General features: G+C 34.1%; 2 protein-coding genes across 2 annotated transcripts; one reads left to right on the top strand and one right to left on the bottom strand.

Annotated features, from left to right (window-relative positions):
* Positions 1–10803: 10803 nt before the first annotated feature.
* Positions 10804–50673, top strand: LOC133325922 (AMP deaminase 2). Its single transcript, XM_061534621.1, has 12 exons — positions 10804–11056; positions 22823–23015; positions 37435–37736; positions 41375–41422; positions 46769–46884; positions 47025–47119; positions 47186–47311; positions 48155–48485; positions 48566–48729; positions 48802–49092; positions 50029–50434; positions 50500–50673. Exons 1-12 carry the CDS (start codon positions 10804–10806, stop codon positions 50671–50673), a joined length of 2499 nt encoding a protein of 832 aa, XP_061390605.1.
* A 2418-nt stretch (positions 50674–53091) lies between these two features.
* Positions 53092–63811, bottom strand: LOC133325921 (transmembrane protein 94). Its single transcript, XM_061534620.1, has 9 exons — positions 63621–63811; positions 62915–63548; positions 61576–62290; positions 61388–61505; positions 57375–57471; positions 55056–57317; positions 54865–54988; positions 53229–53478; positions 53092–53164 (listed from the first exon to the last, which is right to left on the bottom strand). The coding sequence occupies exons 1-9, from the start codon at positions 63809–63811 to the stop codon at positions 53092–53094; spliced, it is 4464 nt and encodes a 1487-aa protein (XP_061390604.1).
* Between the last annotated feature and the right edge of the window lie 5129 nt (positions 63812–68940).

The following is a 68940-nucleotide window of genomic DNA, read 5'->3' as shown; positions in this document are numbered from 1 at the left end:
GGATATATCTTTAAGAGTTCTTGAGATTTTCACTTGAAATTTTGTAGAGACATTCTTTAATCAGTGTAGATTCGAATTATATCAACAAAAATTTTGACCCCGAGAATGGGGGGGGGGGTCCCCTTAAGTTAGGACACAATTATGCTGACTGATATCAAATAATACAAAGTATTAAAATTATAGGATGGGTAGGTATACATTCAATATTTTTCTCATAATTCTCTCGATTTTTTTTTTTTTTGCAATTCAAACAAAGACATCTAAAAAAGCTGACGTGCAGCTGATCTTCTGATAGATACCATTAAATATATTTTGTTATTGTCATAAATTAATAAATTTATTTTTTTAAATAGACCAATTCACCTATATTTTTTGTTTGCATAAACAAACAAAATTAGATTATTTATTGACAATTTTTAATTAAATTTTCTTTATCACAAACAAAAAAAAATTGAATTGCACAGTTCAATGGACTACTTAAAATTCTGGCCACACTCCAAGCGAGGACTACCTACCAGTTGACGACAATGCAATACAATTGTCTATTATCTTTGAATATTTATGTGAAAATTATATTTTTTTCTCAAACCCAGCAAACAATATTGAGGTGTAGTGATTACAGCTTCGGAAGCTGTAAGACCAGTGTACAGGGCAACCCTGCAGACAGTGGCAACACGTAATGCAATGGAGAATTATCGGAAGAAAAGGAGAGAGGTGAAACGTATTTTCAGAAAAAAGTACAAGGAAAACATGAGCGTGAGCAAATCGAGATGTACAGGAGTCAGAACGAAGTCCGGAAATGTTACCAACGAGTAAAACACCAAACCGAAGGCTTTGGTGCAGGCACATCATCCTATAGACATGAAGTAGGAAACCTGGTGACAGACACAGACAGCGTGTTGTGGATTTGGAAGGAGCATTTTGAAAAGCTTCTGGTATCAAATAGTGGCGATGAAGAAGATACTCCAGAACCAATAAGAGATGGCGGTATAGAATACATACCACCTAGCCAAGATGAGGTCACAAACTCAATTAATCGGCTCAAGAACAATAAAGTAGCAGGTGCCGACGGGTTACCAGCCTAACTATTCAAAACTGGTGGTCAGATGCTGGTTAGGAGTATGCACCAGCTTATTAGTACAATTTGGCTAGAGGAATGCATGCCCAATGGTTGGAATCTCAGCATCCTATGTCCCGTGCACAAAAAAGGAGACAAAACGATATGTGCCTACTATAGAGGAATTAGTCTCCTGCCCATCGCATATAAAGTGCTATCCAGTGTGCTGTGTGAGCGATTGAAGCTAATGTTCAATGAAATTAATGGATTATACCAATGCAGCTTCAGACCTTGCAAACCCACCATTGACCAGATTTTCACTCTGCGCCCAATTCTGGAAAAGACCCACGAAAAACACTTCGACACATACCACCTATTCTTCGACTATAAAGCCGCTTTCGACAGCCCTATCCGGTCAGGGGTGTTTAAAGCGTTCAGTATTCCTGCAAAATTAATTCGGCTATGCAGGATAACTTTAACAGGCACAAGATCAGCAATTAAAGTCTGAAAGGACCTATTGGATCCCTTCAATGCCGAACGAGGATTCAGACATGGTGACAGTCGTGTCGTGTGATCTTTTTAACATCCTGCTGGAAAAGGTCATACGAGACGCAAAGGTGAAAAGAGATGGCACTCTGTACACCAAACAACACATGTTACTCCCTACGCCGATGACATCAACATAATGGGTCGAACACTGAGAGCGCTACCAGCCACTTATGAACAAATTGAGAAGGAGTCTGCCAAAGTGGGTCTGGCAGTAAACGGCGAGAAGACCAAGCTGATGGTATCAACGCGCAAGACGTCCAGTAGACTCGGACCAACTATGGAACTTGAGAACTACAGCTTCGAAGTTGTCAAAGATTTTATATACCTTGGTACCGCCATAAATAAAACGAATGTCATCAGTTTTGAAATTCGGAGAAGGATTGCGATGGCCAACAGATGCTATTATGGTCTATGTAAGCAGTTTAAAAACAAGGCCACCTCCCGCCAGACCAAACTCACACTTTACAAGATCCTGATACTACCCGTCCTGTTATATGGATCTGAGGCATGGGTACTTGGGCAAGCAGATTAGGCAGCTCTTGGGTTGTTTGAAAGAAAAATTCTTCGAAAGATCTACGGACCGATCTGTGTCGACGGTGAATATCGACGTCGTATGAATCACAAACTTTACAATTTATACGCGGACATCGACATAGTCAGTCGTGTACAAGTGAATGAGAATTCCCCAGCTCAAAAGGCATATAAAATCGAGCATTGGGGATTATATAAAAGTATGGTCCTAAAAAATATGTTTCTCAGCCAGCAACATTGGTAAATGCGAAGAAATGCAATGTATCTAAAACTTTAAAAATAACGAAAATGAAAGATGTTTCTCACCCTCCAAAAGCATTGATTCCCAGACGTGAGAAATTCCAATTCAGTTAAAAACGTGTCCAAAATATCTAATATTCCCATTTTTAATATCAAACATCCTTGGAGTACTAGCAATGTCTGTGCGAAATTTCAGGGTTCTATCCTTAACATTGCGATCTCTATTGTGATTTCAAGAGACGGACTCTCATAAACCGACATAGAATTTTTTTTATGATCAAGAATATAAATATCCAAATCCGTTTCAGACAATTTAGAATCGATTTACCACAGCCCGTCTGACTGTTGCGCACGAGAACCCTCGAAAGGGGACAACCGATTCCAGTCAATCTTATATTTCTTAAAAAACGGTAAATACCGGTCCACTTCTTCTGGTACCTCTTCCACAAAATGTTTGAAATTTTTGAAAAATTGCGAAGCGAGTATCCGATTTGAAACAAATTTTCCATAAAGCTCTACTATTTTACTCAATACAATATTTTGTACACCTTTTTTGCGAATTTTGATATTCCATCCCTGGTATTGGGTGCAAAAAGTCACACATTTTTGTTGTTGTCGTTTAAAGTAAAAACACACACTTATTACTAGCAGCTTGGTTGACTGACTTTGTTGTTGCTTGGATACGGTTCACATATCCAATGGGGTCCAATTGGGAGAGGGTGCTGTCGAATCACATAGAGATTCTATTGAGCGGCACTCTTCATATGAGCGTGTACAAAATAATACAATGATGACAATTACGTCAAATATCTTGTATGCATGCACAGACAATATCACACTTTGTATTTAATCACTGAATTGTGGACGTAAAAAACATGTCAATTGTCCGACGAGACCGAACGCCCGAACGAAAACAAACATTTCTCCTAATTTTGTGCCGTTTTGTGTTTTGCTTTCTCCCCCATACAAACAAACCAAACGGAACACTCAGTCAAGACCCAGAGACCCTCATTGCTGTTTTTGAAAAGTGAACAAATGTTCTGCTGGTTCGTTCGTTCAGTCAGTCAATCAGCAGGCGAACCAGTATTACTTCGTGTTGGAGCAAATCCACAAACAGAAATAAAAAGATTGTGTCAAAACGATAAACAGCAAAGAAAAACAATAGAAACAATTGTGAAAAAACACTTTAAATAAATTTTAATAATTTTAAAAAATTTCCCCGGGTTTTCAACTTTTGGTGCGTGTGTGTGTTTAAATTAAAGTGATTAAAAGTTGTATAAATCAAATTAAAAAAAAAAATTTGATAATACATTTTAAGTGCATTATGCAATTGTTGGTTGTCGGTCGGCATCTAAGAATAAAAACGAGAAAAAGTGCAAATTTTCCCCCTTACAGAATGCATCGTGACATTTATGAGGGCGCTTTCCCCAAAACCAAGATGTGTTCTTAGAATTAAAGCCAAAGTGCAAAGTGTTTGAAATCAACGGCATCTATTTTCAAAATAGCCAATAGTGCCCCCTTCACTTCCACCCAACAACCAACCAAAGCAACCATTCTACCAAGAATTCCCCCTTATTTTTTGTCAAGATAATTCAATTCCCTAGTATTTGTCTCGAAAATTCAAGACGCATTTCACAACGTCGTCCATTCGTTTGTTTATTTTGTTTCGGTCTGCTTGTCAGCCATTCTTTCCATAGATAAAAATCATTCGTTGTCGGCTAAATAGAAATGATTAGCATTAAATTGTTTGTTAATTTTTTTTTAATTTTTATTGTATCAAAGAAAGGAAAAAATAGCAAAACAAAACAAAAATAATAATAACAAATGTGAAAGAACAAGAGTTAATATGACAATGATTCACTTTTTGACTCTCTCTCTTTCGCATATAGTCTCTCTAGTGCCTGCTCAGCTGATTTGTTTGTTTACAGCAGAGATGGGAATGGTGAATTATTATTAATTGTACATTTAATAAGGTGTATTTACAGTAGGTCTAAAATGAGTTTACACATGGAAAACTATTAAACATTTACAAATGTAGAAGCTCGAAATGGCACTAATTATAAAATTTTTGGAATTTGTGTGTGTATTAATTTGTGTGTGTATTAATAATAATACAGTGTGAGTCAACCAAATTAAAATTAAATCTATACTAAGAAAAGAGTAACGATTTAACGATTCATCAACGCCCAGACGAAACGGCTGAAGCTGGAATCTTGAAATTTTGGGTGAGGGTCACTCTTGGTCCAAAGGTGACAGAAAAGGCTAAACAGTACTAAATGTATTTGGCGAACCGGTAGAGCTAGAACTCTTAAATTTTAAATGAGGGTCACTAATGGAGTGTAGAATAAATATAGGCAAGAATTTTTTTGACATTCGAACTATAAGCATGCGAAAAGTATTAAAACGTACTAAATTTGGTACAATTTCGTAGCATGTGAATGGATAGAGCTAAAAACTTGAAACTTGGAATGCGAAATAAGGTTGAGAAGTAGAGTCGATATAAGGATGTGGTTTTAAAATCGTGTACTCATGTATACGGAAAGTACTATAAAGTATTATATTTGGAAAACTTTTTATTTGGAAGTACAAATGGAGCTAGAATCCTAAAATTTAAAATAAACAATACCGCTGGAAAGTAGGTTTAGAATATGTACGTAGTTTTGGAAATTTATGTGTACGAAAAGTACTAAATCGTACTATAATTGGTACAATTTGGATTTGGTTAAACCGATAGAGCGGGATGAAATTTGGAGTCAGGATTGGGGTCAGGATTCAGTTTAAGAAATTAATACTTATGGGTACTAAATGACACTAAATTTGGCACAATTTCAATTTTAGGTGAACCATTAGATATAATAATGACTTTTAGAGTCAGGATCACTGTTGGGGTGTAAGATTAAGATATGTAAGAAGTTATAGAAATTTGTACTAATGTGTACTAAATTTGGTACAATTTAAATTGTGGGTGATAGAGTTGGAATCCTGAAATTTTGATTTAGGATCATTGTGGAGGTGTAGAATATAGGGGTATGTAGGAAGTTTTGGAAATGCGTACTACCGTGTACTAAATTTGGTACAATTTGAATTGCGGGTGAACCGATGAGTGGAATCCTGAAAATCGTATTTAGGATCACTCTGGGGATGTAGGTTTGGTTTAAGTAGGAAGTTTTGCAATTCGTACTACTGTGTGCTAAATTTGGTACAATTTAAATTGTGGGTGAAGTGATAGAGTTGGAATCCTGAAATTTGTATTTGGTATCGTTGTGGGGCTTTAGGATCGGGGTACGCAGGAAGTTTTGTTGGATGGTTAAATGGAAATAATATGTGCTAAATGGAACTAAATTTATTAAAATTTGGAGTTGGGCGAACCTTTAGAGCTCGAATCATGAAATTTGGTACTAAATGGTACTCAAATTTAATTTATGGTCGATATTAATGTGTGGATTGCTTAGTGTTTCTGGCACATGTAGTTTTCTGTAAAAATAAAAAAATATGTTAATACATGCTTTAATATTTCTAAAGAAGTAGCGGGCATATGCTAGTATAAAATAAATGGAAATTTTTTCAGTTACATGTAAGATATACAATCTATTGAATCGAACTGAAAAAGTGAAAAGATTAGATTTAAAGCGAGGAGGTGTTCCGAACTACAAAATTAACAAGTGTGCTGAACACATAGTTTAAAAAAATGATATGCAAAACCCTCAAATTTTTACCAGGACTTTTGCGAGGAATATCCGATTTTGGTTAAATATGCACCGTTTTGTGGTATGATTTATTGCCATTTTAATGGTAATTTCATATTGCCTCTCTCATAGAAGTCCTGCGCTCTATTTGCAAAAAAACTCTAGTAGTCGATTTTCACAATCCTCCCTAGATACCAATTTTTTATCATTAAAAATTTTTTGCAATGCAAGAAAAAGATGAAATTCGCTTGGTGTCAAGTCCGGACTGCATGGCGGATGTATTAAAAATTCCCAACGAAGTTTCTGGCGAGTCATTGTAGATGTGTGTGGCCTAGCGTTGTCCTGGTGGAACACGACACCTCTCCTGTTGGCCAATTCTGGCCGTTTATGGTGAATTGCTATCTTTGGTTTGGTCATATGAAAGAAACTCTTAATAAATAATCCCCTTCCCGTCCCACAAAAATGCATAGCAGAACCTTCCTGGCCGTTAGTCCTGGTTTGGCCACATTTTGAGGTGCTTCACCGCTCTTTGACCACGATCGTTTTCGCATAGGGTTATCGTATGTGATCCATTTATCATCTCCAGTCCCCATCCGTCTACGAAATGAGTCTATCTCATTCCTGTTGGCCAATGATTCGCAGATGGAAATTCGATCCAAACTATTTTTTTTCTGTTAATTGGTATGACACCCAAACATCGAGCTTCTTTTTGAATCCAGTTTTGTGTAAATGGTAACAGTTTTATGGCCCTGTTTTTTTTAGCACCTGGGCGATGTTCGACTGTTAACATGTCGTTAAATTCGAGCATTTCTCCGATTTTAGTAGCCATCTGCCGAAAAAATAATGGATTTCATTTTTCCCAACCAAATATTATTGGTGAGAATGAAATTCTGGATGGGCTAGTTTGTTAAAATCACACAACAATTAAGGTATAACTTGAAAATTTACACATAGACGGCTGCTATTTCTAGAATGTTTCATATTGAAAATCTGTTATATCGGTCCACATTTTAGAAGGGCCTTAAATATAAAACGTACATCTCATTTTCAGAACAAAGAGGCAATTTTTTAAAATGGATGAATTAGAAATGCGTGCTTTCATTGTAAAAAAATTGTGGATGCGTCTTTTTGAACACATGTTTCTATATGAAGGAGTTTCCAGATCGAAACAGAATTTAACATGTGTTCATAACAGAGATGGAAGTTTCCAAAACACTTACAGCCTGTTTTTGTAAAATTCTAAACGAACGAATTCGAGTGACTTACGACCAAACCTTTGTTTATGTAAACAAATATTTTTTGATTCAAAACAAAAATAAATGACATATTTTTCAAAACCATGGAGTTTGGTCGTAAGTCACTCGAATTCGTTCGTTTAGAATTTTACAAAAACAGGCTGTTAACTTTTTTTTTTGTTTATGCGCGGCATAAACAATAATAAAATAATAAGAGCTAATAAGGGTATATACACTTTGATACAGCGAAAATGTGCCTCATTGAAATATTGGTTTTAAACCCCATTTTTCATTGGACCAAATTCGTTACAGATGGAAATTTGAAAAAAAAAATAAATTTTTCATTAGAATCTCTAAACATCCCGTACGATTTTTGTTTCTGTTTAAAAAAAATTTAATACAATTTGAAACGCTTCAAATTTATATTTTATTTCTGTTTAGAATTTTTTTCTTCTCAAAAAAAGCAAACCAAAAATTTCAAAACTACATGATTTAGCTTTTCATTTGCACTTAAATGTTACTTTTTATAAATTGCACACTAATTATAATAAACATTAGCATTCGAAAAACGACAAAGACGGCGACAACGAATTGCCCCACACAAATAGTGTCATCCAAAGCAAATACTCCCACACCGCAATGGTGGCATAGAAACCTCCTTGGAATGATATGCAGTTTTGCAAATAATTTTTAGTCTATTTTTATTCAAATGGTCATTGGCGTAGTTGGATTTATTTGAACAAGGAGTGGCAGCAAATATTTTTAACGGAAATGTGCAATCAAAACTTATAGGGAATGCGTTTCAGGTCTTTCCACGTCAATGGGTTTTTATGATATTTGTTGTTGTTTTTTCTTTGACACTTTGTCATAAATCTTTTACACGTTACCATAATTACCCACATAATTAGAACTATCATGATACTCATTTTCGTCATATTCAGTTTTGTTTTTTTCGATTTAGCTAATTTCAAAATCGTGGATATTTATTTTTACACTTAGATTTTTGTATATGTATATATGTCGGTCATATCAATTAAAATGATTCATTGTCTGGGTTGTAAAGATTTTTATATACAGTTGGCAAGTGAAAATCTGTAAGGAAAATTCAAAAATCGGACGGGGCCGACTATATGATAACCTTCACCACTTTGGGTATATACAAGAGATGTTATTATCTACAATATCCTGTAGATAGATAGAATCGTTGGAGGGCCATTGCTATCTAGATAGATATTTAAACCAAATTAAAATGGTCCTTATTGAGTAACCGTTGCATACTCCATTTGTTTTTTGCTATCACTCTATATTCAATTTAATACCCTCTGCCAAATTTCGTGTAAATCGAACAAACATAGAACCTTTGGTGTACCATATACATAAAATCGAACGAAAATATATATAAGACCTATAACAAAATCTGAACCGATTTCAACAAACCTTATCACACATAATTTTTTCCTGCATTCGCTATGCAAAATTTTGCTCAATCGGACAAATATTGGGAGTTTGGTGCATCATTCAAAAAAAAAAAAAAAAAAACAATAATAAATCGGATGGATCTATATATGGGAGCTATATCTAAATATGAACCGATTTTAACAAAACTTCGCAGACATCATTCTGGACCTAATTCAGTACTCTGTGCAAAATTTTGTCCCAATCGGACAAATATTGGGAGTTTGGAGCATCATTCACAAAAAATCGGACGAAACTATATACGGGAGCTATATCTAAATCTGAACCGATTTCCACGAAACTTAACACAGATAGTTCCAGACTTAATTAAGTACGCTATGCCAAATTTCGTGCAAATATATAGGGACCTTGGTGCTCCATTTACAAAAATCGGACGAAAATATATATGGGAGCAATATCTAAATATGTACCGATTTTCACGAAATTAGCACATATCGTTCCAGACTTAATTCAGTACTCTGTATTAAATTTCGTGCAAATCGAAAGATATATAGGGACTTTGGTGCACCATTTACCTTAAATCGGACGAAACTACATATGGGAGCTATATCAAAATCTGAACCGATTTTCAGGAAACTTAACACATTCTAGACCTAAATCATTAGGCTGTACCAAATTTCGTGCAAATTGAAAGATATATAGGGACCGTTTACATTAAATGGAACAAATATGTATGTGGGAGCTATATCTAAATCGTAACCGATTTTTTCCAATTTCAATAGGGTTAGTCCTTGGGCCGAATAAGTGACCTATGCCAAATTTCATCCAATTCGGATCATAAATGCGACCTGTACTTTGTTTACAATTAAACAAGGACAGACAGACAGTCGGACGGACATGCATAAGTCGACTTGAAAAGTGATTCTATGCATATTCTCAAAAGGAACCATGTGTCTATCTCGTTTCCTGAAACATATGCACAAAGACATAATACCCTGCACCACAGTGTGGTGAAGGGTATAAACATATATTTTTAAAAAATCCACGCATTTACCAAAAATATTTTTTCTATAAAATACACGCCTATACGTATATTTAAAAAATTTTTTTTATATCTTTTCGCCTATAAATATAATTCAAAAATCATTTTATACAAGGCTTTAAATATTATTCCGAAAAATTGATTTTTTTTAATATTTTTTTCATTTGATTGTAAAAGTTTGGCCACCTCTGGCTGTGATTTTCCCATGATGACGTCACTCTGAAACATGTTATTTATTACGACGTGCGACCGACCCGTTGGCCCGATTCGAGTGTGATGCACTTTTATTGTTCGCCGAGATGTTAATTTCGAAATTTCTCAAAAAAATGTTTATTGAAAACATCTGTATATAAGTATATTATATATACTCTATATATACATATATATTATGCATTAAATATACATATATGTATAAAAATAAAATTATATGAAAAAATACAAAGTATTTAATTTTAATAGGTCTTCATATAATTGGCAAGACAATTTAGACAGACTTCTTTCTTTGCTATTTGCGATTAAAAAGACAAAGAAAATTTGGGGTTTTGTTGTTGCTGTTTGTTTGTTAGCCAAAATAAATGATTATTTGTCCCGATAAGAAATTCAAGGATAATGGTCGGCTATTGTTGAAAGAAGGAGGTAGGGCGGTGGCTAAACGTATTCCAAGGAACTATTTTTGTGTGTGTACTTGGAGTTCTCTGCAATTAGTCTCATAGGCACGACAAATAAATACCCAGGACATTGAAATGTAATAAAAAATTATCCTTGAATAGAATAGATTGGTTGCTTCCGTTGGTTTGATTGGCGGAGAGTGTCATTAATAATATCACCTGAATTTTGGTGTAATTCCTAATAGTCTCAACTGACTGGCATTAGTAAACAAAGTTAACAAATAGATTTACGCCCCAGAAGAAGAAAAAGAAAAACAAAAAATAATAATAAAAAACCATTTGAAGAACAACAAAAATTATTTGTGTATTTATCAATCAAGAAATAAAAAAACAAACAAAAACAAACAAAAAAAGAGGTATAGAAAAATCATTAACAAAAATGAGTTCGCGTGGCGTTTTAATTGCTACCGATTCCATGGAATCAATGGACATCCAAGTAATGGATCCCTATAATCCACGTTCACCAAAAACCCCACCACTGCGTTTGAACATCAGCAGCAGCGACGATAATGGTTTTCCCGCCTGCAGTCCTACGTCAGGTAATCGCAGTGGTAGTGCTACACCCTGTCTGCTGGTATGCAAATGCTTTTCCGATCAAAAGCTATCGAAGTGTGTGTGTAAACCGAATGGAGGTTAGTATTCTATAAAATGTCAAAAGATTAAATTTTTGAAATAAATACCATAGTAGAAAGTCATTGGGAATGGTATTTGTAGGTTAAGTGGTCTTTAAAAAACGCTTCCAGGTCCAAGAAAAAAGTATTATTTAAAAAGACCACGTTTTCAGGCCGGGGAAAAAAGCGTGAATTTAAACAAATATTCTTTAAAAAGTCCACGATTTTAGGTCCCTGAGAAAATAGTATGTAAACAAATCCACAATTTCAGGTCCCTAAAAAATATTTTTTTAAATCCACGTGGATTTTTAAAGAATATTTTTTACAGGGGTATTTCTGAAAGAACTTTTTGTCAAGGAACTGGTACCTTTATTCAAAGACCTGGTACTCCTTAAAAATCCACATTTCTATGTCCTTGAAATAATATACATTAAAGAATCCACTCTTCAAGTCCTTGGAAAAATATTCTTTAAAAAGTCTACTGTTTTAGGTCCTTGAAAAACTCTTTTTTTAATCCAAACTTCGAGGTTTTTGAAAATATATTTAAAAAAATCCACACTTCCATGCCCTTGGAAAATTATTCTTTAAAAAATCCACACTTGCAGTTTTTTTCAATATATTTTTAAAAAAATCACGCTTTTAATTCCTTGGAAAATTATTCTCTAAAAAGTCCATGATTTCAGGTCCTTGAAAAAATCGACACTGTGGTACAGGGTATTATGTCTTTGTGCATATGTTTGTAACAGGCAAAAGGAAACAAGATAGGCGCATGGTTCCTTTTGAGAATATGCTTAGAATCACTTTTTAAGTCGATTTATGCATGTCCGTCTGTCTGTCTGTCCAGGTTATATTGTAAACAAAGTGCAGATCGTAATTATTATTCGATTTGGATGAAATTTGGCACAGCTCATTCATTTGGCCCAAGGACAAACCCTATTGAAATTGGGAAAATCGGTCCAGATTTAGATATAGCTCCCATATATATTTTCGTCCGATTTAATGTAAATGGTGCACCAAAGTCACTAAATATCTTTCGATTTGCACGAAATTTGGTATGGCATACTGAATGAAGTCAAGAGTAATGTGCGTTAAGTTTCGTGAAAATCGGTTCAGATTTCGATATAGCTTCCATATATATTTTCGTCCGATTTTATGTAAATGGTGCACCAAAGTCCCTATATATCTTTCGATTTGAACGAAATTCTGTATAGCGTACTGAATTAAGTCTAGAAAGATGTGTGTTAAATCGGTTCAGATTTAGATATAGCTCCCAAATATATTTTCGTCCGATTTAATGTAAATGTTGCACCAAAGTCCCTAAATAGTTTCGATTTGCACGAAATTTGGTATAACGTAATGAATTGAGTCCAGAACGATGAGTGTTAAGATTCGTAAAAATCGGTTAAAAATTTAGGTATAGCTCCCATGTATATTTTCATTCGATTTTATGTAAATGGTGCACCAAAGTCCCTATATATCTTTCGATTTGAAATTTGGTATAGCGTACTGAATTGAGTTTAGAAAGATGTGTGGTTAGTTTCTGAAAAATCGGTTCAGATTTAGATATAGCTCCCAAATATATTTTCATCCGATTTAATGTAAATGGTGCACCAAAGTCCCTAAATAGTTTCGATTTGCACGAAATGTGGTATAGCGTACTGAAATGAGTCTAGAACGATGAGTGTTAAGATTCGTAAAAATCGGTTCAAATTTAGATATAGCTCCCATGTATATTTTCGTCCGATTTTATGTAAATGGTGCACCAAAGTCCCTATATATCCTTGGATTAGCACGAAATTTGGTATGGCATACTGAATGAAGTCAAGAGTGAGGTGTGTTAAGTTTCGTGAAAATCGGTTCCGATTTCGATATAGCTTCCATATATGTTTTCGTCCGATTTTATGTAAATGGTGCACCAAAGTCCCTATATATCTTTCGATTTGCACGAAATTTAGTATAGCGTGCTGAATTGAGTCTAGAATGATATGTGGTAAGTTTCGTGAAAATCGGTTCAGATTCCTATATAGCTCCCGCATATACATATATATTCGTCCGATTTTACATAAATGGTTCACCAAACTCCTATGTTTGTCCAAGTAACACACAATTTTGCATAACGTATCAAATTGATTTTTGTCGAGTATTGCGTTTTGTTGAAATTGGTGGAAATTGCAGCCATAGCTTCCATATACAGTATTGTTCGAAACCTAAGCAACTTTTTCTTAGTACGTAGTCATGGTCTTATATGATATCGTTAAATTGATTTATAAAAAATATATATATTTTATTTGCTACTCTACTATATGTCTATAATCTGAAAATAACAACAAATTTAAATTATATTTCTTTGGAAAAAAATAAAGAAATGAAAACAAAATTAACTCACAAAGCAGCTGTTCGAAACCTAAGCAACTTTCAATATTTCGTATGATACCCGTTTTTTTATCACTGCCGCACAACTTTTTGACATTGATTCTATAAGTTTTGTTAGAATTGTTGTTGGTATAGCTTCCTACCCTGATTTTAAGCAGTTCATTAGTTCCTGTCTGTTTTTAAGGCGACGTGTTCCAATCCTTCGTATTAAAATGCTGAAAAGGTTCTCAATGGGATAGAGGTCTGGTGACAAGTTTTGCAAGGAAGTATTATACTCATTTACAACCTCATATTGGGTATTATAGCTTAGCCAGCTGTTAAAAAGACATAAAATCGGCCGATATTATAGGTTCTTAAAATCAAACGTTGTATTTAAGATAGGTCTTACGATTGCAACAGGCAGACGATGGATTTCGTTACAAGTTCATAAGTTTTACAGTTCATAATAAAATTCCCGTAAGCAGTGAACATGTTAACCAGTTTTAATTTCTATCGTCTATTATCTTAAAAATCGAGACTTACAAATTCGCTATGATTTAGAGATTATTGAAATTCGTAAAAGTAAAAAATGTTTCGTTTATGATGAGTTCGGATAACTGAAATTATTTTCTGTTCAAAAATCCAATTTTTTTCCGTTTCAATAAAGCGGAGTCGACTGTATAGTGTCGACTTTATAGTGCAATAGTCAATAAAATAAGTACTTTTCATAATTCAATTTAACAAGATAATAAAAGACCATGATTACTTACTAGGTTGCTTAGGTTTCGAACAATACTGTATATTTCGAACGGGTGTCTGATTGAAATTAAATTTTAACAGTGCGGCGTATCGAATAGCGTGTTTCAATTTTGCTATAAATCGGTTTTCATAAATTTGACCTATGGTAAATCTGCCCGAATGAAATTAAATGTACCATAGGTTGCAGATAGACATGAGTATGTTCCTTCGAGCGAATATTGGCATGCAAGTGTATATGTACAATATACCCAAAGTGGTGAAGTGTATCATATAGTCGGTCCAGACCGACTTTAAAATCCACGGTTCTAGATCTTTGGAAAAAATATTTTTTAAAAAATTTCGAGGTCCTTGAAAATATATTTTTAAAAAAGTTCACACTTTCTGGCCATGGAAAAAATATTCTTTTAAAAATCCACACTTCTATGTCCTTAGGAGAAATCTTCTTTAAAAACGTTTCTAGGTCCTTGGATCCGTGAACAAAATCTTCTTTAAAGAATCCTCGCTTCTACGTAATTGGAAAAAAATCTTATTTAAAAAATCCATGACTCGAAGTCAGAGAATTTGTGAAAAAATCTTCTTTAAAAAATCTGTGCTTCAATGTCAGATAGTTTGTAATTTTTTTAAGTCCTAGGGAGGTCGGTGATTTTTTAATCCACGCTTTTTGGACGGCTGGCATTTAAAAAAATTTGAGGTTATTCAAATCATTCAGCATCCGACTCAGTGGTGTTGATTTTTAAAACCTCCGTTTTATGGCTGAGGGTCTTACACTTTCCGTTTTCTTGGTTTCAGGCAATTTGGAGTCCATTTAGAAATGTCTGTCCGTTTGACTGTCTTGCGGTCTGGTGGCACTGTAATTCTTGAATGGTGTAACCAATTTTATTCAAACTTTGTTCATCGTAATATATCTTCCAAATCAAGATCCAGTCCGAAAATGGGACCAATCCACGCTTTAAGGAATATTTGTTTTCAAGTGTCTTTTGCTAAAAAGAGAAGATTTTGTAAAGGATAATTTTTCATCAACCCTCCGATCAAAAAACGTGAATTTTTCAAAGATTTTTTTTCAAACAAAAATCTATCCTAGATTTGTGTACGCCTCTTTCACATTTTTATGTTCATTTCTGTTATCTCCAACATTTCTAATCTTTTAGAAAATGAGATTTATTATTTTCGTATATAAAAACAGCGTCCAATTTATTTATAACTGTTTTTTGTTATCAGTTAATATTTTATTTATTTATGATAACATCCCTAAGAGGAAGAGAATAACTACTTTTTTTGGTGCTAATCAATAACAATCACGGTGTTTATTTATTATGAAGGCAATTAACACTTATTGCCGGGCACACACAATCTTTAATTTTCAAGAGTCAACAAATATATCCAATTTACCACCGATTGTGGACCTTAAAATATTTAATTGAGACATATCTTATGATTGATCGTTTGGCAGTGTTTAATAAAAGCGAAAAATTATATATTGTTATTTATATTAACATTTGCATTTATAAATTTAGAGGGTGGGATGGTGGTTTTTGTCCTAAAATCCTCGAATAGGTTTAATAGGTTCGAATTCACATTATTGTTTTTAAAATATATGAATTTGTTCATAGAATTTATGGACAAAATCACACAAATTATATATCGCATATTATTTTTCAATACTCTCCTCTTTCCACGAATTTTCCCCTCTAACACCCTAAACTAATTTTATTTTTTATTTCTATGAATCTAACAGCGCCAGGTGTAATATGTTTGAATTTTTATTATTGTTGTTCGTAAAATATATGAATTTGTTCATAGAATTTATGAACAAAAACCAAACCACAAAACCACAAAAATCGTCTACAGCATATTATTTTTCAATAAAAAAATTGTTTTTGACGTCTGCCTCTTCCCAGAAATTTCCCTCTTCTAAATACCTTAAACAAATTTTATTTTTAATTTCTATGAAACGTAACAGCGCCAGCCTTTGTTTTATTTGCGGGATTTCAAATTTCTATATAGACGTCATTCTTGTTTGCCAAAATTTTCCTTTCTTTTGTTTTCTTTTTTTCTCGCTTAATGACGCTTAGCTTTTGCCCATCAATTTCCTGGGGAATTGTGATGTAAATTTTGTAAGCAAATTGTCTTTCTGGTATGCGGTCGCGGTCATGCAACCGAACAAATAATGATAAATTCTTAGATAAATATTTGGCCACGATTTCTTGTAGTTTTTTATTTTCTTATATCAGTTAAATGAGCTTTGTCTCATCTCTTGGTATTAATTAGGTTATTTATATTGTAGATTAACTAATTTAAATTACTTTTATTTTTTTAAGAATATTTTTCAATAAATAATACGTCCTTCTAGCTCCGAAAGTCCTTAAAAAATACTCGCCTTTACGAATTCCTAAAAAAATATTTTACTAATTCTTAAAAAAATTCTTAAAAGAAAACCAGTAAGGAAAGTAGTAAAGTCGGACTGGGCCGACTATGTGATACCCTTCACCACTTTGGGTATATTCTATATATTCTCCTAACAGACGTCGCCTTTTCGAAAGAACACTGACATAAAATTGAACGAAATATATATATAAGAACTTTGGTGCACCATTTCAATTAAATCGGACCAAAATATATATATGGAAGCTATATCTAAATCTGAACTGATTTTCACGAGACATAGCACACACCACATATACAGATATTTAGGGACGTTGGCGTACCATTTATATAAAATCGGACGAAAATATATATCGAAGCTATATATAAATCTGAACTGATTTTCACGAAACTTGACATACATCTTTCCAAAGTTAAATCAATATGCTGTGTCACATTTGGTTCATATCGAAAGATATATAGGGACTTTGGCGCACCATTTACCTTAAATCGGAAAATATATACGGGAGATATATCTAAATCTGAACCGATATTCACGAAACTTAACATACATCATTCTAGACTTAGTTTAGTGCGCAACACCAAATTTCGTGCATATCGAAAGATGTTTGTAGACTTTGCCGCACCATTTACATTAAATCGGATAAAAATGTATATGGGAGCGAGGTATATCTAAATCTGAACCAATTTTCACGAAACTTGACACATATCATTCCAGACCTAATTCAATACACTGTGTCAAATATCGCGCATATCTAAAGATATTTGGGGACTTTGGCGCACCATTTACATAAAATCGGACGAAAAAAAAAAATATATATATATATATATATATATGGGAGCTATATCTAAATCTGAACCGATTTTCACGAAACTTAGCACACATCATTATAGATTCAATTCAGTACGCTACACCAAATTTCGTGCATATCGAAATATATATAGGGACTTTGGTGCACCATTTACCTTAAATCGGACGAGTATCTATATGGAAGCTATATCTAAATCTAAACCGATTTTCACGAAACTTAGCACACATCGTTGTAGACTCAATTCAGTACGCTATGCCGAAAATCTTGCATATCGAAATATATTTGATGGCCTCGGTGCACCATTTACCTAAATTGGGCGAAATTATATATGGGAACTACATCTAAATCTGATCCGATTTTTTCCAATTTCAATGGGGTTTGTCCTTGGGCCAAATAATCCAAATCGAATGAAAAATACGAACTGTACTTTGTTTACAATTTAACATCAACAGACGGACGGACATGCATAAATCGACTCGTTTCCTTTTGCCTGTTACAAACCACAGTGTGGTGAAGGGTATAAAAAATTCAAAAAAGATATCTTGAAAAAATCTTATTTAAATATTACGTGCTTCTAGCTCTGGAATCCTTCAAAAATATTATTTAAAAAATCCGCGTTTCTTGCTCACAAGTTTATTCAAAAAATTTATGTAAAGAATCCGCATGTCCTTCAATAATACACTTTAAAAAATCTGTTCTACTTTTCCCGGGGTCCATCAAAAATATTCTTTAAAAATCTGTACTTCTTGCTCCGGGAGTCAAACATATTCTTTAAAAAAATCCGGAGGTCCTTTAATATACTTTAAAAAAATCTGATCTTATCCCGTGGGTCAAAAATATTCTTTACAAATCCAAGCCTCTAGGTCAGCCGGCCATTAGAAAAATTTTTATTTAAAAAATTCGCGCTTCTTGCTTAGAGATTCCTTCAAATATATTCGTTAAAAACATCGGTGATACTTGAAAAATTTTCTTTAAAAATCCACGATTCTTGCTGAAAAGTTCCTTCAAAAATATCCATTCTTGCTTAGAGATTTCTTCAAATATATTCTTTAAAAATATCGAGGATACTTTTTTAAAAATCCACGATTCTTGCTCAAAAGTTCCTTCAAAAATATTCATTCTTTAAAATCCGCGTTTCTTGGTCAAAAACTCTCTTGAAAAATATTATTTTCAAATCCGCGCTTCTTGCTCCGAGCAGGGATGGTCCGTGTGACGAATTTTTAGGTTTTCGACTGTCAAAAAGGTGTAAACGTCGAAAACGTCATATACCTGTATAAAATGTAATAAACGTAGTAAACGTCATTTATATATTATCAACATATACAGTTATTTTCAAGAATATATATTATGTTTACATATATCTGACTATTCCTTACTAGAACTGATAAAAATTTCTAAATTTTTTTGAGAAGAAAATTTTGAAATTTTATATCGATTTGAGTAAAGCATGCGTAATCCCCAAATTGATTAATGGAAATAGCTATTTTGTCAAAAACCTAATGGATTTAGGTAGGTTTCCGACGATTCTGATGTATGTATTATACGTCGGAAATGTATGTCATTTACGTCACTGTTTTTGACAGGCCATCTCTGGCTCCGAGGGTCCTTCAAAAATATTCTTTAAAAATATATGCTTCTAGGTTAAATGGCCGTTGGAAAAATTATTTAAAAAAAAAATCCGCACCTCCAGGACAGAAGGATCTACACAGTTGAGGCCAAATTCGCCTCAAAAAGTATATTTTTAAAGCCTCAAGTTGCTATGACCTATTTCCCTTTTTGTTCCCCACACGTGCGTATTGTGTGTAAAAATTCAACACAATACCAAAGAATTACAACATATTGCAGAATTTGTTATTTGTTCTTCATTGTTGTTATTGTTAATTCAGCTGCTTAAACGCATAACAAGTTAACAAAAATTTTTTTCAATGGTCAAGGACGACGCTACCGCAAAATGCCTTTGATTTTGGCCACAATGGCAAACACTTGGCTTTGTAATTTTGTTTTGGCATTGTTCGCGAGTGTGTGTGTGTGTGTACATTTCAGTTTTAGTGGCTTGTTCACGCTTTGTTTAAAAACAAAATAAAATGTTGTAATCTGAAAAAAAACACACACACACACAAGAGGTTAGTTTAGCTAACATAATAAGGCTACTAGTGATTATTATGATGTTATATTACAAATAATATATTCTCGAATATATATTTGGCATTCTATTTTTTGCTGCGTCCATTGTAGATTTAAAGGCGTCACCATGGCGGCTAACAAATTGTTTTTGACAAATAAATATTATCAAACATTATAGTTGAATAATATATTGGCAGGAAATTAAGGATTTTTTTTTTCTTGAAAAAAATAAACTTCTTAAGCTGAGGTCCTTGAAAAAATTATTCTTCAAAAAATGTGCATACTAGTGCCGTTCGTAAACTTCTTAGCCTATCAATGAAAGCGAATAGTTAGTTTTTCAAAAATATTTTTATTTTTCAATATAATCTCCAAAGATTTTTAACCATTCCATCCCTTGATTTAGCTCCCAGTGACTCGTTATGGATTTCTTGTCCCGATAAACCTTTTTATGTAAATATTCAATAACTGCAAGCATTTCCAATTTTTCCATTGTAAAATAATTGCGGAGCGTCTTTTTTGAACACATGTTTCTATATGAAGGAGTTGACAGATCGAAACAAAATTTAAAATGTGTTCATAACAGAGATGGTAGTTTTCAAAACACTTCACTTTTTTTCTGTTTATACGGCGCTTTTTGTGCTAGGCTAAGAAGTTTCCGAACTACCCTCGTATTGTTCAAAGGCTAACTGAAATTATTATTTAAAAAAAATGGACCCTTGTCGGAAAGGCACCAGAAGGACTAGACCAATAATTCATTCCTTCGAACACTATATAGTGTTAGTAATAATATTAGGTTATACAAAGTTTTGATCAAAAGAGAAATCCTTTCGCAGGAGCAAAATTTTGACCATTTCTAGTGGAGGTACCAAAAGGAGGAGACTGGAAGAAATATACATAGCAATCGGTAAATCCAAGCTTTGTTGTTATCGTGGGTCTGGCAGGCATTTGGAGCCAGACAGACATTGCTGTCTTTAGGCTCTATGTAGATTCCAAAACATTTTCTATATTTTCTGATAATGAATCTCTTTTATATTCTTCACCACACTGTGGTACAGGCAAAAGGAATCGTGATAGGCTTATGGATCCTATTGAGAGAATGCATTGACTTTCTCACTCACTCTCCGAGTTGATTTATGCATGTCCGCATTTATGTTCCGATTTGGATGAAATTTGGCAAAGTCACTTATTTGGTCAAGGACGATCCCTAATTTGCACGAAATTTGGCATAGAGTACTGAATTGAGTCTAGAATGATGAGTGGTGAGTTTCGTGAAAATCGGATAAGATTTCGATATAGCTCCCATATACAGTTTCATCCGATTTTATGTAAATGGTGCACCAAATTCCCTATATTTGTCTGATTAAGACAACATTTTGAATAGAGTAATGCATTAGGTCCAGATTGATGCATGCGAAGTCTTGTTGGAATCGGCTTAGATTTAGATATAGCTCCCATATATAGTTTCGTCCGATTTTATGTAAATGGAGCACCATACTGCCAATGTTTCCGTCCGATTGAGACAAAATGTTGCACAGCGTACTAATTTAGGTCCAAATTAATGTATGCGAAGTTTTGTTGAAATCGGTTCAAATTTAGATATATATGGAACACCATACTGCCAATGTTTGTCCGATTCAGACAAAATTTTGCATAGAGTATTGAAGTTACTACAAGTTGGTATCTGTGCAATTTTGTTGAAATAGGCTCAAAATTTAATTACCTCACATATATACTTTAGTACAATTTTATGTAAATGGTGTACCATAGATCCTGCACGATATTTTGTTCTTATATACAGTACCATAAATATTCGATTTCATACAAGTTATTGATATTAAATTTTTCATAAATTTCTGAATAATATAGGTTTTTTATTTAGTAGAACTAAACTAAATATCTACGTACTCCATACCGTTAATTTCATCCGATTCCATTTCAATGGTCCCCCTAAGATGCTATCTTGGGTACATAAAAGTGGTGAAGGGTATCATATATTCGGCCACGTCTGACTTTTGAATTTTCCTTACTGCTTTTAATTCGATTTAGAATAGTTTACTTCACAAAAAACTTAAATTTTCTGCTACGAGTCAAATTGGCTCAAGTAGGTATACACTCAACATCTGTAAATCCAGTGTTAAAAAACTACACTTCAAATATATTTAAAAAAAATTATAGCGCTTGTAGACCAACTGGTCTTTGGAAAAGGTGTGTTTTGAGTATTCTAAAAATAGAGCACCATAGGCCTATCGGGACGGAAAAATACCACACAAACTTTGATACCAATTCAATTTTTTTGAGATAAGAGATCACAAAATGTTGATAAAAACAAAAATTACCAATAAAAAAACTATCGATAAATACCATTTATATATTTATTAATATTTACTGTCATAATATAAATATAATAATAAAACATACATATAACAGATAATGACAAATTTGCATTTACATCAGCAATAATAACCAAAATAAAACACAATAAACGATATTTACCCACCAGCCATTACCCATTATCACGCTCACGACACCAAATATATACCACCCATAGAACGAACTTATCTCTCGCCCTGCTGCTGCAGCAGCAGCAACAGCACCAGGTTTTGTTGCCACTCTCATGTCAGACGAAATTAATTGACCCAAGCAAATAGGCAAACAAACTCAACGCAAATATGTAAACACATTTAGACATACAAACAATCTGACACACACACAATTGTATATTTTTAGCTGATAATAAACTAATTTTTGCTGATCCGTAGCGAAAATATTTATTGTGATCATGATTTGTGAATGTGGTTCACATCGCCAAGCTTTGGTTAGTTGTGGGCCAGAGCGATTAATTTTATTTTATTTTGATTGCTATAAAGACCATAATTTGATTACAAACATACATGTGTACGTCGCTACAAATCAAACTGCACTATGTATGTAGATAGATATGTTTCATCAGCCGGCAAAATAAAAAGAAAGAAAAAAACGGCTATCAGCAAACACAAATCAACAATAATTTACAACAATCATAATGACAACAACAACAGCAACATAGACCTCTTCATAGAGCAACATCAGCAGCAAGAGCAGCAGTGCAAAATCTGCGGTAGTCATCTTGAGAAGCTGTCCGAGGAAACATTTACAAATTCATTGAAAAGAAAATTTCTGAAGAAAATCGGTAGTTTTGATTCAAAAAACATGAATTTCAATAGCTCTGATTTATTCCAAAATAATACACCAACTTTTGATAGGCTCTATCAGAGTTTTCATTCATATGAAGAAGAGGCGAAAAGTATACATTCAATAAATTATATACGAAATCTATCACATCAGTATTGTTAATTTTGTCTACTTTTATTTTTTGCAGGAAGCGATTCTCCTTTGGCTGGCGCCGCTGTTGCTGCTGGTCAGCTACAACAACCCAAAACACCCGGCGCCCTTGATGAGGCCACTGTCGACGATGTCTTGCCAAATGAAATTTCCGCACCCTATGAAGTTCCACAATTTCCCATTGAGCAGATCGAAAAGAAATTACAAATACAAAGGCAGCTAAATGTGCGGTAAGTAGAAAATATTCTAAAATGGACCAATAATTTGGTAGGATATCGAAAAACAAGAAAAATGTCGTTAAGTTAGGTCGAAAGGAAATTTGTATACACACATCGTTCTAGATCTAATTCAGTAGCTGCACCATTTACCGAAAATCGGACGAAAATATATATGGGAGCTATATCTACATCTGAACCGATTTTCACGAAAATTAACCCTGGGCCAAATAAAAGAGCTGTGCTACATTTCATCCAATTCGAATCAAAAATTCGACATGTACTTTGTTTACAATTTAACATAGACAGACGGACGGGCTGGTATGTACAAATCGACTTAAAAAGCGATTCTTTGCATATTCTCAAAAGGAACCATGTGCCTATCTCATTTCCTTTGGCCTGTTACAAACATATGCACAAAGACATAATACACTGTACCATAATGTGGTGAAGGATATAAACACTCAGGTTGTAGAATTAGGCTCGGACCATGAACATTCCGAAAATGACGGGTGACTTATTTTAGGAGTTATGTATAAACATGGACTTTCATAGACATTTTTCTGTAAACAAGTCGGAACCCCAAGTTGTAGTCACTTCGTAATGCTAATATAGAATCACTTTGTTTGGAAACAGCCTTACTTAGAAAGGGATAAACATTTACCACACACCTGACATCTACACAATTAGAAAATCCGTCGGTGCTGCCGATAGATATATTACCTCGTCGTATTATTCGCTTTATATATGGTATGTGTTATTTAGTTGCAGTTTTTCATCTCACCCTGTATACCCCATCTTCGGATTTTATGTGGGTTTGTTAAAATAGCACGATGTGCAATCAATGTAAAATCGGGTTTTTAATTCGCTTCAAACTAAAAATTTATACATTTTTGAGCCTCTTTGGAGGAGGTACAAAAAGGATTGGATCGATGGTTTCCATCTTCGCACTTAATCTATGGTTTGTAAAAATATAAAGATTTGCAAAGTTTGGACTAAAAATTTTTCAAAAATTTGACACTTTATGGGGGAGGTACCATGGTCTCACCTTAGGACATTCTATTCACTTGATATTTAATTGAGAAATTTTCAAAATGTTGACCCCTTGTGGAGGATGTACTACATGGAGTGGGCCGATAAGTCCCATTTTGCAACAATATACAGTCATGGTTATAATATTAGGTTGTGCAAATTGGATAGTCCGTTCAAAGTTTGGATGAAATCGGGTACTCCCTTTGAGAGCTATCGTGAGCACCAACCGGCCAGACAGACAGATGGACATTTGTTCGTATCCAAATTGTGTGAAAAGGATTTGGTCCAAAGAAACATGGGGATGACCCCAAATACCCAATTAAGGGAACCCCACCCATTCTCGATTTTAATTTTTCAAAATTTTCAATGGGCTGGTAAATCAATACCAATGCTTGTTAAGGTTTGTAACTTTGCACATATATATTTGAAGATTTAAAAGAGAAGAAAAATAATTTACAAAAAATTTTTGTTATTGCTTTGTTGTTGTTTTTTTAATTAAAGAAAAGTCCTTATTTTTAATGGCGGGCATGATAACTCCTTACTGGAACATCGGAATCCGATTCCAATTCCAACGGTGTTAGAAAAAGTACATGTCTGGCTCTCGTATGAACTAGGATTATTGACTTCGCTCTAAAATTAACAAAATAGCGGACATTTGAAAAAATATTTTTGGAAAATCGCCGATTTTTGACCAAAGAGAAAGTTAAAAAATAAGGAAGATCTTCACCGATTGGCTTTATCCTAGTTCATACGAGAGCTATACACTCACAGAGAAACGTGTAAAAATTTGGAATCGATTAGGTTATTAGTTTTTGAGTTATCGTGCCCGCCATTCGCAAAAGAGAAAAACGCGTTTAAAGTTTGAGAAGCCCTTTAGCCGACACTTGATGCTTGAGACATTCTTGAATTAGCGTAGAATCGAATTAAATCAAAAAAATTTTGACCCCGAGAATGGGGGAGTCCCCTTAAAGCCACTTCGGTTAAAAACATAGTATTGTAACGTCGTATTTTCTTCGGATGATGTTAGCCCAGTCGTGCCAGTGTGTCCATAGGGATCCACAAAACCTTATAGATTAAAGAGACCAGTGTCTCCCATGTTTGGGGCTAAATCTGGAACAAATTTCCTTTAAGGCCACCTCTCAGAAACATTTGAAATTTTTACCATTGGTAGCCTTTTGTTTGCTCCCATACATCCCAGAGATATGAGGTTCCAAAGTTCCAAAAAATGACCCAATGTTGACTACCTTTCCATTCAAAAATTACCCTTTTTGGTTACCTTTTAAAATTTTTTCCTGATTACAAGGACACTTTTTGGGAGAAATGTACACCAGATATGGGGTTCCAATGTTTCAAAAATTCAAAAAAATTCCTTTTTTATTGCCACCTCTCAGAATAAGCTGCATTTTTACCATTTTCCCTGATTACAGCAACATAACATTTTTCCGGGGGAAGTGTATACTTCCCGAGATATGAGATTCCAAAATGCAACAATTTCGCCTTTTTTGGCCGGGATTTAAGACTTTCTCTTTTGGACGGGTAACAATTTTGGCTATGCACTTTTACGTGTCAAGTACCCTTTTATCTCACATTTTTAACGGGTAGCCGACGTTCAGCAAGGATTTAAGACTTTCTCCTATGGACAGATTCCAATACCGGCTACGCCAAAATATTTCCTTGTTTTTGTAGGGCTCTAAGGACCATATCTTTTGATTCAAAACAGATAAAGACACTTATCGCACCATTTTATAAAGGGTAAATTGTAGTCTATTATGTGAGTCAGGATAGGTCTAAGACTATAATGGACTTTGAATTTTAGAGAGTTTTCAAAAAAAAAAAAAAAAAAAAAATAGGTGTCCAAAATCCGGCATTGGACTTATCTACCAAATGGTTTGATATAACCCCATATCACCACTCAATGGAACGGTATTTTTATAAGCTTTAAAATCATATCCATTAATCGGATCCGTAGAACCGGGTGCCCGTACCCTATCTTCCGCGTTAAATAATTGGGTAACCGGATACACCCTCCAAGAAAAAATATATTCCCATAACTTGGGTAAAAATACCAATCTCTGTAAACAAATTAAAAAACCTGATCGTTTTTACAAAACTAGAGTTAAGCAAAATGGTGTGATTTTCGTAAATTTGGATTTTCGTAAAAAGTAAGGTCCATTAACCCCGTCTCTCAACAATAATTGTTGGGTCTTTCAAGTCCCAGATACGCATAGGCCTACAAAAATAGAGTCACACACAAATTTTCGATAGTTGGAATCAGTTTTATTCCAACTAAGTAGATGATGGGGCTGTCCTGAGGGGCTGCCATCCATCGTTGCCAAACAAAAGAAAGGGACTTTGGTTGCATTTCATCTGAAGTGGGATGTTAATCTCTTTTTACAAACATTTAAAAGCCACTTAGAAATAATTTTCCGGCATCTGCTGGTTTTCGAATCCGGGACGCATCGGTTTGTAGTATGGCACACTATCCACTGCCCTATGCCACCCTCGTAGGAAATGAAAATGGATTAGTCACGCCTAGAGATGGGTAGTGGGTAAATACCCGGTAATTGGATAAAATGGGCAAATACCCATTTGCGGGTATTTATTTGGGTATTTATTATATTGAATCGCCAATACAACATCTTACACCCTATTTCCGCCATTCTTTTATCAAAACTATTCAAAACGGATAGTTTTGTAATACTTAAAATACGTGGGTATATACTCGGGTATTTAAATAAATATTGGATCAGAACCGTTGTATGGATCAGAACCATAAGTTCTTGCGCAAGCAGGTGAGGCAGCCCATGGAGTGTTTGAGAGAAAATTTCTCCGAGAGATCTATGGGCCGATCTGCGTCGAATGAACCGGAAATTGTAACATCAATTTCGGACATCGCCATTGTAAGATGTATCGAGCTGCAGCGACTACGTTGCCTAGGTCAAGTTATGAGAATGGGTGTGGACGCCCCAGCTCAAAAGGCATATAAAAACGAACCAACTGATGGTTCACGTAGAAGGGGAAGAGAACGAATTTGATGAAAAGATCAAATGGAACCCAACATCATCAAGCATGGTCTTCTAAATTGAAAGAGCTGCGCACAAGCTCGGCTTATGGAACAAATGTTCTGTCACAAGCTAGTTTGTAAGTATTTTATCTATCAGAAAAACTATTGAAATTAAAAATGGGGTATTTGGGCCAATGCGTTGATATAGCCCTATATAAATGTTACTGACCTCCTCCTTGTAGGTAAGGGATACCATGGACATCTCTTTTTATTCAAACATTTCGATTTATATATTTATTTGTCCACTTTTGTACAAGGCACCTAAGAAATATTTTACCATACCTTCGACATTTCTTTAACCTTTCAATAATTTGTAGTTTCCTGTAGTTTATTTTATTTGTTGTTGTTCTTCTTCAAGATTAACAAAATGTATTGCCATAAAAAATAAATATCATCGTTGTCATTTTGTGACAGCAATATTTTTTATGAATGGTGGTGGTGGTGTTGTTTGGTAAAACCTCTCTTTTGGTGGGGTGGCGGTTCTCTTGAATGAAATATTACGTGTTTTTCGTTAGTTTTTTTTTGGTATTATCCTCATTCAAGCATTTTAGCGATTGCACATGATGTTGTTATTTGACCATTACCCCCATGCATCGCATGGGCAATAGGCAGGCAACTTATGTGCGTTTGTTATGGGGGTGGGGAATGGGCAAAAGAAATCGCTTAGGCTCACACCGCCTTCCATTTCAAGCAAAATGTTGTAAAGTGTCATTTCATTTTTGTTTCTTCTTCAGTTTTTGTTGTTGTTTTTGTGTGCCAAACACCTTTATTCTAATACAATTAGTTATTCTGCCATCAGTACCCATATTTGTTGACCAGGCCAGGCGGGTTTGTCAATACAATTTCATTTTTGCCAGTTTTAGTTACAATTGTTCTTTCTCTTCGCAATTAACGCAGTCAATTTGTTGTTTGTGTTGTGTTAAACATAAATATTTCTTCTGCTTTATGCTCAAGTGAAATTAAAAAAAAAACTTCTAAAGAATAGAAATTTGAAAAATAAATATTGATTACCTCTCTGGTAGCTTTGCATGTTTTGGAATTATATTTTCTGTTTTTTTTTCGAATTTAATAAATCTAATTTGCAAAGAATTTCCATTAAAAAATTCTAATCGATGTCATTATTTATGCATAACATGTGTGTGATATAATAAATAATTTGTTGGGCGGTTGAAACTGGTTTTGGTGGAAAATAATTCCCTTGGCGGTTGGTCGGTCGGTCGTCTAAACTTTTGAGAAGTTTCAAAGTGTTTGTGTGCTAAACAAATATGCCCGCTAATCCTTAGCTTCCGCAAATCAAATTATAACGAATGTTACATAAAAAAATCCACGTGCTGACAAAAGTGTGTGAAATTGTGATTTACAGTGGTTCGAAAAAATTCTACATACATTTTATATTTTTGGAGAAAATTGAAAAAAAAATTACATATATAAATAGATGAAATCGAACGGCATTTTTATTTGGGGCCTATGTCATAGTACACTGCAGTCAAACTACATACAGGTCAACAAATTGGGCCAAGACCTTGAAACTTTAACCGAAAAAACAAGTGACAATTGAAATAAATAAATATCCTCAAAATACCGAAAATTGGGGGTACCGCTATACAAGGTCTATGGTTTGGTTATATACGAGGATTTACTAAGAGATTGTCGCTCTACTCGGAGATATATAGTTCATTGTGATCATCCTAAAGACTCGTAGAGAAGGAAATTTGGCTTCGACAGAGTATTTGTTCAAACGTTTCCGTCGTCTCTATTACCCCGCATATTCTTATGGAAGATCTAGAGACCTTCCTGTAGAAGATCAAGAGGACTTCTTATATAAAAGCTGGAAGTCTTCTTAGGGAAGAGCTGGAGGTCTTCTTATAGTAGAGCTGGAGGTCTTGGGGTCTTTTTAAAGAAGAGGAGGATGTCTTCTTATAGAAGAGCTGGGGCCTTCTTATAGAAGAGCTGGAGGTATTTTTCTAGAAGAGCTGGAGGTCTTCCTATAGAAGAGCAAGAGGTTTTCTAATATTAGAGCTAGAGGTAGTGCTATGGGTAATCTTATAGAAGAGTTCATTAATATCCCACTTTGAAAAAATATATCTAATTCTGCAATGACCTTAAAGGTCCCTTCAGCCATCCTTAAATGTTTCCTATTCATAGAAATAAATGACCCCTACATGTGGGTCAGCTTTTTCAATGATGGCTACTCTTTCGTCATCTGGTGCCATCCGTCGAGTTGTCGTTTCAGTAGGGCTCGAAGATGACTGTGAGGACTTTCCACTATCTCTGTCTTTCGTCTTCCCCGTGGTAGCCTTTCCATTTCCCTTCTTGACCACTACTGGACAGCCCAATGTAGCCTTCCTATTTCCCTTATTGGCCACTACTACAGCAGTTCTTGAATGTTTCTGTGAAGACTTGTCAATAGCACCCTCTCTTGGCTAACAAAGGTTTCTTCGTAGCCGGTTGCTGACGATCTTCAGATGACGATCGATTAGTGACCAATGACTTTCACCGTGATATACTTACCTCTAGAGGACAAGACTTCTAGTGAAGGTTCCTGTGAAGACTAATGACCCTCTCTTGGCTACTACCGGAAGATGTTAGAACGAAAGTTAAGCTATTTTTGTCAACAAAGGTTTCTTCGTAGCCGGTTGCTGACGATCTTCAGATGACGATCGATTTGTTACCAATGATTTTCACTAACCCTTACATCTGGGTCAGCCTTTCAATTAGGGCTACTCTCTAGTTATCTGGTGCCATCCGCCGAGTTGTCGCTGCAATCGTCTCAGTAGACTCTGAAGATAGCTGCGAGAACTTTCCACTAGGTCTAACTTTCGTCTTCCCCGTGGTAGCCTTTCCATTTCCCTTCTTGACTACTACTGGACAACACCCTGAAGGACTTTCAATCACCCTTACACCTGGGTCAGATTGTTTGATGATGGCTACTCTCTTGTCATCCGGTACCATCCGTCGAGTTGTCGCTGCAATCGTCTCAGTAGGGCTCAAAGATAGCTGTGAGAATTTACCACTGGGTGTGACTTTCGTCTTCCGCGTGGTAGCCTTTCCATTTCCATTCTTGACCACTACTGGACAAGACCCTGAAGGTTTCTGTGAAAACTTGTCAATAGCTTCCTCTGGACTACTAACGGACTAAAGTTTTTGTTAACAAATGTTTCTTCGTATCCTGTTGCTGTTCGTCCGTCTATCTCATCCTCTTTATTGCTACAGGCGTTGAGGATGATTGGATACCTTGAGGTGATACTTTCTTAGCAGGTTTGTGACAGAACATTTGTTCCATTAGCCCAGGCGCTCGATCTAGTGTGCAGCTATGTTCCGAAATGTTGTCTTCTACTTGATCTTTCCATCGAAATCGTAGCCTTAACCTTCTGCATGATCCATCTGTTGACTCGCTTTTATATGCCTTTTGAAGTGGGGCATCCTCATCCATTCTCACAACATGACCTAGACAGCGTAATCGCTGCAGCTCGATACGTCTGACTATGACGGCGATATTCACTGTCGATGTAGATCGACCCATAGATATTTGGGAGATTTTTTCTCTCAAACACTCTAAGAGCTGCCACATCTGCTTACACATGTACCCGTGCTTCAGAAATATATAGTGTGAGTTTGGTCTAGGTAGCGGTAGTAGCATCTCTTAGCCAACACTATTCTTCTCCGGATTTTCAAAGTTTTTGCTTCTGGCAGTGGCGAGGTATATAAAATCATTCACTACCACGAATCTGTAGTTTTCAAGTTCCACAGTTCGTCCGAGTGTGGCCTGGACCTCCCGAAGTGATAGTCCCTTTCGTAAATCCTCACCACAACGCTGTTATGTCGACACCTGTAGAAAAATAAAAGAAAATTCCCAAAGGAAATGCTTCTAAAAATTTAAGCCTGAAGGTTTGGCCTGAAAATCACTAAAAATGTATTCATTTTAAGAAAAAAGTACTGATTCTGCAAAAAAAAAAACCGTGTCACAAGTCACTTTTGGGCAATCCTCTCTTCGTACGACAAAAAAAAAATTATTTTTTCTTATTATTAGATCGGACAAAGGAAAAAAGTCGATGGGCGCCAGATTTATAAATTGAATTTACAGATTGAATCATCATCATATTGAAGAAAAGGTCAAATCGGTAGCGATATAGCTGGATGTCCGCTATATTTAGTGTCAGTGAAAACAATGGTAAATATGGCGCCCAACGACTATTTTCCTTTATCCGATCTCATAAGGAGAAAAAAGACAATTAAATATAAAATTCACCCAACCTGAAAATAGATGCAATAATTTTTTAATCGATTTCGATTTTATTTCTTAATAATATGCATAAACAAAAACATATTAGCTCAGACAATTTAGGTTCTACGAATTTGTCTTTTTCAATCGGAAAAGCAAAGCTAATCCAAACAAACAACAACAAAAACAGATCGCACACGCGCCGCGCCTTATTTATTTCGAAGTGACATTAACCCTACGGTCAATAACCAAAAAAGTATACGTAGATCAATAACCGTGGTACATTTGTACCCATCCAAAGATAGCTCTGTAACTCATTAAAAAATTGGACTATCGTGAGGTTTTTTGTTTTAAATTAGTCTATGCGGATCTGGTCTAGATGTAGGAACTCAAAATTATATATACATTAAAATAATATATATTTAAATCCATGCTTAAATGATAATCTATCTAAAACAATCATAGTAAATTCGTTATAGCTTTCGAACGGGTTAATCTTTTTTAGTTATTTTTTATTGGGATCTCATTTAGGTGTTCCTCAACCCTTCTGCAAATTTTTGTAGCCCTAGACAACATGGGGCCATCAGGGCGACTCGTGGAAGTCAGAAACTACCCTGGTTTTCCTTTGGTATACATGGACTAAAACAATTATTATTGCCAATTATTCACATTTTATGAGTTTAAAGATTGCGATTGGCACATTTTTAACACTATTTAATACTTTAATACGTTATTTAATGATAGTTTATATATTTACGCCAATTTATGATTGTAATAAATCAGACTAATTCGATTATAGAAAAAGTTTCAGGCCCAGTATGAAGAATAATTGGATAATTACGGACAATAATCATTGTTTTTGTCTCTGTATACCAAAGGAAAACCAGGGTAGTTTCAGACTTCCACGAGTCGCCCTGATGGCCCCATGTTGTCTAGGGCCACAAAAATTTGCAGAAGGTTTGAGGAACACCTAAATGAGATCCCAATAAAAAAATAACTAAAAAAGATTAACCCGTTCGAATGCTATAACGAATTTACTATGATTGTTTTAGATAGATTATCATTTAAGCATGGATTTAAATATATATTATTTTAATGTATATATCATTTTGAGTTCCTACATCTAGACTAGATCCGCATAGACTAATTAAAACAAAAAACCTCACGATAGTCCAATTTTTTAATGAGTTACAGAGCTATCTTTGGATGGGTACAAATGTACCACGGTTATTGATCTACGTAGGTAATAACTTTAAAAAATTGTAAAAATTATAAAAATGGAAAATATTTATAATTTTTTTCTTCGATAATGTGTGAAAATACCTCAAGAATGATTCCTCAAAATTTGATCCAAATATCTCCATTATTAAACATTTTACAGCATTTTTATTCAAAAAAAGGTACAAATGTACCCGGTTATTGACCGTAGGGTTAATTTGCGATCGAATTCAAATTTGCTGAAACGCAACGGCAACGTCAACAACAATTTCGAATATGGCCAAAATAATAAACAAGCAATAAAATCTGGTGTCGCCATAAATAAATAACAACAACTAAAGCAAAAGCCAAAATAGAGAAGAACCACTTATCATAAATTTGTTGATATTTGAAGATATTTTTAACGATTTTTTTGTGCAATTTTTTTTGCGCTGCATTCAATATAGAAATATTGACCATGACTCACTCATAAATGCAATAAAGAAATTATTGTTTTTGAATTTAAATACAACTTTTTAAAAATAGATTTTATTTTTTTTTATATGCACAGGAATTTTCCGTTTTGAATGGAAATTCTTATTTTATTTTTGGGAGGATATTAAATGTATCCTGTACTTCTATTCTATATAGAGGACAGAAAAGCAAATAATGTTGATGTAGTTGTGTGATTTATCTTCATCATGCATAGTCATCTTACCCGATTAGTCCTTGTATTCGTTTCGTTATCAATGGGTTCCAGCTAAGTACATTAATAATCTTTTGAAGCCTTCCCAAGTTGTGAGGCTGTCATCTATCGTTGCCTACAATAAACATCTCCTTGAATTTTGTACAATGGTTGGGCTCCTTGCTTATATAATATTGTCATTTTCCACTTGGTGGCGCTATCTCCTACAATTTCTATTTTCTGTTATTCTCATGTGCTGATTTCAGAATTGGTTTGCTGTAATCTGACCTAGGTTTCCTAAGGGATGACATCTAAGTGGTGGAGCTTACATATATCGTTGTCTACAAAATATATCCTTGAATTTTGTGCAATCTTTGGGCTCGTTGCTTATTTAGTATTGCTATTTTCCTCTTGGTGGTGCTCTCTTGGAACTATAAATCAGACAATGTTTCAGATTACCTTCTTGGCGGTTTTTGGGTTAAACACAAATTGTGTAAGGATAGTAATTTTCATTTTGTATTTCACTTCATTCATTATGCTAATATTTGCTTCTTCTTCTATTTTTGGGGGAAACCCAAATAAAATAATACCTGAATAATATTGGGCATTTTTATTGCCACAAATAATTGTGTAATATTAGATAAAGACAATTTCGAGTGGTCATAAAACTTAATTTCGAAAGAGAGACAGTGTGAGAGTGGTGACACGTGTATTTGACATTAATTATCCTACTTTCATCGATACTTCGTGTGACATTACTGCCCAATAGAAAAAGGAACACATACACCATAATCAAGATAAATGTTGTCATTAACAAAAAAACTTATTAAATGAATAATTAATTTGAATTGTCAACAACAACAGCAACAACATCCAACCAGCATTCCCTAGTCAGCAATGTCTTTTCGCGATGATTGTTACACATTTCAGAAGATAACCAATGGAAAAAGGTAAACATTATTTTGAAATCTTTAATTCGTATTGTAATTGTAATTCTAGAACGGACATGTGTTAGTAGCAGTTCAATACACGTAATTATTTTCAATGAAAATAATTGAGATTCTCGGAATTTTAAGTCATGTTTTGTATTTTAAAATAATTTGTTGTACTTTTAATTATTAATTTCATCTGAAAATAAAAATGTACACATGCATTTTTTCGAATATTTATATTCGTGAGAATTTAGAGAATTTTTTTGTTACAATTTCATATTAACGTTTTTATTTTTATACCCTCATGTTTCTTGAAGTTTTGAGTTTCATTGAGTTTTAAAAATTCATATGAATATACATTTGCATTTCGTGTTTGTTCAAAGTTCATAAAAATCGGACATATCGGTCCAATTTTACCTCAAATATTTGATATTTTGAAGCTTTTGACACTTTTTTTAACCTATTCAGCTGTAGTTTGGTATTTAGAGTTCTCAGAGGGTAGCAAATGTTCCTAACAAAAATTATCAATATTGGCCCACTTGTTAGCGTAGCCCGCATATAAAGTTACCCCCAATATTCGGTATTTTGTGGATTTTGGGTAGGTATTACAATCAAGTTGGCTGTAATTTTATATTTTGAATTATCATTGAGTAGAATATGTATCTACCAAAAATGATCAATATTGGTCCAAATTTCCGGGTAGCCCTCACGTAATAGTAACCCCCAATTATTTGGTATTTTGGGGGTTTTACATGTTGTCATAGGTTGTCAAATCTTCCTACCAATAATTTTCAGTATCAGATGATTTTTTGATAAACCTCCGATATAACGGTACAGTCCCATTTCAGGTATGTTAAAGGCTTTAACTGCATTTTCCCACCGATGTGGCATATATACAGAATATTACCAATATCGGTCCATGTTTTGACATAACCCCATTGTCAGTATTTATCCGCATTTTCCGATTGCATTAATTCAACGATCTTGGATATTTTTAGATTTGATATATCCCTCTTATAAATGATCCGCCTCATTTTTGATATTATTAAGTTTTTAACGGAATTTTCTCATCAAAATGGCTTTAATGTTGCATGCTGAATTCCTGTTGAATAAACAATTTATTTCCATTTTCTGTATTTCTATGATTTGGAACATTATTTTTCGCAACATGAATAACCTACTACATTATGCAATAACATAGATCCCAATATAAAGGTCCTGACCGATTAGAGGAATGAACACCACGTGATGGAGGGTAAAAAACGGAATTTGTACTTCTTTTTAATATTTTTCAACAAATGTGGCTAGAATTTGGCATTTCGGGTTGACGAAGAGTAAACGACTTCTACGCAAAAATTGTTTTAAATATAGATACATGTTTCGGCATTGCACGGCAGTTTGTGAATTTTCCTGACCCTAAAGGAATTTGTCAACCGAAGTGCCTGTAATTTGATATTTTCGATTCTTAACGGGTAAAAAACCATGTTCAATGAAAATAATATAACATAATTGACACAACCCCCTTATAAATTTCCCTACACTTATTGGAAGAATATTGTGAATATAAGTCAAAAACTTCCCAACCAAGCTCCCGAAGTTTCTGGCGAGTCACTGTAGATGTATTTTGGCCAATTCTGGTCAATTACTTTCTTCAAACGGTCCAGTTGTTGAAAGTACAGGTCAGAATTTAGCGTTTGGCCATATGGAAGCAACTCATTAGCAACTCCAGTCCCACCAAATGTATAGCAGAACCTTCCTGGCCGTGTCACAATCGTTTTCGCACAAGGTTATCGTATGTGATCCATTTCTCATCTCCAATCACCATCCGTTTAAGAAATGAGTCTATCCGTTTGCCAAGATTTCGCAGATGGAAATTCGATCCATCCTATTTTTTTTCTCTTAATTGGTGCGGCACCCAAACATCGAGCTTCTTTTTGAATCCTGTTTTGAACTGTTTAATGGTTGATTCTTAGCTCCTGGGCGATGTTACGACTGCTAACATGCCGGTCAACTCCGATTTTATCGACATTTTCGGTAGTGAATTTCTTTTTCTCCAAACCAATATTATTAGACTACTGTAGCCTTTCCTAGGTGGTGGGGCTGACATCTATCATTGCCTAAAAACAAAATCCCCTTTGAATTTTGTGCAATGGTTGGGCGCCTAGCTTATTTAGTATTGTTATTTTCCTCTTGATGGCGCTATCGCCTACAATTCCTATTTTGTGTTATTCTCATGTCTTGATTCCAGAACTGGTTTGCTGTAACCTGACCTAGGTTTTTTTTATGGGATGACATCTATCGTTGCCTAAAAAAACATCTCCTTGAATTTTGTGCAGTGGTTAGGGTCCTTGCTTATTTAGTGTTGCCATGTCTCCTGCCATTCCTTTTTTGTGCCATCCATGTTGATGCCGATATTTGGATATATATATATATATATATATACGTCACGGGGCTTTGGATACACTTCATCGAGAGGGGGTAAATTATCTTTTTTTAAATATTCCAATGTAAAGTTGAGAGAATTGTTTCCCATCCTCCTCAACTATTCGCTTCTATTTGCCCCATATATAAAATGCGGCTTACCAATTATAGATGTTTCAAACTTTGCACATTGTAATATTTTTACTAAATGTAGATCATGTGTGACAATGAACCCATCGGTTAAATTTTTCTGGTGTATTCCCCATAAAAGGTCAACATTTTATAAATTTCATATGAAGCGATTGGATCCATCGACTATACATTATATATACCTATTGTACCTTCAGCTTTATGGGTAATGAGGGGTATATACACTTTGCCACGGCAAAAATGTGCCTCATGGAAATATGGGGTAGGGACCACAAATTTCTTTGGACCCTATTCGTTTTTAGACAATTGAAAACAAATGTCCATCCACATCTTGCTGACTTATGTGCACGATAGCTCTCGTTGGAAGTAACCGATTTCATCCAAACTTTGCACATGGTCATATTTCTCTCAAACATAAATCAAGTTCAATGATGGGGAATATCGGTTAACTTCTTTTGGAACTTCCCCCACAAAATGGTCAGAATTAATTTGCTAATATAATATGAACAGAGTATGCGAGTTGAACCAAATTGGAAGATATGAATATAGGTCGCCTATAAATTTGGAAAATTTATAAATCTCGTTGAAGCGGAAAGAATATCCGATTTCGTTTAAACTTAATATGCTTAGGGAATATATCAGTCGGAAACATGGACTGAACCTTTAGTTTATTGTCTCATAATTTATAACTATTCTAAATCCCCTTCCATTTCCCTTTTCTTCCATTCCAGTGCCATGACGGATAAACATTCAATACAGGGTGATGCAACGGATGATACCATCAACGTGCTGGATCATGATTTAATACCAAATTTCCAACGTGTATCCATTTCCGGTGAAGATACCAGCGGCGTGCCTTTAGAAGATTTAGAAAGAGCTTCCACTCTGCTCATACAGGCATTGGAAATGCGTTCACGTTATATGTCCATATCGGAACAATCGTTTCCAACAACAACTCTGCGTTTCTTGAAAACGGTACACGAAAGTGATCGTTTCAACAAAATCCAATATGAAGATCGTAAATCCATTGCCGGTAAGTTCAAAATTCGTATTTCTTTTATTTGTTGTTATTTATTTTATTTACTTTTTTTAAAATGTTTTTCATTATATATATAAATTTAATACGTCGATTAAAAAGAAATTATTTATTATAATCTTTTTTCTAAATAGGCTAAATTTTTGTATAATATAAATTTTGATATAATATAAATAATTTATATGATTTATTTTATTATTTTCCATTTTTGGTTTTTTTTATTTTTTGTTTATTTTTCTTTCGATATTCACCAACCACCACCATTACACTTTTTTATGGTTTGTACAGCAATTGTTCGGTTATTGAAAGAGAGAAGGTGTGTTTGAAAACTAAATAAAAAATGTATATACATATATAGCACAATTAAACATTTATCCTTTAACTTTTGTAAATATTAAGTGTTATGTGTCTGCTTTATATATTTTTTTTCTTTTAATTTTTTAATTCTTGGGTAATTATGAAATAATATTAAAAATATACATGTTCTCAAAGACATTGACACTTTGTGGGGTAGTTACTAGAGGGAGTAATGTGAAGGGTCCCATATCTTCGGATTTGGGTAAAAATATAATAAATCAAATATTAAAAATCTTACAAATAAATAACATCTTAAAAATACCGAAAATTCGGCGAGCCTTTATATGATGATTCGTTTCACACTTCAAGAACTCGGAATACCAAATTATTGACACTTCGGTGTGATCATTTTAATAAAACTTCATAATAATGGAAATGGTTTGAAAATATATGTTTCACCCTCCAAAATAATAATTACAGTCAATTTAGTTGGAAAATGCGACCCCATGATATGACTTTAATCTATTGAAAACTTTTATCTATTGAAAATATTTCATATATCTCATGGGTATCGAAGCTTGGCAAAAGTATTTAGCATTTAAGTCACTCTCGAACCTTCGGAAAAAGGATGAAATAGCAGTTATGTGGGGTTATATCAAAACATGGACCTATATATACACCTCATAAATTTATATATACACAACTTATATATAAGTCAGCCTACTAGAACCCCTTATAGCAAATTACAGTAACATCGTTTGGAAAATGCGGTTAAATTCTTCAAAGTAGTTATACCAAACTTGACACCCCATAAGACTGTGATAAATCAAATCAGAGCGAATTTGGTTGAAGCTCTCCAAAATACACAAATTTAAATATTGGCCATGTTTAAAAGGACGTTTTGACTCCCCCATGAAAACCTGAAAAATAACTTTCCAAAATACCGAATAATGGGGGGTTATGGGGGCTACCCGGAAACATGGGCCATTTGAAACACCAGCTTCTCCAAAACGAGAACCAATATTAATAATTTTTAATAGGAGGATTTATTACCATACCACAACCGAAAATTACAACAAAATCCGAATATTGTGGGGTATCGTTATATGGTTATATGGTCTTTGTGCATATGTTTGTAACAGGCAAAAGGAAACGAGATGGTTCCTTTTGAGAATATGCATAGAATCACTTTCTAAGTCGATTTATGCATGTTCGTCCGTCTGTCTGTCCATGTTAAATTGTAAACAAAGTACAGGTCGCATTTGTGATTCGAATTGGATGAAATTTGACATAGCTCATTTATTTGGCCCAAGGACGAACCCTATTGAAATTGGGAAAAATCGATTCAGACTTAGACATAGCTCCCATATATGTTTTCGTCCGATTTAAGGTAAATGGTGCACCAAAGACCCTAAATAACTTTCGATTTGCACGAAATTTGGCACAGTGTATTGAATTAAGCCTGGAATGATGTGCGCTAAGTTTCGTGAAAATCGGTTCAAATTTAGATATAATCCCATATATATTTTAGTCCGATTTAAGGTAAATGGTTCGCCAAAGTCCCTAAATATTTTTCGATTTGCACGAAATTAGGTACAGTGTACTGACTTGAGTCTAGAATTATGTGTGCAAAGTTCCGTGCAAATCGGTTCAGAATTAGATATAGCTCCCATATATATATATATATATATATATTCGTCCGATTTAAAGTAAATGTTGCGCCAAAGGCCCTAAATATCTTTCGATTTGCACGAAATTTGGCATAGTGTACTGACTTGAGTCAAGAATGATGTGTGTTAAGTTTCTTGAAAATCGGCCGATTTAATGTAAATGATAAATGTTGCACCAAAGTCTTCATGTTTTTTTTCAGAATAGAATGACGTAATTGCGTGTAGAAGTACAGATGTAGCCCATATATATTTCCGACCGACTTCATATTAATTGGGCTCCAAATCTTCAACGGGTGCTTTAAATCGATTTACATAAGTGTGTCCCATTTTAACAAACGAATGTCATGTTTATGAATTGATCTAAGTCGATTGACATTTAGATAAAGGTCACATAGTTTAGTTCATCCAATTTCATGTTAATGGCCCTTCTGTTAGGATGCATATTTTTCCTATACCTATAGTGGTGAAGGGTATCATATAGTCGGCCCGTCCGACTTTACTACTTTCCTTACTGATTTTAAAGTGTATCCTTTCACAGTTTTAATTCGTTGTTAGTTATTCTGTACTTTGGTCTGATAATGTGATTCACGACGACAAATTGAATGTGTACCATTCGATTTTATTAATACTTTAGATTTTCTTTGTCGTAAAAGCTTCAAAAATAACTTCGGAATACCGGGTAATTTGAAAATCCTTTATTTAATAATGTGCATAGGCATCCCTGCTGCATAAGGTCAAAATTAGAGGTAACCTTGGACAAGTACTGTATATATTTCATAATTACCCACTTTTATTTTAGCACATACATACATATTTTTTTATTTTTAAATAAACGGTACATATATATTATATGTGACAATTACGACTGCACCAAAAATATTCTAATAATGAGTACCACTTAAGCTTTAAATGTTGTTATTGAAATTTAAATAATTTTTATTTTTTATTTTGTATTAAATCCCCGTCTATCGGATAGCTGACACAATTAGCGTACAAACCATAAAAAAGTTTTTAAATAGGAGTTTTAGTTCAGAACGATTCCATAAATATTATTTTTCCTCAGATTTTGAAGTATAATTTGTTAAAACGTTTATTCAATCTGTTCCATATGTAATTAAAGGATCTATTTTAATTTAGTCCTATGTTAATGTGTATAGTAGGAGTATAATTTTTTGTAAATTTGTAGACTTATAGAAGTAACCATGACACAATAAAAAGATGTAGGCTAATGGCACAGCCTTAATAAAATTGTTTATATTTATTAATATAATATATTTTTAAAAATGTCAATCAACGAAATAACCCATTGTACGTCTTTCTATGTAAAGTCGCATTATAAGACTCCACTTCAGAGGTCAGTTTTTCTTAATAATTTCAAACTACTTCTACCATTTTATTGTGCCATGGAAGTTACTAGCCTCTATTCTATAATTCTAGATAATTTTAGACGAAGTTAAATTATATTCATAAGAACTTCAAAAAAATCGATTTGAAAATAAAGTGTAGGACAAGTCCAAAAAACATTACCATTTTTTACATTAGTTTATTACAATTTTATTTAATATTTAGTTTATGTGTGTGTTTTTAGTTTTTACTTGATTTTAATTTTTGTAATTCTACTTTTTTATTCTTGTACACACCTTGATTTCATTCATTATTCTTTTATAGAATTAATCCGCAAGATCAGTCTACCTATGATCCATTTTCCACCCAGAGGTACAAGAACATGATCTCCTTGAAAAAAAGAAAAAAAGAATAAGTTTTTCGTTTTTGTTTTTCTTTTAAGTTTTAGAAATTTTAAGTTGTTTTCTTTTATAATTTGCTTTTGTTAATTTTGTTTTGATTTGAGTTTTATAATTTTTATGTTGAGTTGTAATTTATTTGTTTCTATTTTTTTTCAACTGCTTCCTTTATCAACAAGTTTGTGTGCCTTTGTAAAAAAAACAGTTTCCTTAAATTGCTTTAAAATGAAGACAAGATTTTTGCAAGCATTGTATTTAATATTTGAATTTTATTACTGATAATAATAATAATGACATTGCATCATTATGATAATGTCATTACAAATTCCATTACTCAGAGTGATGCACCAATCCTCAAGTTTGCAAAAGTCTTTGTCTTTCCCTTTTGTATCTTTTCGTTTATTTTATATTGTTAATTGCTTGCTTTTGTTGAAAGAATGTAACACCAGCTGTTTGAAAATGCCTAAAAATTCACTAAAAAAAAGCTTTTACTGCAGTTTGTTTTTTTCGTTAGTTATTTCCGTATGGCCATATTGAAGGATAATTTTTTCAAACACCTTCAGCCCATATTTGCACAATGTTTTCATGCATTTCTCTTCCTTAATATGGTACATACGATGTTTTCTTGTTCGTATGCTTTTGAAAGCGAATAATAATACAGTCAATTCCGAATAACTGAAATCGACGTATCCAAAAAGTTGAAATACAATAATCCGATAATTGAAAATAGCCATCGAATTTCCTTGTAATTTCAGTTATATGGGTTCGATTGTATTTACTTTGAAATGAAGATATAGTCGATTCCCCATAACTGAAATTCACTTCAATACAAATATTTGGATATTATATATAAGTATCCTTTAATTTATTATCGGATTATAATTAAATTAAAAGGAAATAACGGAATCTAATTTCATAATAATTTCAGTTATACGGATTTTACTGTGTATACTTTTAAGTACTATGTAGTGTGTTTTTTGAATGAAAACTTTTGTTTCTGAACAACCAACTCAACTATTTTGAACACCTTACACAAAAGGCACAATTGCTATCATTTTGCTTTAATTCATTAAAATTGTAAAATAATTGTTCTGTCTAAAATTGTTCAAAATAGACCCCTATTAATTATATATATATATATATATATTATTAAAAAAATACACAATTTCTAATAGTCTTCTGAAAAAATCCCCTATTTCATATAGTCCCCTAAATACATTCTTTAAAATATCAACGATATGTTATAGTCCCCTAAAAATATTTGTAAACAAGTGAAAAAGCGTTAAGTTCGGCCGGGCCGAACTTTGGATACCCTCCACCATAGATATACTGGCAGGTACTTGAAATGAAAATATAGGGAACATGCCAAAAAGTGACCTTTCTACAAACTGATTATGTAAACCATAATAAACACCAAATACAAATTTCAGCAGTTTTTAATGGATATTTATAACCTCAGCCTTATGGTTAATGAGGTTGTATACACTTTGATACAGTGAAAATGTGCCTCATCGAAATATTGGTTCTAGACCCCATGTTTCTTTGGGCCAACTCAGTTTCAGAAAATTGTGATTTCATCCAAACTTTGCCTATCTTATTATTTCTTCCAAACTTAGTTCAAGTTCGAAGATGGGGAATATCGGTCCACTCCTTCTGGTAAATCCAACACAGGGTATAGGCCTAGGCCTAAATCCGGGCTATAGCTCATTATCGAACCATACGTTCTAGTTTTTTATCTCGATATCCTCCGCAGGTGAAATGATTACATCAGAGTCTCAGAACTAAACCCAAAACGCTGAACAAATCAGATAACTTTTTAAATATAAAAAGGGAGTTATATGGGAACTACACCAAAAGGGGGCGAATATTATTAATTTTTGGTAGGGAGATTTGTTACCATATATGACTATAAAATACCAAATTGCAGCGAATTCGATTGAAAACCTCGCTCAAGAATCCCAAAATACCAAAAATTGGGGATATCCTTATATGGGGACTACCCGAAAGAATGGACCTATATTCATAATTTTTTGTGGAGAGATTTGGAACTATTAAGAACTCAAAATACTAAATTATAGCCAATTCGGTGGAAAATACGATCAAAACCCTCAAAATACTGAAAAATAGGTGGTAACGTTATTTATAATTTTTTGTGGAGACATTAAGTACCCAATAAGAACCCAATGTATTAAATATCGGCGAATTCGGTTGAGCTTTGCCTAAACGTGGACCGATATATCCCTTCTTCGAACTTGACCTGCCTGCAGAAAAAAGACAACCCTATGCAAAATATCCTTCAGCAGATGCGTGATTACAACAGACGGACGGACATGGCTAAATCGTCTTAGAATTTTACCCTGATCAAGAATATATATACTTTATAGGGTCGGAAATGAATATTTCGATGAGTTACAAAAGGAATGACAAAATTAATATACCCTCCATACTATGGTGGAGAGTATAAAAGTCAAAATCGAAAAATCCACAATTTTTTAACGTCTCCACAAATAATTTTCTTAAAAATATCCATCTGAAAAAACCAGGTATTTGTATAGTTCCCTAATTTAATCTTTAAAACCATTCAAAATTTCTAATAGCACCCACAATATGAAACCCTACACAACTACCACGAAAATATAAATTTTTTGTCGTTCTATATTCTGAGCTTGGGCAATATTTCGCGATATTTTCACCCTCTTGACCGACTAGAGGTCAAAAAATATTACTAATATTCTAATTACTTATCCAGATTCCCTTCACCGTGGGTTGTGTTATGATGTTCGGATTTCAATTGTGGCCTATAATCGACTCAAAAAAAAAAAAAAAACTTCAGTAGTGTTGGCGGGTTATTTGGGATACCATTTGTATTTTGTTTTTGCAAAATAGTCAGGCTTAATCCCAGTTTGTTGTTTTTATAAAAAAACAAACAACTATTTATTAGTGGGGAATGTATGGCATTGTCCGCCGAGGGGTATGGCAGGGAAGGCTATAGTTTCGGATCTCGCCACTGATCCTCATCATTCCCCACTAATAAATAGTTGTTTTTTTATAAAAACAACAAACTAGGATTAAGCCTGACTATTTTGCAAAAACAAAAACACACACACACAAAAATTAAGTTCTCGGTCCACTTCATTCCAATATTATCATCTGGTCATCCCCTAAAATTATAGGCGTTGTCCTTGACCATACCTGAAAATTTTCAAAGCGATCAAAGCTATATTTTCGCCCTCTAGTGTGTTAATGGATTACTAAATAATATATGTATACGTAAGCACCTGTAAACATTTAAGTGTAACGCCCACATAAGAGTAAATATGACAATAAAATTGGAATCTAATTAAAGGCCAACCACTCCTCTTGGATATATTATAAATTTCTCGGGTCTATGTCCTTCAGGGGTAAATATATACGCTTTAGAATAATAATTTTGTCATTTCTTACACAAATGTGTGGGTCCATTTGACCCGCTAAATATTGACCGATCTTTATCAAAACAGGCATGCTTATTCTTTGATCCGATTCCCTTCTCCATGTTATTTCCTTTCCGATGTATGAGCCATAATTGCGGCCACTGGAGCGACCATAAAATCAGACAAAAAAGTTCGTGGTCCATTTCATCCCCTAAATATTAACCGATCTTTACCAAAAACAATAGCGTTTTTCATTGACCAGAACCCATCCTACATGCAAAATTTCGTGAAGATTGGTCCATAACTGTGGCTTGTATCGTGTTTACAAATTATAATGGACAGACGGACGGCATACTTAAAGCTGGGTCTAGGACCAATATTTCTCGCCGTTACAAACTCTAGGGACTGCACAATGCTATAATACCCTGACAACATAGTTGTGTAGGGTATACAAATACATAATTATTTTCCAGAAGCTTTTATAAAATTATTCTTTTCAAAATCCACAATTATTGCTCTGATATCCCTCCAAAATTTTTCTTTAATAATCCACAATAATTATTAACAACTCCAGCTATCCTCAAAAAATATTTTTACATAATCCAAAATATTTTACATAATCCAAAATATTTTCCCTGTTGTCCTCCCGATAGTTCCGATTATTGCCCTAATAGTTCTCGAACAAAATACTTAAAAAACTCAAATATTATTTTAAAAATCTTCGATTATTGCCAAAATGGTTCTCGAATAAAATTCTTTAAAAAATTGCGGAATTGTCATGCGTTTTCTGGAACAATCAATAAATTGAATAATCCAGGATTTTTTCCCCTGAAGCTTTCGAAAAATATTTCTTTAAGAATCCATGATTATTACCCTTATACTTATCGAAAAAATTCTTTAAACAATTCGGGATTATTGCCCTAATAATTCTCGAATAAAACTCTTTGAAAATTCGTGTTATTTCCGTGATTGTTCTCGAGAAATAGTCTTTAAATAATCCACCATTATTGCCAACATAGATCCCAAATCAAATTTCTTTAAAAAAATTGCCATAATTGCCCCGTCATATCTCAAATAAAATTCTTTGAAAAATCCAAGAATTTTGCCTCAAGCTCTCTCGAAAAATTTTCTTCTAACGATTATTACCCTGATAGCTCTCGAATAAAATTCTTTAAAAATCCACGACTATTATCCTGGTAGTTTTCCAATAAAATTTTTAAAACAAACCCATCATTATTGTCTGAAAGTTCTCAAAGAATATTTATTAAAAATCCCCCGAAATCACCTGTACAAAAACCAAAAACTATACATAAATACATTCATCAAAAATGCTATACCAAAATCCAAATATGACGGAATTGATAAACATAAAAAACACAACACACAAACGCCTTCAAATCGAATACAATCGAACGAGCGCTTATGAAGAAAATTAATTAATTGATTACATTTCTCAACTAATATAGCGAATACAATCCAATTTTATTTAATTAAATTAATTTGCAATATATTCCTTATAACGTATGTTCGACTGTATTCCAATGTATGTGAGTTAAATTCGTTCGTTTGTTTGTTACTTAAATGACCAATTGTTATTTATTTTTAATTTAATAAAATAAGATTGTTTTTTATTCTTTTTTTAAGTTAAATAATTCCTTGTCTGTTATCCCGTCTATTATTGAGTAATGTTAAAAAAATAATTCCAACAATTTTTTTATTCATTTCATTCGATTTGTTGACACAATGCGTCCATCATGAAACAAAACAAAAACAACAATTTTTGAAAAATAAAAACGACAACAATGCACTTATTTTGATTGCACCCCACATCGAATCCACAAAACACCATCAAATTTTGCGTTCACATTTCTTTGCGGCAAAAAAATTGTCACGTAACGTAAATGTAGATCATCCCATTCATCCACCAACGGAAACCAGCAATCCCTGGGATATTGAATTTCCACCCGATAAGAATTACAGCATTCGTGCCATTGATGGTGTTTATAATGTATTTCTAAATGAGGTAAGTAATTTAATACAAGGGTTATACGTTTTGAAATACATATTCGAAATCGTTCAAAATGAAGAGTGTTGTATTTCAAAATTATGGCCTCTTTATACTCTTTATAGAAACACTTCATTCTTTTGTTTTTTTTCCTTTAGGATTCTCAAGAGCCCATGATACAAAATTATCCCAAATTGAAGGATTTCTGTAATGATATGCAAATCATGTGTAACATGATTGCCGATGGACCTTTGTAAGTATTTTGGAATTAGAATTTTTTTCTAAAGATATTAATGTTGTATTTTATTTATTTTTTCAGGAAGTCATTTTGTTATCGTCGTCTGTGTTATTTGTCCTCCAAGTTCCAGTTGCATGTTTTACTTAATGAACTGAGAGAACTGGCTTCTCAAAAGGCCGTGCCACATCGTGACTTTTATAATATAAGGTTGGTATATCCCCCAAAATAGTCCTCCATAAATATTCTTTTAAAACTCCACGCATATTGCCTTGAAAGTCCTCGAAAAATATTCTTTTAAAACTCCACGCATATTGCCTTGATAGTCCTCGAAAAATATTCTTTTAAAACTCCTCGCCTATTGCCATGATAGTCCTCCAAAAATATTTTTTTAAAAATAGTCCTCGAAGTCCTCGAAAAATATTATTTTAAAAATCCTTGATAGACCTCAAAAAATATTTTTTTCAAAAATCCTCGCCTGTTCCCATGATATTCCTCCAAAAATATTCTTTTTAAAAATCCACGCCTATTGCCTTGATAGTCCTCCAAAAATATATGCTTTCAAAAATCCATGCCTATTGCCTTGATAATCGTCCAAAAATATTCTTTTAAAAATCCATGCATATTGCCTTGATAATCGTCCGAAAATATTCTTTTAAAAATTCACGCATATTGCTTTGATAATCGTCCAAAAATATTGTTTTAAAAATCCACGCCTATTGCCTTGATAATCGTCCAAAAATATTATTTTTAAAATCCACGCCTATTGCCTATATAGCCCTCCAAAAATATTATTTTTAAAATCCACGCCTATTGCCTTGGTAGCCCTCCAAAAAGATTCTTTTTAAAATCCACGCCTATTGCCTTGATAGCCCTCCAAAAAGATTCTTTTTAAAATCCACGCCTATTGCCTTGACAGCCCTCCAAAAATATTCTTTTAAAAATCCACGCCTATTGCCTTGATAGTCCTCGAAAAATATTCTTTTAAGAATCCAAGCCTATTGCCTTGATAGTCCTCCAAACATTTAATTTTTCTTTCCTTCCTCTTTCCAGAAAAGTGGATACCCACATCCATGCCGCCTCCTGTATGAACCAAAAACACCTATTGCGTTTCATTAAAAAGACTTTGAAAAATAATGCCAACGAAGTGGTTACCGTTACCAAGGGTCAAGAAATGACCTTGGCTCAAGTATTTCAATCGATGAATTTAACAACCTATGATCTGACTGTCGATATGTTAGATGTACATGCCGATCGTAATACCTTCCATCGTTTTGATAAATTCAATGCAAAATATAATCCAATTGGTGAATCCCGATTGCGAGAGGTGTTCTTAAAAACCGATAACTATTTGAATGGTAAATATTTTGCGCAAATTATAAAGGTAAGACAACTTTTTTTATCCTAAAATTTAAAATTTAGAAACTTTAATAACAAAATTTTTTTCTTTTGATTACTTTGCAGGAAGTGGCATTCGATTTGGAAGAATCAAAATATCAGAATGCCGAGTTGCGTTTATCCATCTATGGCAAATCACGTGATGAATGGAAGAAGCTGGCCAAATGGGCCATTGATTATAATGTCTATTCGACCAACATACGCTGGCTCATTCAAATTCCTCGTCTTTAGTAAGTTCCATATTTTCTTTACAAAATAAATGTGCAACGAAATCAAATTTTCTTCTTCTTTTTGCTTTACAGTGATATTTTCAAATCGAACAAATTGATGACATCTTTCCAAGATATTTTGGATAACATATTTTTGCCACTGTTTGAGGCCACCGCCCAACCCAGCAAACATCCTGAATTACATCGTTTCTTACGTTATGTCATCGGTTTCGATTCGGTAGATGATGAATCTAAACCGGAAAATCCCTTGTTTGATGGTGACATTACAACACCACCAAAATGGACAGATGATGAAAATCCACCATATGCATACTATATTTATTACATGTATGCCAATATGGCTGTTTTGAATCAATTTAGAAAGTAAGTAGATCTTTATTTTTCAGAAATTATTAAAAAGACCGCCTAGAAAAAATCCACTCTTCTTTAAAAAATCCAAGCTTCTTGGCCAGAGAGTCCTCGAAAAATATTCTTTAAAAAATCAAGCTTCTTGGCCAGAGAGAGAGTCTTCAAAAAATATTCTTTAAAAAATCCAAGCTTCTTGGCCTTAATAGGTCCTCGAAAAATATTCTTTAAAAAATCCACGCTTCTTGGCCAGAGAGTCCTCGAAAAATATTCTTTAAAAAATCCAAGCTTCTTGGCCAGAGAGTCCTCCAAAATATTTTTTTTAAAAAAATCCACGCTTCTTGGCCAGAGAGTCCTCCAAAATATTCTTTAAAAAATCCACGCTTCTTGGCCAGAGAGTCCTCCAAAATATTCTTTAAAAAATCCACGCTTCTTGGCCAGAGAGTCCTCGAAAAATATTCTTTAAAAAATCAACGTTTCTTGGCCAGAGAGTCCTCGAATAATATTATTTAAAAAATCAACGTTTCTTGGCCAGAAAGTCTCGAAAAATATTCTTTAAAAAATCAACGCTTTTTGGCCAGAGAGTCCTCTAAAAATATTCTTTAAAAAATCACTCTTCTTGGCCAGAGAGTCCTCGAAAAATATTCTGGCCAGAGAGTCCTCCGAAATATTCTTTAAAAAATCCACGCTTCTTGGCCAGAGGATCCTCCTGAAATATTCATAAAAAACAAAATCCACACTTCTTGGTCAGAGAGTCCTTGAAAAATATTCTTTAAAAAATACACGCTTCTTGTCCTCCAAAAATATTCTCTAAAAAATCCACGTAAAAATAGACATTTCTTGGTTCTAAAAAAATCACGCTTCGTGGTCAGAAAATCCTTCGAAGTATTCTTTAAATAACTTACCCAACAAGAATATATTTTTTATAATTACAATTTATTTCTCTCATTTTAGGGAACGTGGCCTAAATACCTTTGTTCTACGCCCCCATTGTGGTGAAGCTGGTCCCGTGCAACATTTAGTCTGTGGCTATCTAATGGCTGAGAACATCTCGCATGGCCTGCTGCTGCGTAAAGTACCTGTTCTCCAGTATTTATATTATTTATCTCAGATTGGTATTGCCATGTCGCCGCTATCGAATAATTCACTTTTCCTCAATTACCATCGTAACCCTTTGCCGGAGTATTTGGCACGTGGTCTAATTGTATCGTTGTCTACTGATGATCCTCTACAATTCCATTTCACCAAAGAACCTCTGATGGAAGAGTACAGTATTGCAGCTCAGGTATGGAAGTTGAGCTCATGCGATATGTGTGAACTGGCACGTAACAGTGTACTGATGAGCGGTTTTCCACATAAGGTAGGATATCTTACCGGAATTTATATTTAAGATTTAATTTAATAAATATGTTTTCCTCATTTCAGATGAAACAACATTGGCTGGGTCCAAACTATACCAGAGAGGGAGTGGCTGGTAATGATATCACCCGCACCAATGTACCCGATATACGTGTTGCCTATCGTTCCGAAACCTTACTCGATGAACTATCCAATATCTTTAAGGTTCATCAACATCCCCACATGGAGGAAAGCCCATAGATCCCCCCTCAGACACCATAACAGAGAACTTGTCTATGAAGAACCAATAAATCTATTAACCAATCAATCAAGCAACCAACCAAATTCATTCATAGCATATGGCGCCTCTGAATGTTTGTTGTATTTCGAATGTGCGAATTTATTTATGTAGCTTTTTTGTATATAAAACACACAAAAATATATAAATCCATAATGTCACCACCAGCTAGCTGATGGTATATACATACACACATCCATATATATTCTATATAAAGAAGAAAAAAATAAGTAGATTTGGGCATCATTAACTGCTGGACCATGCATATTTACTTAAGAAAGATCACCCACACAAACATCTTCTAAATTTATAAACAAAAAATAATCATGTGTTTTCTTCTTTTTTTGTATTCTCGTTTGTAATTGTTTTGTTAAGCCAATAACAATAAACTAAATTTATTATATATTAACAAATTAATAAAAAAAAAAACAAATTGTGTTTTTTAATAAACCATTACGGGGATAGAATGGATAAAGGGATAAATGGAAAGAAAGTAACCAACTGATGTTGGTTTGATAGACCCGAACAAAAGTTCTTTCAAAAATCTACACCTATTGTGTTGTTTATTAGTACTTGAAAAAAATTGTAAGAAAAATCAACCTACAAATATGTGTTCTTGCATTTTATTGATACACATAAAAACTACAATATTTCACCAATCCATTAGAGAAAGTTTCATCCAAATATCTCCATTCATCGCCGAGTTATGGCCATTTGAAGTTGAGCATGTGTCAAAATATGGCTGCTACACGATTCTGTTTGCCTAGTACGTCAAATCGGAAAATTGAAGAAATTGCAACTCCACATAAACAGAAAAATTGCATTTGAGTTGCCAACGTGTTTTCTGTTTTGTGTAACGCCTAAAAGTATGCAAATGCTTTTGCAAACTAACATGGAAACACCGAATAAACAGGTTGGCAACACATCTGAAATTTTTCTGTTTTTGTGGAATTGCAATTTCATGCGTTTTCCAATTTACGGTACTAGGCAAACAGAATCGTGTAGCAGCTATATTTTGACACATGGCCAATTTCAAATGACCATAACTCGGTGATGAATGGAGATATTTCGAAGAAACTTTCACTATTGGATAGGGGGAATTATGTAGTTTTTATCATAAGAAGTAGATTCCTATATTCAAGCCGGATCTATGCAAGGTAAATATATTACCACGTGCATTACATGTTGCATTGATAGACCTCGAAAAAAATTGTTTAAAAAATCCACGCCTAATGCCTTGATAGACCTCGAAAAAAATTGTTTAAAAAATCCACGCCGATTGCCTTGATAGACCTCGAAAAAAATTATTTAAAAAATCCACGCCTATTGCCTTGATAGACCTCAAAAAAATTATTTAAAAAATCCACGCCTATTGCCTTGATAGACCTCGAAAAAAAATATTTAAAAAATCCACACCTATTGCCTTGATAGACCTCGAAAAAAATTATTTAAAAAATATACGCCTATTGCCTTGATAGACCTCGAAAAAAAATTATTTAAAAAATCCACGCCTATTGCCTTGATAGACCTCGAAAATATCTTCTTTTACGTAGATATTCAATATAAAATTTGCGTAACATCCTTGCTGGCTATTGAATAAAAATACGTTTGGTATTGTATTTCACATGATAAATACATTTATTTATTTAAAAAAAAACTATGTGAAGAAATAAAATAATTTCTCTTATATACAATTTACTTAAATATTAATAAAAAAATAGTTATTGTAAAAATAACAACAAAAAATGTGGGCGTGTTGAAACTATTAAATAAAATTGTTTATAAGTACACAGAAATGAATAAAAAACATTTGGAGGCATTTTCAAATGTCAAATACTCGTATAAATAAAGTTGATGTTGATAACTTAACATGATGTATATGTTTCTATGTTTATATACCATTTTTAATATGCTACGGTCTAAAATATACTTGTGGGGGCTTATACAGAATTTTTATTTGTAATTTTAAAACGTTTCGTGGAACATTTCATTGTTGTTGTGTTAACTCTCTAAAAACATACATAAAAAATATCTTTTTTTGTTACGAATTCAAAATTATGAAAATTGAACACATTCTAAACTAACGAGGGGTAGGGTGAAATTAATAATATATTTGGCCAAGAGAGGAGTAGCAAAAATGTAAAAATATGAAGGTAAGACAATGGATATTTCCAGTAAAAATTAATTGTGTAAAGCTGCAAAATATGTTATTTGTTTTCTTCCTTTGGAACCATACTATCTTACAAGAGAGCTTTTTAAAATATCCTTTTGTCCTACCTTCACCAAGTTATACATTTATGCTATAAGTTTTAAAACAAATAATGTGTACTTGTTATGGAAGTCTTTTATGTTTTTTTCATTTTGTTTTAATTCGCCTTCTTTTAAAAAGGCGAATTCATACCCAATTTAGTACCAAAATCTAAACGTGCACGTCGTTGATATCTTGTGTTAACTCTGTAAAATAAAAAAACACTTTATGAAACTCAAAACGATTTTAAAATTAAGTTTCAAAACTTACTTAATTTCTTGCCATTTACAAATTTCCGAAACAATCAGACTTATCAGTATACCACAGAAGATAAAAACAATTGCTGGCCATGCTTCAGCAACATGATCTCGCAATTCATCATCTAGAAGAATTTGTGTCACACTGACCATGGCATGAAAGACCAGAATACTACAGCAGCTCAGAGTCCAAATACTATTGCGGAAAGGATTCTTTTGCCATAGTGAATGATCACGATGTACAAAGGAAGCAGATACCGTAACTAGAGATAAAGAAAAACAATGCAATATTAATCCTTTATTATATTCTTTAAAAAAATCACGCCGTTTGCCTTAGTAATCCTTGAAAAATATTCTTTAAAAAATCCACGTATTTTGCCTTAATAATCCTTGAAAAAATATTCTTTAAAAAATCCACGCCTTTTGCCTTAATAATCCTTGAAAAAATATTCTTTAAAAAATCCACGCCTTTTGCCTTAATAATCCTTGAAAAAATATTCTTTAAAAAATCCACGCCTTTTGCCTTAATAATCCTTGAAAAAATATTCTTTAAAAAATCCACGCCTTTTGCCTTAATAATCCTTGAAAAAATATTCTTTAAAAAATCCACGCCTTTTGCCTTAATAATCCTTGAAAAAATATTCTTTAAAAAATCCACGCCTTTTGCCTTAATAATCCTTGAAAAAATATTCTTTAAAAAATCCACGCCTTTTGCCTTAATAATCCTTGAAAAAATATTCTTTAAAAAATCCACGGCTTTTGCCTTAATAATCCTTGAAAAAATATTCTTTAAAAAATCCACGCCTTTTGCCTTAATAATCCTTGAAAAAATATTCTTTAAAAAATCCACGCCTTTTGCCTTAATAATCCTTGAAAAAATATTCTTTAAAAAATCCACGCCTTTTGCCTTAATAATCCTTGAAAAAATATTCTTTAAAAAATCCACGCCTTTTGCCTTAATAATCCTTGAAAAAATATTGTTTAAAAAATCCACGCCTTTTGCCTTAATAATCCTTGAAAAAATGTTCTTTAAAAAATGCACGCCTTTTGCCTTAATAATCCTTGAAAAAATATTCTTTAAAAAATCCACGCCTTTTGCCTTAATAATCCTTGAAAAAATATTCTTTAAAAAATCCACGCCTTTTGCCTTAATAATCCTTGAAAAAATATTCTTTAAAAAATCCACGCCTTTTGCCTTAATAATCCTTGAAAAAATCCACGTCTTATGCCTTAATGATCCTTGAAAAGTTTCTTTAAAAAATCCACGTCTTATGCCTTAATGATCCTTGAAAAATGTTCTTTAAAAAAATCTACGCCTTATGCCTTAATGATCCTTGAAAAATATTCTTTAAAAAATCCACGCCTATTGCCTTAATGATCCTTGAAAAATATTCTTTAAAAAATCCACGCCTATTGCCTTAATAATCCTTGAAAAATATTCTTTAAAAAATCCACGCCTTTTGCCTCAATAATTCTTGAAAAATATTCTTTAAAAAATCCACGCCTTTTGCCTTAGTAATCCTTGAAAATATTCTTAAATAAATCCACACCTTTTGCCCGAATAATCCTCTAAAAATCGTCCTTAAAACCCCACGCTCTATAGCTTACTTAATCCCTAAAAAATATCCGACTTTTATATTCATACATACCAAAATGCAATAATACACCCAGCATTCCAAAAATGCGAGCAATCTCCAAATTGATATGTTTATCGTCCTCCTCAACGTCCATAAATTTAAAGGGATGATCCATAAATGCACAATAAGACAAAATCTACAAAAATATACACGATGTTAAATGCATTTCAACGCAATATATCAGTGATGTGATCCCGACTCACCACAACTAGAACGGGTGCCAGAAATTTGCAACCGTAACACCATAAGACAAAACCAAAGACTCGCGAATCATATTCTGTTTGTTTCTTCCCCGTAGCACGATTCATAATTTTCGGATCCAAATCGATGTGAGCCAATGATAGCGAAATCAATGGAACTGGTATTGACATCAAATAGATAACCATTAGTGGCGTCAGTATGGGTCTCAGACTCAAACAAGCACACAACATATTTATTAGCGACAGTGAACCTGCACAGCAAGCCCAAAATTGTATACAGTTCCAGAGCCCGGATGAGAAACGTCGCGACAGTTCAATAATAGCCACCAGAGATAGCGGATCTTCACGTTTCACCGATATCGAACAGGGCAGTGAATTTAGCATACGACTCAAATAGATGGGTGATATTGTATTACCGGGTGATTGCATGGGACGAGCATTGCTCGCGCAACCACCATATTGTCCGGTTTCGAGTAGTTCTTCAGCGGCACATTGTTCGTCCTGCAAAGTTTCCACCGCTGATGATTGTTTTATTGTTTTTGCTCTCAATTTATTGTTTAGAATATTCGCCTCTGTGTAGGCTTCAATGTCCTGACACACTTGAGGATAGAGTGGTTCGACGCCTATACTACAGTCGGCCTGTAAAAAGATCTCAGCATTTGAGTTACTGGCCGAAGAGCCCAAGCAGACCACAATTTCTCCATAAGACTGCATTATTTCCAACATTTGCCTTGTGGCCTCAGCTGAACAGTCCGTGAAGAGGGAAACTTGCAGAGGAACATTGTCAACCTTTTCCAAATGCGGCCGTATATTCTCGATGCCCCGTGGCAGTTTGGCTCGATTGGACATATCGAAATGTACCGGAGCACTTTGTTCGGTGCTCTCGGTTAGAATACTTATGGAACGGCAATTTTCATCCAATGCCGAATCTTGCGATTGACGGCGACGATCGTTTAGTGATTCTCGGGAACCAGCCAAGCTGGCATTCGAATAGGTTTCTTGATTTGCATTGGTGGCATTCAGTAGTGTACAATCGTGATCCGATATGGCACCCGGTGCCGAGGAGCTCAACGTTTTGGAAGACTCTAGATTGGTTACCGGCGGCAGCAGACAATTCAGATCCGAAGTTTCATCATCCGTGGTGGTCGTACCTAAAACATTATTTGCAATGGAATTATCATGAGTGTCTGATGTAGCTGAAGTTGTTGTTGTTATAATGGCGGTGGTCGTGGCTGAAGTCGGTGGTATGAGGTCATTCACATCATGAGATATAACTGATGAACGGTTATTGGATGTGGAATTGGTAGTAATGGTGGTCGTGGCGATAATGGTTGGATTATTACGATATTTATTATTAGTAGTAGAAGTGGTGGTGGTGTTGGTTTGGGTTTTATGGGCTGTGGTGATGTTTGTGTTAACATGATGAGAACTCGGGGTAATGGGATTGTTCGTAGTAGTAGTGGTCGTCGTCGTTGTGGTGGTGGTGTGATCTGTTTTACCGGCAATTTTGGGCGATTGCTGCGTTGCTGCCGACTTCTCATCCGATTCACTCAACAATGAAATGTGACAATTCCAACCGGATTCCAGACCCATTTTCTCTGAGAAAACACGGGACCGCAATTCGTTCTCTTTACTGAAATGGACAAACCGTATACAGGCCCGTTCCAGACGTTCCACTAACTGTACTATATCTGTCTGAGCCTGATACTGCATTGTCACCATGCCTATGAATACTTGATGACACTGCATCTCAAAGCAACCCTCCACATCGGTGATGTCTTCCTCTTTGCTTTCCGAAAATAGTAACGAATCCGTGCTGATGCTGTGACTCAATTTGCCATGGCCACCCTCAAAGTCACAGTGCATTTTGTCGACATGTTGCATGCGCAGTTTTGACTCGGGTGGTAATTCCAAATAGGCAATACTGCCATCATTATTTGGACCGCCACTTAATGCACCATTGATACCGTGTCGCAGTGGACGATAGGCAAAGGCTGTACAGTAGGCAGTTAGAGCGCTGCGTTGATAGAAATCTAATGCACGTTTACGATCCTGTGGTGATAGGGGGCGCAAGTCCACGCCATCCCAAAAATCATCGCAACAATCCAAAATAATATCGGCTGTGCCCTGGGTGAATAGCGATAAATAGCCACCGGGATTTTCACGCATCACCACTGACAGAGAATGGGGAAAAGGCACCTTGACCTTTGAAGATAACTGCAGTTGGCGGGCAAAACGTATGTCACGGCGTACTACATCTGGTTGCTGGAAGGAAAAATGATTAAAATCAGATGTTGTATATAGTATGGTGTGATTACTTACCAAATGCCTGTAGGTGGCCAATTGTCCCTCCAAGCTAAAACAATCGGTTGCATGATCTGTAAAACCTATTTGTTTAGCCAATTCACAAAGGCATCGTCTAAACAATTTTGTGTGGTTTATTTTTGAAGAAAAAACAAGTAACCCGATTAGTTTATATATTTTGAAAAAAATTTTCGATTTTTTTTAATAGAAAACTGAAGGCAAGAAGCTTTTTGTTACAAGAAAATTCAAAAACAATTGACAGATTACAAAGTTTTTTTGAAGAAGAAGAAAACAAAAAAAAAATAACAAGTGATTGTGATTAAAGAAAAACTCAACAACGCTAAGGACTATGGACTAGGAGGGTATGTTGTAAAAAGAAATTATATTTATGTGATGCCAATTAATGTGCACGAATTAATGTGTTTACGGGTGGGGTGTATGTGTGGTGCGTGGTTTTTCTTTTGGAAAAGTACATTTAGTGGAACATTAAAAACAAAAAGAAAAGAAACAACAATTAAGAAGAATCCTCTGAAAAAATCGAATCAGAGTGGGTTATGAACAAAATTTATGAACGAAACTGCAATAGAATTATGGTCAGTGATAATTGAAACAACAGTTCTAAATGGGTGTTTGGGGGAAAGTATATATTAGTGAAATTTATATTTGAAACCACAATGAATGTGTTAAGGAAGGTTTGTAAAAAGACTATAAAAAAAACTATATTTTTTAATAAATATTTTTTAAAACCTTTTGGTGCTTTAACAAATTTGAAACATAGTACAATATTTTAGGTGAACGTCAAAGGACCTATAGTAGGTCATCAGGAGAATATTTTTCGTCCTGCAAAGTAGCTCTTAATTTATTTTTAAAATATTTGCATCTGTGTTTGCTTTAATATCTCACACACTTCAATCTAAAGCTAAATTCCATAGAAGAAATTACTCAACTATTGGCCGAATATATATGGACTCATATATATGACCACAAATAATTAGTGTCCACAATTTTTGAAAAAAATTGCTTGTTTTTTGATCGTCTACTAGGCGCATAATTATTTAGAAGTCATTAACAGTAAAGTCTCCAAATATCAACAACCGCGAACTGGAATTATCTTCCAATACAGGAATTATCTTCACCACACTGAATAGAATCACTTTCTTAGTCGATATATGCATGTCCGTCCGTTTGTATGTCCATGTTAAATTGTAAAATTTGGCACGTCTCAATTATTTGGCCCAAGGACGAACCCTATTGAAATTGGGATTTTCGTCCAATTTAATGTAAATAGTGTACGAAAGCTCCTACATTTTCTTTCGATATGCACGAAATTTAGTATTGCGTACTGAATTGAGTCCATATATATTTTCGTCCGATTTGCACCAAATTTGGCATAGCACACTGAATTAAGACTAGAATGATGTGTGTTAAGTTTCGCAAAATCGGTTCAGATTTAGATATAGCTCCCATATATATTTTCGTCCGATTTTATGTAAATAGTGTACGAAAGCCCCTACATTTCCTTCGATTTGCACGAAATTTGGCATAGCGTACTGAATTAAGTATAAAGTGATGTGTGTTATGTTTCGTGAAAATCGGTTCAGATTAAGATATAGCTCACATATATATTTTCGTCCGATTTTATGTAAATAGTGTATGAAAGCCACTATATTTCCTTCGATTTGCACGAAATTTGGCGTAGCACACTGAATTAAGACTAGGATGACGTGTGTTAAGTTTCGTGAAAATCGGTTCAGATTTAGATATAGCTCCCATATATATTTTCGTCCGATTTTATGTAAATAGTGTACGAAAGCCCCTACATGTCCTTCGATTTGCACGAAATTTGGCATAGCGTACTAATTTAAGTCTAGAGTGATGTGTGTTAAGTTTCGTGAAAATCGGTTCAGATTTAGATATAGCTCCCATATATATTTTCGTCCGATTTTATGTAAATGGTGTACCAAAGACCCTATATATCTTCCGATTTGCACGAAATTTGGCATAGCACACTGAATTAAGATTAGAATGATGTGTGCTAAGTTTCGTGACAATCGGTTTAGATTTTACATATATATTTTCGCCCGATTTAATGTAAATGTTGCACCAAGGCCCCTATATTTCGTTCGATTTACACGAAATTTGGTGGAGCCTGTCTGTTCCATATACACGAGATAACATTGTGGACGGCGCTTTGTGCTGCAGCATACCAAATATGCCACCGTTACTCAATTAGGTCCAGATTTACATACATACATAATTTTGCTCGGTTTTATACAAATGGTACAACAAAGAATCCAAGTCTCCCCGATTGACATGGGGTTTGTAATAGATTTCAGAATTAATATGTCTATGGTATTTTGTAATAGTTTCAAATATCTATGTAGATCGGACATTTAATTTCGCCCGATTCCATTTCCAAGGTCCTCTAAAGATGATATGTCTGTTCTATCTACAGGGTATAGTCGGCCCCGTCCGACTTTTGAACTTTGCTTACTGGTTTAATCCTGAATTAAGATATATTTTTCTTTATGAATTCTTAAAAGATTTGTTCAATTTCAATTTTAATTTTTTTTCAAACACTTATATATCTTATTTCCTCAATGTGATCTCAATGTAACTTTCAGCCGCTAGACCTGAAACAAAATTATTATTCTATCTATAAAATAAATATTATAAAATATTACTACAAATGAAAAAAGAAAGTAAAAATCAACTAACTAATGTTTAAAAAATAAAAATAATAAATATCTATGTACATAACGCTATGAAAATAACAACAACACTACCAATCAAATTGTGATTGCTTTTGAGAGCAAAAAATAAATTTCTGTTTAAAATCCTCTAATCCAATGATGCTATTCCAAAATTGATTACAAATATAAATGAATTTACAATATATAAATTATTAAATAAAATATTACATTAAAAAATATAGAACGTGCTTATAATTTTGAAAAAATTACCGTAGATAATAGTTTGAATATTTTTTTATTTACAAATTATTTATAGTATTTGTATAAATACTAATTTAAAGATTTTATAATTAAAAAAAAGAAAACTGTAAATTATAATTTCCTCACCAAAAGGGGCATTTTGTCCAACTGGAAAATTCTATATAATTTTTAATAATAGGAATTTGGAACCATTCATGTTCCATTCATCTTAGAAATAAAGATATTACCATTTGATTGGCTAAAAACATGGGACTATTCTGATTTTTACATGAAAGGGAACCTGAGCCATAGTCAGAAGACAATTAGTAATTTATTCGAAAGAAGTATAAATATTTTATTATAAATATATAAATCCAAAGGCGATGATCGGAAATTGACACCTGCGTCTTGCGACCATACATTGTCATGGTCTACTGTTTAACTGGCAATTTCGAAAATGTACAAAACTCCTCGGACTGAAATCGTTAACTTTCCAAAGCTATTTGAAATTTGTTACTGTGTAAAATTCTAACATATTTAATAATTATAGGAAATTAAAGAAATGCATTGTTTAGGGTAGGTAGATAGGGTCTATACTGTTGGAGATTGTCTATAAAATAATCAAATATTATCTAGTATTTTAGTCATGTGTATATATAACCTATATCCTCATGTTTGCAATTGCAGAGTGTGAAGAAAAGTTTAAATATTAAAATTTTATGTGAAATTAGAAATTCAATAAAAAAGGAAAAAAATACAATAGGATATTTTTGTTTTTGAGTATTCGGGTTTTTGAATTTGTATTTTTTTAAGCCAAAAAATTGGAAAATTTTGGTACAATTCGTAACTGTTTTGGGTAATAAAAATGTAAAATTGTTTCTTCACAGTTTTAGGATTAAAGGGGTGAACCTTTAAGAAAACTATACATAATTAATCCATGTGCTGGGGGGAGATAGAAGTGCCAATTTGAAAATTATAAGAAATAATATGTATGTATATACTTTGAAAATGATAAGACAAAATACAACAAATAAAAAATGAAAATGAACAACATACCCATGCAAAAAGCTTTTCATACTGGACTCTACGAGCTCATACCGGTTAGTGACAGGAACTAAATTTGAATCTAACATAGCCACGGCGGTGACATGGCCACAAAATTGGGCATAATGGCCATGGGTTAAGGGTGAGCAGGTATTCAAAAGGATGGCGAGACCTGAAACAAAAATCAAATATTGAATTATTCTCACATTTTTTTATTACTAAAAAGAAATCCAATTACTTACCCAATGGTTTCAAAGATTTAATGTGATTTTTCCATTCTTGATCATCGAATTCCAAACGGAATGGACAATGTTGATCGTGTGTTAAATCCAAAACTTCTGCAACCACACCATTTCCCTTGCCTTGGACTGCATTATCGGCAATATCACTTTCCGAATTAAATGAACTCTGACAACTTTTCTCCTCCATATCATCTTCTTCGGTGTCGTGTAGAAAAAATACCTTTTCCGCTGTTGGATTCGGCCACGACAATATCCCCTTCTTATCCACACAACATAGGGCAGTTATAGAGCCAAGAACTTGTACCAAATTTGCCGAACGTGGTAGTAATTCGCTATTACCACGCCACAACTGTAACCAATTACGAAAAACTTTGGAACGATGTAATGCCATATTTTCATAATCAAATGCCGGCATATCATCTTCTTCAAAGGATTTCTCTGAGTCTTTGCCCATTACCAGCTGTGGCGTTCGCAAGAAGCATTGTAATCGTGCCACACCCCAATGATTCATTGAAATCCATAGAAGGGGAAATATTAATGGCAAAAGTGGTATGACCGCCGAGGCTGGCGAGTCAATCATTACATCCATCCAAGTTTCATGGTAGGGATTATTTGAGGAATTGATTCCGAAGCCGTGGAGCCGCAGAACTCCGGCAAAGAAGGTAACAGCAATGGCACATATAAAACCCCATTGTTGTATGTATTTTGTAACCAACTGAAAAACGGATAAAAATAAATATTAAAATGGGAATAAAGGAAGATTATAGTTTGGTCGTGGATCAATTTTCCACAAGCAGTTCTATGTCATCTGATTACAATGATATAATGGGTATCATTTAATTACAAACTACGAACTACATTCTTTCCCAGAGATGATAGTTCAAAATTTAGTTTTTAAGGCTGACTGACCTTTTGCCCTGGATTCACACCTTCTCCAACGGACAAATGCCAAAAGTTACCAGGGGACAGAATCTTCTTTGAATTAAAAAATATATGTATAGCCGGCATTCGGCCATGGATTTAATTTTTTCTGCTATGGACAGATGTCTACACCTGATACACAAAAGAATATCAGATTAAAAGTTACCGAACTATGGAAGTCAAATTCACAGAAAATAGGGACTTCTTTGCAATTAGGTCCATATTAGAATGGTACTCATATTGTCACAGTAATTTAAAAAAATAAAAATGGGAAATATGTGGGTCCCATCGGAATATTGGAGGCCCATATTTAATTTAAAACTGTTATGTCGTTGCAATCAGGGAAAACTACTTATAGCAAAACGATATGCAACAGGTTCTTAGACATTACAAAAAATAGCAAAAAAAAAAAAAATACCAAATATCTTTGCTGATTGTAGATTGTCGGTGGTCGCTTTGAACAGTTCTCTAATATCAATCGCAGATTACTTAAGTACGGTGTCGATTCCAGGCAACAAACCATATCCGGCAGCGGCGTTCGTGCAATTGGCTTTAATGGTGGCGGCTCACTATGTGTAACACCATATATCTCATGAGCATTAAAGCTCCTCTTGCCATTCACTTCGGTACATGGCCCCGGCGTAATATGACCCGGTCGCATTACAATATAATCACCCTTCACCAACAAAGCCCATGGCAAATTTACAATAACGCCATCCCGATATGTCCACTGCAAGGATACACACGGCGACAGGGGACAACAGTTATGCGGATAATTGCAAGGTTGCCAATCCGCGCATAACTCCACCTCAGCCAAACGTATATCGTTTAATATTAATCGTGTTTTGCGGTAAACCTCAGTGCGTCGCAGATTATTCTCACGTATGACAACATATAAATCTAATGATAAGATAGCTGCTAAACACAATGCTGCTAAATATGACTGAGCGATAAGCAATGCCATCGTTGTCAGAAGTGAGGTGGCAATTGATGACCAGCCCAGGGGGCTGTCGTAACGTTTAACAAATGCTGAGCGTATCTTCCGATACCAACTGCAATAAAAAAATTAAAGAACAAGTGTTAATTAAGATCACGTCCCTTCCAAAACCAATCTGTACACTCACCTCTCTGCTGCCCACTTCTGTTCATATTCCTTGAGTATCTTTTCAATTTCATCGTGTAAACGTCCCAAGGCTACCTTTGTACTCAGTCCATAACCTTCCTTGATGTTATTCGGTACTCCATGACCACCGTTCTCTTCGCTGTATGATGGTCCATCTCCTGCTGTCTGATTGGTCTTTTGGTTTTTAGGCATCTGTGCAAGCTTCAAACACGATCACTCACAGCTGATCCAAACCCGAGCATTTGTCACTCTTTTCCTCAATTTGTTATCAATGTTTGGGGTAATAAATCTTGTCGTAACTAAATCATTTAAACGTAATTGCCAATTTGCAATCCAATCAATCCAACCAATTCTCGGCTTCTTGTTGTGTAGAGGTTTACTGTTAGTAATTTCACTAGCGCTGGTATACACTCCAATATAATGTCAATTCCGTTCATCTATATATGTTAAATACGTTTCACAATAATCGCCAATAATATTTTTGTCATATTCGCCTGAAATTAATTAATGTTTGTTTAATATTTGGCGTGCTTTCGAATGATTAAACCAAATAATAAAATACTATGGTTGGTTGGTTTATTTCCAAACCAATTACCAATTACTTCTAATTACCAATTACCGTTCCTTTTAATTACAGTGCCGCTTCATAAAGTTTTGACGGCGTTGCGAGATTGGACGAAATAACTGATAAAAGCCAGAATCAAAACAAACAAAGATTAGTATTAGTGTATCTTAGGTCGAAAATCGGACGAATCGGAGAATCAAAACAAATGAAGCGATTAGGGCTGCCTCAACAACAATATCAGCTGACCACCGACCAACTGCAGAAACATTGAAAGAAAAACGTTCCAACTGTTACGAATGGGATGGGATAAGACAAAATGCCCGATAAAGAAGAAGTCGTTTTTACATTGAGTCGGTAAAAGTCGAAAATCGATCGATTTTGATCAAATTCAAAATCAAATAAAAAAAAATCGAAAAGTCTAAAAGTCGAATTTTACTCTCGTAATAATTCGTTCGTCGTAATATTTAAATGGAAGTATTAATAAGGAGATTAATAGAAGAACTACAAAAATAAAATACAGTAAAATTGTGGCACCTCGTGTAAAAAATAACCATTCAGTTGCCAACTCCATAAATACACTGTGCTACAAAATAACAAAAATTTTTTTTCAGGGGTTCTAATGTACCAATTCTGTTTATTTGGAGTCTCTGGACCACGAAAATGTGCATAGAATCAATACAAAAATGTGTATAAGTCATCCATTTTTTAACCGATTTTTCTGATTTTTATCATCTTCGAAAGCTAATTTAATTTTCTTCCCCGTAATACAATAAAACTTATATGGCTTGATATCATAATTTCATCGTACAGCCCGAAGAAAAGTAAATTTTGTCATTTTATACGTATTTTTTCACATTTCAACCGCTGTAACTCAGCCAATCCTCAACCGATTTACCAAGTATATATCTTGTTTGAAAGGAAAAATTGTACTCTTCGAAAGAAAAAAAAATAATAATATAAATCTGTTAAAAAGTAAATAAGTTATTCGAGTTTTAAATTGAAAATCCATGAAACCACGTTTTTCTCTATATTTACCGTTATAAAATAAATTTTCGAAGTGACCCAGAAAAACCAAAGGTATTTTCGTGGTCCAGAGACTCCAACTAAACATATTTGGTACATTAGAACCATTGAAAAATTTTCGTGTCGCACAGTGATATTATCCCACCAGCTCCACCAGCTAATGACATTGAATAATGACAATGTCATTATTTACAAATAAAATGGTCCAGCTACTCACATCATTAAACTGCACAGAAGGGTTAGACATCCGTGAAAATTTCAGGAAATCAGTTTTACCATGCTCTGTAAAGAATTCAAAAAATACTATAAGTGAAAACGATATAGATCAAGATCCAATATAAATGTCTCTACGACACCAATTTTGTTTTTCTCAACGACATGAACATTTTACAACACAATATACAAAGCTTTAACAAAAACAAACATTATCTAGAATTCTATCTGAATAAACTTGATATCGATATATCGAGCCACATTCGCCAAAAAAAACGTTATCCTCAAATTTGAAATTTTACAGGAGAAGGTTTGTTTTAATAAATTCAGACATAATAAGGCTATTATTTGAAATTTAGAACTATAGTTTTGTTATCAACTAGTTTTGAGCACCCTCAATACCCGCAATCTCGAACTCTACAAGGTCAGACTTCAATGAACCCCCACACATGTTGACGACCTAAGGTAATCCCCTGGACCTCTCTTTTGCCTCAAACCCTGTGAAGGGCTAAACAGAATGCTCGCGTTGAGCCATCCATCGCGTTATATGTTATCGAAAATACAAAAACCACAAGGAAACGATATTCGTTTTTGTTATTGTTTCCTTGTGGTTGTTGTATTTTCGATAACATATAACGCGACGGATGGCTCAACGAGAGCATTCTGCTTAGCCCTTTATTCTCGACGACGTGAACGAAAGCCTGGAGAGGCAGATGGATCTTCTCCTCAATTTATTAGGGAAAACCATCTCCTTCATCCTTAGTCAGGACAGCATCCCGAATCCCGGTATCCCAGAAAACTCTCGACTCTGCTGCTCCACAGGAGGTACTGGCAATTATGGATCGAGCTGTCCCTAACGGGATTAACAGGGAAGATAAATTTGAAGTCTTGCACTATGAACTCAAAGGCAGTTCTTGATTGCAAGACCGCTCTACGTGATATACAATTGATAGTTAATTTATGTTGGGTACCAGGACATAGCAACATAAAAGGGAACGAGATAGCCGACGAGCTTGCTCGAGGGGCTCACAATCGTCCAATCTTCCGATTGAGAAATCTGTGTAACCACCCATTGGCAAAGTCCGCTTGTTCTACGGCAAAGAATATGGTCGAGAGAATCTGGTTGCAGGAATCTCAAAAACTATCTGGCCTGAATTCTCTCGCCAAAGAACTTCTTTGCTGTTGTCACATAATAAGAGAGGGAGATTAAAATCATTGTAGGGATCATAACTGGTCACTGCAGGATTAGATCTCTCACTACGAAAAAATAATGTAGTGCGGGTCGATTTTTCTTCTTGTTGTTGAGGATAAATTCGCTATTGCTTTCATCTCCCAGTTAACAATTTCTGAAATTAAAATGTCAGCCAATACTTTTTCACAATACTGTTCTCTATTAAACAAACATTATTCCAAAGAGCGAGCTAGTGAGAGATTGAGACATATTTCAAACCTCCAAAGTATAATTAAATATTCACCACACTACACTCACCATGCTCATTGAAAACAGTGTTAAGTGTTTGTCTGCAGCAGCAGCTGCAAAAGGAAACAATGGCACATGGACACGGTCGACGCGACAACGACGGCAATAATTATGGATGATGGTGATGCTACGTTAAAAGAGTAATAAACTATACAAGGAAACAAACATGTGACAGACCAAGTGAAGGACCTAGAGAGAGAGAGAGCGCGTTAATTTATGGCACAAGGAAATGAGAATGTGTATTAGCAACAGGGACACCAAGAGAGTGTGAGAGAATAGTAATTTATACAGAAGTATAATTGTGTGTGTTTGTGTGTGGCAGCATAACAATCAACGAAGGATAGAGGATATAATGGTGACACGACAGTGGGCAGGCTACAAACGAAGGAACGAACCAAACAAACACTCACACACACCGCACTATACTCACAGTTTGCTTACCTTTTTTATGCTCTTCTTCCTCTATACAGTGTGTGGTTGCTGCCGCTGCTGCTTTTTGTGTGTATTCGTACGCATAATCGAATCCTGTATTTTATCCTGTATATTGAGGGTGTGACCGGGTTAAATAGAAAAATTTTCATACTTTGTTCGCTGCTCAAAATGTAAAGTTCTGTTTTACGGTCGTCCTCGTCGTGTGATAGTAAAAAATTTCAAACCGCAGACATAAGAAATTCTAAGTGTGTGTCCATTTGTGAGTGTCTCATCATCGAATCGAATGAAAAAAATAAGAAATTGGAATAAATTCAAAATCAGTTTCCAATCAGAAGAAGACTAATTGAATTATAAAATCACCAACAACAACAAAAAAGTTCGAAATGAATTTGGAAAAAAGTTAACGAAAAAAATTTCAATTCAAAATTGTGTGAATTTGAAAGAAATGAAAACGGTATAACGAGACGACGAGTCGTGAGAAAAAATGAGGAATATTTTTCCAATTCGAATTGTAATTGAAAATTGCTATGATACATACATAACTAATGTGAAAAGAAAATCATAAAACAGTGCAAGGGAAAACGTCATGAATTAATAGTGCAAAACCACCACACGGATATATGTGTGCCACAGATACGACGAATTCGCCTTACAGCTAGAGGCACCCACTTAGCCAGTCAGGCAGCCAGCCAGTGAGCTAGCTTAGCTTGCTATTCCACCAGCCCACTCAAACAAACCAAAAAAAAAGAGGAAAATCTACATTAGCTCAGCGAAATGGAACAAATCGACAGCAGCAACATTTGAACAATAGTGAAACTAAGTAGAAAAAAAGGATACAACAAAACTTATGCTGGTGTGTGTACGTGTACTATTTTTTTAATTATTTTAATAGAATTAAGTGTAGTAGTAGTTAGTAGCAGTCACTCCCTGTCTGCAGGAAAACTTTTCAGCACATACTTCGTTTTTTTATATACTCTTCCCCCCTTTTGATTTTACTTACTTCTTTTTTTAATATTCCCTTTTCCTTGCATCCTCATTTTTTTTTCAAACATTGCCAAAAAAAAAGATTTATTCCTGGTCTGGCTGTTCTCATTACAAATAAAGTGTTTTAATCACACCACCTTCACCGCCATCTCTACTACCACCACCACAACCACCCATCTTCATCATTATCTTCCATTTTCCATCTCCATTCTCCATGCATGATGTCCTTGCAGTTCTTAAGTTGCAATAGTTTATACATTTCTACTGTATTTTTTTTTTGTTGCTGCTACTTTTTCAAGTAACGTTGGCGCAGAGATGCCAGGTCAACATAAATCCCAAAATAGAGAAATGCCCTCTTTCCTCTTCTCTTCTTTATATTCTGGGAGAGTATGATTCCCATTGAGGACTAAACTAAAAACTACCCACCATCGGTATGCGGGTGTGAGGTAGTCTGTAGAGTACTCAAACATCAATTGTTATTTTTTGTCCATTTGTTTTGAGATGGTGTGTGTGCTTCTCTGCAATACACAACATGGTTTTGTGTATTTGTAAATATACCATTTTTTTGAAATCATTGACTTCAACATAATTTTAAGGTTCGGGAAGAGATTTTTTTTTTGTAAA

The sequence above is a fragment of the Musca vetustissima genome, unplaced genomic scaffold (genome assembly GCF_032173495.1).
Source record: "Musca vetustissima isolate MV318-11 ecotype Yass unplaced genomic scaffold, APGP_CSIRO_Mvet_v1 utg5582, whole genome shotgun sequence".
NCBI lineage: Eukaryota > Metazoa > Arthropoda > Insecta > Diptera > Muscidae > Musca > Musca vetustissima.
This window is presented reverse-complemented; position numbering and strand designations above follow the sequence as displayed.

Excerpts from the sequence above, each read along its gene's own strand:
- LOC133325922 (XM_061534621.1), top strand. The coding sequence starts at position 10,804 with ATGAGTTCGCGTGGCGTTTTAATTGCTACCGATTCCATGGAATCAATG. Across the intron at positions 47,120-47,185 it reads ATGATTGCCGATGGACCTTT|GAAGTCATTTTGTTATCGTC; the intron begins GTAAGTATTTTG and ends TTATTTTTTCAG. Across the intron at positions 50,435-50,499 it reads TGAGCGGTTTTCCACATAAG|ATGAAACAACATTGGCTGGG; the intron begins GTAGGATATCTT and ends TCCTCATTTCAG.
- LOC133325921 (XM_061534620.1), bottom strand. The coding sequence starts at position 63,811 with ATGCCTAAAAACCAAAAGACCAATCAGACAGCAGGAGATGGACCATCA. Across the intron at positions 61,506-61,575 it reads TAAATCTTTGAAACCATTGG|GTCTCGCCATCCTTTTGAAT; the intron begins GTAAGTAATTGG and ends TTTTTGTTTCAG. Across the intron at positions 53,479-54,864 it reads GGGTGTATTATTGCATTTTG|TTACGGTATCTGCTTCCTTT; the intron begins GTATGTATGAAT and ends CTTTATCTCTAG.